The following is a 52,500-nucleotide window of genomic DNA, read 5'->3' as shown; positions in this document are numbered from 1 at the left end:
TACGAAGACACCGTGACTGAGAAATAACTTAATTCCTGGTTTCTGAATATCTCAAGCAAGTGACAACACCCTCCTTTGTTAGCGAGAGTGGGGTGGCTTTGGCCCTTAGGCCTGCAATAGCAGGGAAGCCATTCCAAACGTTAATGTAAATTATTGTTACTTACACGTTCACCCCCCCACACACACACACACACACACACACACTCCACTCCTGCAATCATACATGCATACACTGAGGAATTCTGAAATCATGTTGCCCTCTTTTGGCAGGCATGTGTAACTGCAGGCAAGTCTGCATTTGCAATATTTAGATTTTGACACGTGAAAGGCAAAAATGTATTAAAAAAAAAAAAAAAGAGGAAGGGAAAACGAGGGAACAAATCAAGAGGAGAATTGATCCAAAAATACACAGTGGGGGAAAAAAACGAGGTCCCAGTACTTTCAGCCCAGGCTGTTGTGAAAACACATTATTTATCTTCCCAAGGCTTGGATATGGTATTCAAGTAGAGGGACGATCAATACAGCATGAGCTGCTCAGAAGAGGCTCTGCCCTTGGCACTTGGAAGTGCAGCGGAAGAGACACATGCACCACGACACACACCCAACCGGAGACACACACACACCACGACACACCCCCAACCACAGACTGGGCAAAAGCAACACTTCACCTGAAGCTCAGAAATTACCAGAGGGTTACGCAGGTGACTCTTAGTAATACAGCACACTCACCATATGCAATCCCTGATGACTACATCAACAACTGTGGCCTCCACCCTCCCCAGCATCATCCAAACCAAAAAAGTGGGCACCACTAATAAAATAAAACTCAACCACTAATAAAATATGAACGCTATGCCAGTCATATATATATATTTTTTTTGCATCAATGTAGCATAGTCCCCAGTTAGCATGCTCACCTTTCTCCTTCTCTCTTTCTGTCTCTTGCTCTTTTTTTTTTTTTCGATTGGGGCCAGCAGGTCATTTGAACAGGAACACGCGGCAGACAGGAACATCTCTCCATCCCAGAGCTAGGTTGCAGTACTGTAGTCCCCGGTGCGTGGCAAGGCTCTCCGGCAACGGCGCTTTCATTTCCCACGTCGTCTGTGGAGATAAGACATAAAACCGAGGGATTGTAAGTCACCGCATATCCCTCTGTGTTTTCAACACCTATCTGTTTGCCGTTTTTTCTCCCCCCCCCCCCCCTGACTTTTTTTTCACTCATTCTGCAGTGAGGATAGAAGTGGGCAGTTTATTTTCAAATACCGGCAGAGTGACAGGTCTAAATAAGGACGCGTTCTCAAATTCCATTATATGTCTAATGGTCTATCAGTGAGGCAGATTAGTGATCTTATTTAAGCACAGAACAATGCAGAGGAGGGTAGAGGGAGAAAGGAAGAGAAAGCAAGGAAGAAAAAGACAGGGTGGTGACAGGATGGTTTTTGCTGTTATGCTGGCATGAGGTAGGGATGGGATGGTGGGGTAGGGGGGAGGATTCTAAGCTGTTTTTTGAAGAAAAAACTAAAAATATCGCAGATTTTATTTCACGGCCTATACCATTCCAGAGCATATCACGCAGCAACAAACACACACTTCCAAAGATTAGCGATAAGCAATCCTCCCTTGGCATTTTCTCAAAATGCATCACAGCACGATCAATAGGGACCTAACAGCATATCATTATACCATCATAAGGATAATAATTACTCATGTTATTAATTTCACCTTTATAGGGGGGTAATATGATAGTTAATTCACCTGTGTTGAGATGGAGGGGGGGAATAAGATCATCACAAAAGCATCTCTTATGGAAATCAATCTGTAGTGGCTATACCAATAGAGGAGTGGAGGCTTGCGCTAATTCTATCATGCCTATCAGCCAATAATTCACCGTGTTCATTTGCCCATTGCGTTTATATATAAATTAAATATGTCACACACTCCCCTTCAACGAAAACAATATGGATTTTGATTTTCTTGCAAACAATTTTAATAAAAAGCTATTGATGGCCGATCGATCGGGGGCCCCCAGGGTAAGGGCCCCTAGGCCTCTGAGTGAGTGGCGATCATTACACGCTGAACTGTTGGGTTCAGTTTTAGTCGCTTGGTCAATATGGGCTGCCTTCCATGTTCTCAGCGGTTCCATGAGGTGTGGTTTTGTTTTTGTTTCAAAAATAAGCATCAAAAACTTCCGCTTTTTAAGTAAAAATCCATCAAATGACACAGCAAAGAGCATGTACTGTGAAAATAAAACAAATCCATGAGTCAGATATTTGTAACAATTTATCGGATATAAAATAGCTGTATGCTAGAGGGTATCATTAGTACAAAAGAGTATCCACTATACCCACTTTCAACTCAACTTTTCTTTTTTCAAGTATTTTACTATTTTACTTATTATTATTGAGGCAATGACACCAGTTAAGAACTACATGGTGTCAAAGAAAGATCATTTCACTTGACTGTGAAATTGAACAAAGAAAAGAAACAAGATTTCACTAGTGCACTACATTATTGTTCTAGTGCACTACATTATTTTACAATGTAGCCTAAGAAGAACAACTCAAGACCAGAGACAAGAACATCATCTACATTGAGGCCTCATTAAAAATGTGTAAAATGTCAGAGCTATTAAGGCTTAATCAGAGGCCCACAGCCCAAAACGAAGTCTTATCCTCTTATCGCTTCCGAAAATTAAACTCCCGAAATAAGGTTGGGGGAAAAAACTTTTCCCAGTCCAAATCGAGATGCAAGGCACGTATGCACACAATTTATGACAGATCGGGCTTCTCCAGACTGTGAATGCCTCTTGATTTAACACACACCATGAAAAGATTTTTTGAGGAGACAAAAAAAAGACATACTTTTGGAAGGTATCAAAGCTTTGGCTGAGTAGACCAATTTTAATTACTTAGGGTAGCATCCTTATGTTGCCATTTTGCAGTGCTAGTTAGAAAACTCAAGAGTTTTGTGCTGGCCAGTGTGTTTACTTTTGTGTAGCCTGTCTCATAGGGAAAAAACCCACTGGGCTCTGAATGAGGTTATTTATACCTGGGTCACTTTGTGAAATCTTTATTCTTGTGAGCATATCTGGTGAGTGCGAACAGCCAGTGGAGTAATGGCAATAAAAGGTTGGAGAGAGATCAATGCTGAATGTATTTCTTCACACCACCAAGACTGGCTTTAATAATAAAAGAATTGATCCATTAAGCTGAACCTAATTCTTTGCCAAAACGGTAGAGGTCCGTTTCTGCAGATGGTTATGTGGAGAATCGCAATATTTCACGGAGGCCCTGGAATAACGAGCAGTTATTGAAGATGAAATAGGCTCATTAAATTAATAATGATTTTTAAATATGTTTTTTTTCTCTCTCTCTCTCCTCCTTTCTTCAGGCTAAGGTGTTTGTTTGCTTTTTTTACTTCGCTGACCAGTTACAGGTTACAGTGCAGTCACTTTGTTTTTAGGCATCAACTCTGCCTTGAGAAAGAACGAAAAGAGGGGGCTGAAATCCTTTTTTTTAGCAAGTGAGTCCATTCTCCCAGCCTTCCAGCAAGTAAACAATTAATTAATTAATGAGGTTGATCCTCAGCAGCCTTCATGATTCCACGTTATTTGCGAAAGACCAGCGGCATCTCATATTTATGCCTGAAAATCAATCACTTATTTTAAAAATTGTTGCACACTGACTGAATATCGAAAAAATATAATAATACTAACAATGCTAAGTGATTACTGGCAATGCATACCAGATTTTATAAATTAAAATGACATATATCACTCCTCTCAAAACGACATCACTAACAATCCCTCGCAAAAGTAAGGGATTAACACATTCAGAATTTGTCTCGCTGATAGATTAATTTCAGCAATGCGGTGAATAAATTAATGTCAGAATTAGATTTTTATGTTTGCTTGTTGGTTCCTGCCATAGGATTTGACAAACACGCTGGATATTGCCACAGTATGAGGTAGAGGTGAATAGTAGCTGGGTTGTGATGATAATTAAGTCCCCAGGTCAAATTCATAAATAGCTTACCTCACAGTATAATTACGGGTAGCCTTTCAACCCCTTCTCCCAACTGCTTTTATATTTATTTACGGTGAACGTGTTAATTATCAAATCAGTTTAATGCCTAAAGATACATTCTGAAAACGTCCACAGTTAATATGTTAGTGCACTAAACAGCTGTTCGAGGGCATCAGGCCAACATATTGCTTTTTGAGTGTACTGCACTGGGGTGGCATATTAGGTCATGATCGAATGGAAAAACAACCCAAGAAAACTTTGCAAATGCAGTTGGAGCAGACAGATCAAGGCCAGCTAGCTACTAGGGAAAGAAGACGCAAATACACACACACACACACCCACACACACACACTTATTAATAATAAATATAATACACACACGATTAATATAACAATACACACGAACATACACACACTGTTTTGCACGTGTGATAGGTTCGCAGTAGCCGAGGTTTTCTTTCGGTCTTTTAGCGCTGAACTATTACTTCAAATGATTTGCATGGCAGTCATACCTGGCCTGTAGGTTTACCCCAGCCATTATCCTTCTCTGCAGCGGTAAACAGACTGCCTTTATAACAAGCAGGCAAAGAGGAAAAATATAATTTGACACCAAACAAGACCTTTCACTGACATAACACCTTTGTGAAAGCCTCTTAGACCCAGCTAGATTTACGGGTCAGGCATTACAACTGAACACAGATACACACACACACACACACACACACAATTTTGGTCTCTATTCACTGGGTCTCCTGTTGAAACTCAACAGTGCAGATATTGATCTCTTCTTAAGCCTCCACCAGACTGATCAAACCCCTGTCCTCTCAGATATTTACCCTCCGAGGTATTCCCCTTTCGCCAGCAATAGCCGAGCCGAGCCCACAAGATGTGCAGGAAAAAAAAAAGTCAATTATACACAACTTGCATGGTCTCCCCTTAGGGATGGAGCCCACCCTTTCTAATCCGATCAATTCAGTGTCTGACAGAAGGCTGGATTCAGAGCTATCTCTGAAGTCCTGTAATCCAGGCTAAGACTTCGCACTCAGTGCTTCACCTCCATGTGGAAGCAGTTCGGTCCGATGCGCGATACGGCAAATTACCCATAATGTACCACCTAACACCAAAGCACAGTCAAACACACACCTGCGAATGTGTGAGGAGCCCCAGACGCACGTTGATAAGGCAGACTGCAACTCCTGTCCAGTCTTTCGGCGCAAATTAGCCAACACACAATGCTGAAATCCTGTGAAACCAGCCACAGACCACTAAGTGCTGGACTGTCTATTTGCTTTGACAATTTTTGGCCCGCCACTTCATCCACTGGCAGCCAGTCTCCAAACAATGCATAATCTTTTAACTATTTGGCGGCGGATAAAATGGCAGAGATGGTGGGGTTCCAGCAATGGTCCGGCCTGTTGCCCAGTCGTGTCACAGCACAGAGCACACAAGCTAAATGAGCGGGAACAGTGATTGAGAGCCGGGACCAGCTTTAACTTCCTTTGACATATTGTGCCTCGTGTACAGTCTGAGTGGCTCCATAAAAAAAGAGGGCCTAATAACACCAGTCCAGGAGCCAGGCCAAATAGCTGACACGCACGGCTTCCCTGGTCAGCACTGGGCTGCGCCGGAGTTTGCTCCGACTCATTGCTCCAGTCACTCAACTGATGGCGCGCCACGGGCTCTTGAACTCCAACTTAATGCAAAGAGCAGGGTCCACTCAGCATGGATCACTGTGCACGCCAGCATGGCCAGTGGGTCAGAGAGAGGGCTACTGGCTAAACTCTATACTGGAAAGACACACATGGCAAACACATGCCTCGACTACAGTATAATATAATATAAAATAATATAATATGTAATAATTTATCATGGAAAAAACGTACATTTGTAAATAACATCAATTCCACTAATATAGATCATATCAAGCATCACATTTAACACAATGTGAGGTTAATTAATTAGGAGGTTAATTAGGAAGCAATATCCACAATTGTATCAATCTTAAAATACACAAAATAATAAAAAGCATCAACTGAAAAACAATGTAGACAAAGAAATATAATAGAAGTGAAATGCTTAAGAAATGCTCCCTCGCCTACATGCAGAATATGAAGCACATCATTCCCAAAGCCACATAAACATATGTCTGAAATCACAAAAGGTCTTATTTCCAGTACGCGTTAACCACTGGACTCAGATCTTCATCACCACTCCTACAGAACAATACAGCCCCTATTCTTATTCAGATGCATGCATAGTAAAGAAAGCCTGAGAGAGGAAATGAGAGACGCGCTAAACTGGGCACCCCTGCTCCTGCCTCGCTTCAAAGGAATCTATGCGAGAGAGAGAGAGAGAGAGAGAGAGAGAGAGAGAGAGAGAGAGAGAGGGAGAGAGAGAAATGGGGAGAGAGAGAGACGAGAAAAAAAGGGAGCAAGACCCACACAACGTAGTTCCAGCCAATTGCATTCCAGAGAAGTGACCATGGCTAGCGATAAACAATGCACAATAGATCATGCAGCTCAAAGGTGGGGAGCGAGCGCAAGAAGCCAGAGCACGAGACGAATGGCAGTGAAAGAAAAGAAGCACCCCTGCTATTCTGCAACACACAATTGTTTCAGATTTTCATTAAAAAAAAAAATGTTTTACCAGCCCCTGATCGTGGCCACAACCATCTGCATACAGAAGGGACAGACTGTATTTCCCTCCAGGCATGAAGCTGCCGGTCTCATCTCCCTCTCTCTCGTAAACCAGAGCCAGAGCAAAATCGCCTTAAATTGTTCCTCTCTGCTGCAAACAAAAAAAGGCATTTAACACTCACCCAGTGTGCAGGGACTGAAAGCTTTCAGGCATCCCTGCATTGCATCGGCACGAGCCCAGATATACCTCCACACGGATATGTAAACAGCCCACTAACATTTCTTTGTTTGGATTTTTTGAAGCCGGGTTTGTCTTTGCAGCTGCTGGCTTTCCTGCTTTGATGCAGGTGGATGACAAAACATCAATCTCTCTAGGCACAATGTGTAGCATGCACAGTTGACACGCTCCTTACAAGCAATATATTATCACAAACTACAACACAGTCCTCGTGGCTGTCTTGGCAAATATTTGCTTAAAGGGAGCTCTGCAACAAAGCTGAATGCATAAGCATTTTTTCGCTCGCAATAAGCAATAAGGTGGCATTCATAACACACATGGTTTAATTAGATTGGTGTTTCCATTTGAAATTACAAATAGCAACAGAACAAAGAGTTTTGCTGTATTACCTTAGCAAAATGTGACAAAGTCTATGTAAATTGATACAGAGGAGAATGCCTCATTATTGGCTGATTGGTTTCATTATAGTAGGCTACAACCCAGCAGTGTTACATTGACAAAATAATCCCCCCCCCCACACACACACACACATACAGAGGCTGTAACATGAGGCTATCAAGACACAGGAGGTAGCCTCTTTATGCCAAGACAAGTTATGAAAAAGGCATTAACAATTATGCAACATGGCAACAGTAGCCTAAAACCTATATAGTTCATTTAAACCACCTACAATCCCATAATGTTGGGAAAGTAATTGCAGCTGAACTAAGAGCTGTGTACCATACATGACTAGGATATGCTAGCCCATTATAGCCTACAGGCTGTAATACAGGCTGTCCACTAATAGGCCACTAATAGGCTACTTCACAGCAGCGCAATTACAGAGGCATCTCTATTACTATGAATCAAGAGCCTAACACATATTAAGATGCCTCTTCAGCGCATGACGTCAAAAAAATCACAAAGGCTAACACTATTCTTTGTCTTCGTAACTTTCCATCAGATTGTCAGATGTTCATATGATCACACAGTAGGTTACGTTAAAAAATCTACCTTCACTATATGTCGTTTCAAAATTCACTTGATAATTAACCATAACGCCATCTTCCAGCTAGGCCTACCTGGTTGAAAAGCAAGTACGGTTAGAGGATTCTCTGGGTTAAGAACCATATGCCTTTACAAGACGCATTTAGTAAATTCGACAGAATATTTGTATGTGTTAATGAATACACGCTCCTTTAAAATGTGTTAACTACTTAACATACGTTTTACTTGCATAATACATACCTATGTATTTTTCCGTAACGACCTATAATTTCAGAGTAAATGACACAGGAGTGACGTTATAGGTGACGTAACGCAGAGAGTCAAAACTTCAGCGGGAAATAGAGAGGCTGCACTGGCGGAAAAAGTGAATCACAACACAGGCAACAGTGCTGCCTGGTAGTTAACCAGAGTTGTAACCTAGTCAGACATTATGCTAACTTAACCTCCGGGTTGTATGATCAAACAGAACTTACCAACCGTTTAACAAGTTGTTACATGCGGAAGTGCTTTGTACTGTGTCTTTCATTCCATGCAAGAATGTCAGCTAGCTCACATTAGCTAGTTTGTTGTTTTTAGCCTGAAGAATAGGGATATGTTTTACTGAATGGCATCTTATCGAACACCGTATTCGTATGGTTCTAAACCTATTTACAGACAAACGATGGACAGCCAAATAATGACAGAGAACCCGTTATTACTGCCTCTCAACAAGGACAAGACTGTCTATGACGGCTTCATCACTGTGCAGGTTTGTAGCTGTCAACTTTTTACAACGTGTCGATTAGTCTAACGTCAACTAGCAATATGCACAGTAACCTGCCAGCATGTTAAACCGTGTGGCAATGTTTGAACATAAACGGAAATCAGGGCCATGACATAGTTATCTGTCTCGCTTCATGTTAAATGCAACAAGTCGTGTTTTCCTATCCAGGAGAGGGATTTCAGGATAAGAATATCTCTTCCACCAGGTCATCAGCTCAAACAGGCAAAGTATGTCTGCAGTGATTGCATTTACACTCCAAGTCACTTCATTCATTCATCCTTAGGGTCAGTCTTAATATCCAGTGTTTTGTATTGTCTTCACTGCAATGTGCAAGTATAGCAAATCTGTTTGTGTAGTTCCTACGATGGTGATGGTGTAGGATAAACCACCAGGAAAACGGGGACACATTTAAACCGCCACATTCCAGCCACTTAGCCCTCATACAAAGCATTTAGAGATCATGTACTCATTTATAATGACCTAACTGGTATTTTACAGACTGCACTGCTGCTGGCAACTGAAAAGGATCCTGAGTGGTTATCAGCCAATTCTAAAACAGGTACCTTACAGTGTGTGGTACTGTGAGTAGTGTTTGAGCTGGCATGCAATACCACCTATCTTAAACTTTTATTTGTTTGTTCTTTCTTATTGAACTTTTCTTAATAATCCATTCCAAATAGGCCAGATTGTCTCTCCCAGAATTGGCCGCTGTGATTTCTCCAGCAGGTTCACCGATGCTTTATATTATTTATAGTTTTATTATTATTTTCTATCCCTATGGCTTAATTAACATCTCTTTGATTTTCTTTTGTTTATGTTTGTTACCTATCCCTTGAGGGTATTAGTACTAGATTTATATTTTACCCAGGGCTTTAAACTTCATTATTTTCATGAACATGAAAGATTATTAGTAATTAACTCCGATGGTCACCTGCATTAATCAAAGTGTTGACGTTTAGTTTGATTCAAGGGCTACCCGGTGTTGCTTAAACACATCATGCCATGGCACGCCACACTTGATGGGTTCTCAAATGAGCCTTTTGTTTATTTGATTGGTTCATCTCTGTCTATTACAGAGGTTGCATCACGCCCCGGACTTGGTCAGTTTCATTTTGGAGCTAAAAACTGTGCTGGTAAGAACATTACCTATTCCCACCCCCCCCCCCCCCCCCCCCCCCCCCCGCAGCCACAGTGTTTCAATATCTTCTTTTGTATTATCTAAGTGAGGAAATACGGTCAACTTAATATATAGCATTCATATAGCCTGTTTCACAACATACCTCTACATGCATCACTATTGGAGTGACAATAATGTTGCTTTTTTTTATAACAAGCAGTGATTTTTATCCATGCACAGGAATTGGCAATGAGGAGCAGACCAGACTGTCAGACCATACCACCTCCGCAGTACTATTCCCAGCTGATCACAGAGATGCAGAGCCTGGGATGGGATAAGTATGTCATCTTTCATCTGCTGATCCATTTAGCAGCAGCAGCCAAGGAGCTTGTCATCAGTAGGTCCACAGAAATGCCAGATATCTTTAACTGCATCATGACCTGTAAATTAATTTCAATGACATTATCTTGTTCAATTCCTAATGTCCTTATTGGGTTTATTTTAAAGATGGGAGTTAAGCATAAAAATCTTCACAGGAACGGTGTGTTAATAAATCAGTGTGACAGCTGATTTAGTTTTTATTAATTAAATATACGTTTAAATCAGGTTCATTCAACAGTTCACCTTCTGCTTTGTGACAGAGAGAGCTAATGCAGATTCTTTCAGACAGTGATGTATTTGGTCAGGGTTTCAGTTGCCTTCTCATTTTCCACTCTCTATTAATGGCCAGAGATATAATTATGATATTAGCAAATGCAAATTGTTCTAATTGGAGACCCACTCTCAAGTTTAATGGGAGAATTTTGAAGTTTGGGTGGAAAAAAACAAGGTGAACGCTCTTCCGTGTTTGAATTGCGGTCAGAAGCATTATGCGGCTGTTCTATCTATAAATGCACTTGAGATTAATTAAGATTCTTAATTGGTATCAGTGTTAATAGCCTCAAGTTTGTCATAATCCTGGTCTGTGATTGGTTAAGGTGAAGGAAACCGCCGCGGAACCTGGTCATTTTAATGAGTTTTAGTTGCCTTGAAGATGTCACGTCCAGTGTTAATTACCGAGGTCACGAGGGTCAAGGTTTTTTTCTCTAGCGCTCTCCCTCACTCAGCCCTAAACTAGTGGGCGAAGTGTCAGACATTAAGCGAAATTACGGATTATCAAGCGCACACGGACTCCTCCTGTCTGTCGGTAGTGCCGCGTTATCCTGTTCAGTCTGACCAGAAGGTAAGTCACGGGAAGCGAAGCCAGAGAATCTCATCATTATGCGTGCATTCTCATGACCTGATAGGCGTGTCAGAATGAGCTCTTTGATGAGCCTCATGTGGAGGGTCCTGTTGTGAGGCTGAGTCACCTTCTTTTTCTTCATGTAGGAGGGAGAGGCGACTGTGACCCCCCTCTGCTATCTTTAACACCCTGCCAGGATAATGACCTCAGCGGTGCTCTGCCATTGGCTATCACGTTTCTCCATCTCAGCCAGGCCTGCATTTGGATTTCAAAGCATATAAACCCTTTTGGCATCGGCAAGTGCCAAATGGCATTAACTACTGTTTTTTTTTTAAATATATATATATCTTGTAAAACCATGCAAAAATAAAACCGCAAGGATGCAAGATGTCCATCACTACATTGGGGTGTATTTTTTTATGGTTTTCTCATCACATTTCTGTATTGTACTTTCATCCGTGTCCTGTTTGTATACACACATGCCGACACACACACACACCCACGCACACGTACACACACACAAAAGCACGTGCACAAACACATGCCAAATGTTCTCTCTTCCATTTATAAGCAGTGCTGATTTTGTAGTTGCAAATGTAATGCTCTCATCAATCCTCCCAGCACGACATCAAGCTGTCAAGCTGTTTCAATCATCTGGAGTGAATGCCAGCATGGCTTGATACTGTTGCATGGGATCCCGTTAGAATACAGAATGCAGAATGCAGAACAGAGAGATGGCATTCAGGCTCGGGCAGGAAGAGAGAGGAACGCTGGCCCGGTGGAAGTGATGAGGATCTGTGCTCTAATTCTCATTATTTTGGTGTAATGGAATGTAATTATGTGGATTTTGTTTTGTTTTGTTATGTACAGTGACATCCATTGTTGGTTTTATTATGTCCTGAAGAGCGTTGGAACTTGCTAGAGACCTAAATAGAGCAGGATGAAGATTGAGTGGGAGTTCAGTGCACAGAGAAGAGCATAGCACAGGGTTCAAGGCTCTCTGTGTGTGTGTGTGTGTGTGTGTGTGTGTGTGTGTGTGTGTGTGTGTGTGTGTGTGTGTGTGTGTGTGTGTGTGTGTGTGTGTGTGTGTGTGTGTGTGTGTGTGTGTGTGTGTGTGTGTGTGTGTGTGTGTGTGTGTGTGTGTGTGTGTGTGTGTGTGTGTGTGAGAGTGACGGTGTCTTTAAGCAAGTGAATATGATAGAGTGAAAGTGAAGGAATGAACGAGAGTGACAGGGTGCGAGCCAGCTCACGTGAATCAGGGAGTGAATGTGTAAAAGGAGGGCGATCAGAATGGAGCCAGCTTGAGAGTGAGAGGGTGAACGAGCCGGTCGGCAGGCTGGAAGGAGAGAGAGAGAAAGAAAGGGAGGTAGTGAGTGGGTAGTAGAGGGAGCAAGCCAGCTTGAGTGAGTGAGTGAGTGGGCGAGCAAGTGAGAGCATATCTATTTCAGTATGAATCATTAAAAGGTGTTGAGAAGTGCTGAGCTGTGTTGGGCGCCCGTGTCAGGGAGTTTTATGTGCACGTAAGTGCAGCGTGACAGAAAGCGCCCGGTGCGCCGCAGTGCCAAACAGCCACGCGTGTGCACTGACCACGGCAGCACACCCCCCCCCCTCCCCCCACGCGTCTCGTAAATAAACAGCAGAAATACAGCCGTGTCTGGGGGAACAGGCGAGCATTAGGAGATGTAAATCATAGGAAAGCTGCAGGAGAAGGGTAGCTGTCAGGCTTTGCCAAGGGTGTGTGGGGTGTGTGACTGAGAGGAGTGGTGGTATGTCTTAATCAGGTTATTACATTCACAGTGATGTGTAAAAACCCGTGATGGTAGGTCTGCAAAGATCTATATCTGTATGGTGCTGTCACTGTAGGTCGCATAAACTATCAATGTAGGTTACATATTCTTGGCCAGAATCACACACGTCGTAATCATACAGTCTGTAGGGGGTGAAATAGGGTGGGGTGTAGGAGATCTTTGTTCAGAGTTTACAGGTGTGTAGAGTCTTATCCCTCAGTGCCAGGCTGAGAATGTGAAGCAAATGTTTCAGGAAAGGTATGCATGCTCTGCTGCTCACTCTTGTGAGCAGGTTTATGGCATACATGATGAAAGTACGGTGCTCATGGCTGTGCTCAAGAAGTTAAATGGGGTCAGTCAGCTTTCATGGATTTTACCTTAACGATATGTATGTATCGATGTTTACTTATATTCCTTCTTTTTCATCATCATCTCCTTCAGTCACAGTGTGGTTCTAAATAACATGTCTTAAGTCTTTCATAGTCTTTTATGTGAGTAATCTTCGTGTGTGTGTGTCTTGATTGTCCTTGTGTAGCATCTGGGATTACGTGAGGGAGTAGTACGTGGTGATATTGATCCATCTCTCTCTCTCTCTAACCTCTCTCTCTCCCCGTTTCTCTCCCTCTATCTGTCTCTCTCTCTCTGTCTCTCTCCCTCTCTATCTTTGTCCTCTCTCTCACTCTCCGTCTCTCTCTCTCTTTACCCCCCCTCTTTCTCCCCTCCCTCTCTCTCTCTCTCTCTCTCTCTCTCTGTCCTTTCCTCAGGCTGTTGTTCATTGACCCAGAGTTTCGCACACTGAAGCTGCAAGGAGAGGACTCTGCTGGCCGTAAACACATCCTTACAGTCAAGCTCAAGCCTAATGTAAATGAGAAGTCTGTCTCCAGTGATCTTTTCCAATGTTAATTAGTAATTATAAGTATGGTGAAGACACTGATCACACTTTAGAAGTAAACTTACAGCTTATGACTCCCGATGTTTAGTTGTAGGTAAAAAAAACAGCGGGTGTGTTTTCCACCTGCTTTGAAATGTTACTAATAACTTTAAATCTACTAATTTTGTATGGAAGCTGATGGAATACAACTCTTTAAACGAGGTCAGGTTGACATACACCACCACATTTACTTCTGAAAAAAAAAGAGAAAGACCCAGTAGTGAGATGTTCTTTTTCGGAGATGCCAGGTTGAGATTTGTTTTCCGGCAGCCAGCGTATGAAGCGCGGCCCCCATGAAGTGGGGGAGTGCAGATAAGGAGTGCGTGTGATGTGGCCTAACGCGATTAGAGTGTGCAGCTCGGGGGAGTGAGCGGAGCAGGCGCACCCCTGAGTCTGAGACCTGCAGCATCCAGAGCATCACAGTCGCAGCTCACTCCACTGTGCCCAGGCTGGGGTTAGCCAAGTCAGCTGTGTAGGGGTTGGTGCTTGGGGTGGCAGTGGGTTGTCAGGGGGAGTGTGTGTGTGTGTGTGTGTGTGTGGTGGCAGAGATGCCAGCTCTGAGGCGAGCACAGTGCGGGGTCCTTATGGGATTCAGCGTGGCGTGAGGATTCCCCTCTGTGCCCACCTGCCCAAACTGCCTGCTGAGGCAGGGGAGGGGTAAAAATAGTGTGGCTGCCCCGGTGGCACATCTGCTGCTGCCCCCCCACACTCCCCCACCTCCCCTCCTGTAACATGGGGAGCTGTGCCAGGTAGCGCCGACCCATTGAGAGATCAGCCAGGTGGGTGGCTCGTTGGGTCGGGCCTGTCAGTGGTGTGAGGTAGGGTGCAGGTGGGATAAGAGGCGAAGCAGCGGTCACAGAAATAGGCTGCAGGCAGCGTGGGAGATTTCAGGTCAGACTCACAGTGGGTCCAATGAAGCTGTAGCGTGGCAAAGTATAACATGCACATGGGGTAAGGTCCCTTATTTAACCCTGTACCATATACACAACTGGTTTCATATTTTGAGAAAGGTATCCTACAAAACATGTTTTTCATGTTGCATAGTAAAGCATAAGAGATCTTTGTAGAAGAAAAGAATTTCAAGATTTTTTTTTGCTAATCACAGTTGACTGTTATTTTTGCTGTTGTTTGATGGCTTCCTCTTCTCCCTCTCTCTCTCTCTCTCTCTCTCTCTCTCTCTCTCTCTCTCTCTCTCTCATGTGTTTCAGTATCCGGATGAAGCCCCAGAGTGTGTAGCCGATCTCCCTTTTCCCTTCCACATGAGTTGGACACCACAGGTACCCAACCCTCCGCCTTCCTCCGCCCAGCCGTCTAACCAGCCTTCATCTGCCATTACGCCTGCTCCTTCATCATAGAGCAGTCCTCACGCGCGCCGCACTGATGATCTCTTGTGTCGTAATGACCGTTACTGTGTAATGCTCTGTTCAGCCGTCAACAGTAGCGAGTGCATGATGATGAAATGCGTTATGGAATAGTAACGTGCAGCGCGCACGGCTTTCATGTCTCGCCCCCGGAAGAATAACAATTAGCTCCCGCCGCCAGACTCGGAACAGGGATGCGGACAGTGATGAAATGAGACGAGGAGTGCTATAAAAACGCAGCCTGATTAAAAAGAAAAAAGAAAAGGGAAATAATGCTGTTACGTAATTCAAACTGTGCACTTTCTAATTACGAGGCCAGGGGCCCAGTCTTATCGCTCCAATTACATGATCTGTCTGGCCTCGTATCCACAACACGCCACAGAGAGGAGGGAGTCGAAAGGTGGTTTTCTCCCCACACGTCAGCGAGGTTGTCTCCGTGTATGTACGTTGTTGTGTGTGTGTGTGTGTGTGTGTGTGTGTGTGTGTGTGTGTGTGTAAGGTTGTTTTTGTTCCTATATCTAGGCATGTTTGGTGTGTGTATGTGTGTGTGTGTGTGTGTGTGTGTGTGTAAGGTTGTTTTTGTTCCTATATCTAGGCATGTTTGGTGTGTGTGTGTGTGTGTGTGTGTGTGTGTGTGTGGGTTGTGTATGGCATCTGTTGAACATGTGATTGTGTGCATAAAGTGTTGTATGCGTTGCGTCTCTTGTGTGGCATCTGTTGGATACATGTGTGTGTGTGTGAGGTGTTTTGTGTGTGTGTGTGTGTGTGTGTGTGGGGTGGGCCATGCCTGAGGGGTGTCGGTGGGCATGGCGTGGGTGCATGGCAGGCTGGCGGATAGGGAAGAGGGAAGTGTGGAGTCGGCCGTCTGTCAGCTGCGGTCCTGCTGGGCTGCTGATGTCCTGAAGGACCCCCATCATCCTCCCCCGACTACTTCCACACGCCACGCTCCCAACACACGCTCCCATGAGTAATTAATACCTGTCTCCTCGCAGGGGCCAAGAACTGTGTGTGTTTGTGTGTGTGTGTGTGTGTGTGTGTGTGTGTGGGGAGGTGAGTTTGTGTGTACGTGCTGGTGTGTGTGTGTGTGTGTGTGTGTGAGAGAGTGAGAGAAAGAGAAAGAGACAGAGAGAGATGGATGTACTGCGTGTATGTATCAGATGGCTTGGCTGCAGTCCTTGTTGGTTACCTGGTCCACCGGTGCAGGTGTGGCTCAGCGTGAGCCCGTCCAGTCAGCCATAGGCGGAGCAGCCACGGCCAGCAACCAGCTGAGAGGGAGGAGGGCTGACTGCCGAAGGGAAAGCAAGAATCACGTCAAATCTCCCACAATAATTACAACACCCAACAGCCTTATGGCGCCAATCCCAGAGGATGAGCTGATTAAGTTGACATTTTACTCAAAAGCTGGATATTTATGTTGAACAGCAGTTGTGCGTCGACTGTGAGTAACTTAAAGAGTGTGGTTTCAACAGCAGCCTAAAAACAACTTTTGTTTTTTTTTTTAATGGAGAAAGTCCAGTTTCCCCCGACTCAAGAATAGAGTTCCTGCGGCTCACAGGGAAATGTTGCCTTCCCAGCAGCACAGAATGGAGTTATTTCCATTGATCAGATTTCAATCCACAGTATCCTTGATTTATTTTCCTCCTGGTTTTAATGACTTTATGCATTCTTGGTGATTACGAGAGGGAGGCTAATTAGATGTTTTTCACAGCTAGGTAAGCAGACTTCCTGCGCTCTCTCTCATTCTGGAACAGGCTGGCTTCCAGCAGGAGCCCCCATAACAAGACCGTTTTACTTGGACCATATATTTGTATAAAAGCATAACTATAATCACGCGCCTGGCATTAATTGGAAAGTAATTGCGGAGTCTTTGCACCTGTGCGATGCTAAATTGTGTGCACTCTGCTGGCGCCGCGACCCATCAGTTTTGGTTCATTTTGTCTCTCGGCTGACGGGGCCCCCACTTTTATCTTCCCTGTTTTAAGTGAGTGAGTGTGTGTGTGTGTGTGTGTGTGTGTGGGGTGTGTTTTTAGTTTTATAATTATTATTGTATAGATCAGGCAGTGCCTGCAGATTTAGATCATGCAGAATCTTAATATTTTCATTCTTTAGCACAAATACACTTCTTTTCAACTTTCTGTGTTTTTCTCACACTAGATTGTGCTATTGTTGCTGCTGCAGATTTTGGCATATTTTTTGGAGGAGCATTTTAATTGGTAAAACAAATCCAGACTGTACACCTGACAGTGCTCAGATTGGCCATACGGTATATTATAGACAGTGGTGCCATGATGAATAGAAATGACAAAACAAAGGTGATGAAACAATATTCAAAGAAATTGTTCCTGTCGTGTGTGTGTGTGTGTGTGTGTGTGTGTGTGTGTGTGTGTGTGTGTGTGTGTGTGTGTGTTGATTTTGTGTTTCTTTAGTTTAATCAGTGACTGTACATACTGTTGTATGTTGTGTACAGTTGACTCTACATTACATGTGCATGCAAGCACTGTACTGTTTTCAGGTCATTTGGTATCAAAAGGTCCCGAGTAGTAAACCAAGAACAAATAGAGAATCAGGCCATCTTTCCCTCTCACTCAGTCCAGAAAAAATAATGATGTCTTATCTGGTAATGAAATGACCCGAAGCATCTCTCTCTCTCTTCCTTTTTCTTTCCTAGTTCTCATGCACTTTACCCTTTATCTCCACATCTCCTCTTATTGTGTTTGCTGATAGGTTGGGCAGTGCAAATGAGAGCTGCCCCCACCCCACCTCTCCTAAAAATAAACTCTGTGGTCTGGTGTGCAGGGGGGGGCTATGAGGGCTGAGCGCACGCTGCCCCCCTGGCCAAACCTTTCAGGGCTGCGAGTTTTGATTAAAGGCATTCGACCCGGACCTGGGCAGCCACATATGTGTGTGTACTGTGTGTGTGTGTGGGTATTTTTGTGTGTGTGTGTGTGTGTCGGGATCGGAGCGGAGCTTCACACTCCCTTTTGACATACACACACACACACACACACACCACGTTTTTCTCTGTCTTGCACACTGATGCAGATAGCAGACAGTAAAGCTAGGCGCGCCGCCATCAGCCTGTCAATCAGCGCTGGTGATTTATGGCCTACACATACTTTAGCCATTAAAGCCTCCCAGCTGAAGAGCCGGGCACAGGAAGAGGGAGAGCCGAGAAGTGTTTGTTGAACTAAGACACAAAGGAAGCCAGCTCGAGAGAGAGAGAGGGAGGGAGGGAGAGAGAGAGAGAGAGAGAGAGAGGACCAGGCTGTCTGTGTTAGTGCCTGCCTGCCTGGTGGATAAAGAGAGACCATTGACTTGCACTTGTTTGGTTTAGTTTATGTTGGGGGTGGGGGTTTTCTCTGCCTCCTCATCGTGTCAGATGTTTGATGGCTGGAGAAACGTGTTGAGAGAGGTGCACTCAAAGTGAAACAGCGTTGTCAGGCATGGGAAGCTGATGGTCCTTTGGTGTGACTACAGAGAGGACATTTTTTTTAGATTTCCCTTTTCCCCTTCAGGTTTTGAAACTGTAAATGAGGACTGGGAATAATGTGGAAGTCTGTGAATAGGGTTTGGTAGGGAACGTCATCTTCCAGGAAAGAGAAGTTGCACAGGTGGGAACGCTCCATATTCAGTGGTAATTGCTACACCTAACATTCTTGCTCAATTCCCAAGAAGTCGCAAGATCTGCAACAAAATTATTTTCTTACCTTCGGGTTAGTCTTGTCTCTGGTTGTGTCAAACAATAAGTGTCACCAGAACACTTTTTTTTTCACACAAAGTAATTAACTCTGAAACACAAAAGTGTATTAATTAGGAAGCTTGCATTTTCCTCTGTTGACCCATAAACAAAACTGTGGAGAAGTGTGGGTGTATTTGGTGGAAGACTGATGCTTTGAAAAGAAAAATAATTGTTTGTGTGTACATTTGTGAGTCTGTGCTCAAGAGCATCAGGGAGTTAGTGACAGTTTAAGACAGATGGACACAGCCACCCTAGCCCCTCCAGTTTCATACCAGCTGTTTAAGAGGAAATCATGGTGGCTTTTCTCTTTGATGCTGAAGCTTTTGATTCCTTGCGTGCAGATTGCCACAGACCTGGGAAATCTAAGGCAAATGAGCATTTGTTGGGGGGTTCTTTTTTCCCCTATAAAATTGCCAGTTATTTTCCGCAATCCACCAAATTCCTAAAGTTCATAGTTTTAGTTTTTCAACAAAAACTAAAAAAAAAAAAAAAAAAAAACCTAGTTCTCGAATATATCCATTCTAATAGTTGAGGAACATTATTAATTTGCTTCTATAAGAGACTACCACACATTGAGATGCACCAGCTGTGTGTCGTCTGTTCTGTTGCGCCCCTCACAGAGCACCTTGGCCCACATTCACGGCCGCTTCCTGCTCCACTTGGAAGGCCTGGCCGAGTTCTGGTCGGCGCTGGACGAGATCGACGAACAGACGTGGGTCCTCGAGCCAGAGAAGCCCTCCCGCGCGGACGCCATGAGACGGATCGCTATTGGTAACCAAGCCTACTCCTCCTCATCAGCTGTGCTTTACATTACATTTATCTAAGCAGCAAACATTCTCACAGAGAGCTGTAGGTTTGATTTGTTTGTGCGCTTATTCTACTTCTGCTTTGCTTTCACCCTGAGTGCCTGTACTCTGCTCTTTCTCTGCTCCACTGCTTTCTGTTCATGTGGGTAAACAACCAACCACTATCTTTTCATAGGCTGCTGTTGTTTTGAAATAATAACTGTAAATATATCGCACAGAGCTCACAGGCTGTCACCTCAGCCACTGTGCCCCGCCGTCCCCTGCAGTTGAGCAGTTATTTAGCCTCTTCAGATAATTAGATAAGTGGACAAAATCATTTTCTGACCTAATGACCTATTAACGACTACACAGGGAACAATGTCTCCATAAAGGTGGAGATCGACCCCAGACACCCGAAGATGCTGCCTGATTGCTGTCTACTAGGAGCAGAACATGGTGGGTTATGTTCACCTCCCACACACTGATTATTTTTCTCTCGACCTCTCTGCTTCATGTTCACACCTACAGTTAAAGCTGGAGTCACAAACACGTAGGCTGAATCTCTCGATCCTTTGTGTGTGTGTGTGTGTTTTTTTTTTTGTTTTTTTTGGTGACCTGCCCTTTCTAATTATCTCAAATAGTACGTGGCCATCTAAACAGTCAAGGCCTCGCTCTAAAACATTTCTGCTCTGCAACAATGGAAGCGTCCTCACCAGCTTGCTCACAATACAATGTTGGAGCACGTTCAGAATGTCAATGTGCAGTGGTGAAAGACAGTTTGCATCACTTAAGTCCCTGTGATTGTTTCTTTAAATCCAAGGTCATGGCTGGCTGACAATGGAACATGGCAACATGCCGCCCTGTTGCCTAGCAATGTTATTCATTGATATTAAATCCACACTTCAATAGTCAAGACAGTGGCAGACACTGAACCCAAAAAAGAGGGGTCAGACAGAAATATTGCTTTTTGCATTTACAAATGACAAAACAGAGCGAGCGGCCCATCACACGCAGGCGAGATTGATCTCTCGGGGTGGAACAGCCAGGACCGTGTGCGATTTATTCGAATGATTTGAATATTTCCCTCTCTGTCGGGCTGTCGTCAAGTGAAGAGAAACACTTTGTGCCGCTTGTCTATCGCTCCCCGGCCCGCACCGCACCGCACCGAGAGGAGAGAGATCAGTGGCACGGACTTGCACACTTCATGTCCCAGCATCTGATGGAAGACCACGAGACCCAGTCTGCATAGAATGGGACAAGGTCCACTTAATTGAAACTAATCTTCACAGACAGTCGACAGAAAAAAAAAAAAAAAAAAAAAGCCCAGACCTTGTCGTTGTCTTTGGCAGTAACAGCGGCAGCAGCTCAGGGCAGTTTTGTCATCTTGAGACTGATTTATGCACTGACAGCAGGATTTGATTTCACCCCTTTTTGTCACAACCTTTCTTCCAGTTTAGCCAGTGCTAGGCTTTGCAGGAGAACGCTGTTATGAGTGGAGTCATTAGAAATGCACTGGTCCTGTTTAACGCTCTAAGATTGAACTTGCATTGTCTTTCTTCTTTTTTATTTATACACATCTTTTTTTTTCTTTTGCTCATCTTGCAGTGGTTACCCCCTTGAGGACCAAGTTGAATGCTAACATGCATTTATGGTAAGGAGTGTATAATCACGGATCTGTCAGTGAATAGATGCTCAGAATTATGCATCAAATCAAACGGATTATGGTCTGAATGTCAGATGTAGTCTGATATCTAATTTATTTTGTATACAGGTGTGCATGCAAGTATGTGTGTGTGTGTGTTAGTCCTAATCCTTGCATCTGTTTATAAGCTTCCCTTGGTGTTTAATAGTGCTAAAATTAACCATAATATCTGAAGACTTTTATAGTGGGTGCCTTGGCCCTGAGCATTTGTTTGTGCAGTAAAATGTATTTCTTTTGTTTTTTTAAGTCAATAATTGTGAAACCATATTTGTTAGCGCACTGCCTCTCCTATTTGCATGTTAATTCTTAATTAGTGTGTGAAGAACCAATCTCCTGCTTTCTTTCAGGAATCCAGACTGCAGCCTTCTACAGAACATGAGAGATGTTCTAGAGATAGAATTCCCTTCACCCTCCACCCACGACAAATCTGTACGTCACCTTGTCTTTTTTTTTTTTTTTTTACTTCATTTCACACAAACACACACAAAATGACATGCTCACTATCGCTATGTTTTAGACTTTCTTCCTCTCCTATTTTTTCCCTCCACCCTTTTACTTCATGTTTCTGGTAGATTTGGGGTACGTATTTCCTTTAATTGGGTTGTTTACAGATAAGATCATTACAATAACAAAGGTGGCAGAATCTTCGGCAGTATCAAGAGCTGTTTAATCACAGATTCTTCATTTATCTTTCTCCCCCTCTCCCCCTCTCTCTCTCTCTGCGTGGTGGGTTGAAAGGCCTCTGTGTTTATCCGCAGACGGCACCAGTGATTAATGCTCCGGCATCATTAACATTCTGAAGAGCGAAAAGTTTACTTGACCAGATGTTTACATTTTTTACCTGCAGTCCTTTTTAATGGATCGCTTGAAAAAAAAAAAGGCTTCTAATTATCTGAAAAGCAATATGCAAACAGAGTGAGTGGAGGGGGTGGGGGGGGTTGGGTGACAGCAGCACTAGAGCCTTGAAGCTGTCGCTTGCTAAGGTGGGGGATTTTCTGAAGTGTGTGTCTGGGGTGGTGGTGTAGGGGGGAGGGTGGATGGGGAACCGGTGGATGGGGATCGGGTGGATGGGGATCAAGTAGGTACAAGTTCGATAAGCCCACTAAAAGTCTCCTCACCCTGTGGAAACAAACACAGTCCCCTCTGCATCTCAGCCTTTCAAGTGAGGAATGGTTACGAGAGGGAGGAAATGGAAATAAAATAACATTTCAGCTGATTACCACCTCTTCTAGTGAACTCTGTAAAACTCTTGCATTTACAACTGTGTATGAGACGCATAGCGTCTCTGTTGGTTTTTAACTGTGTATAAGCCGCATAGCGGCGGTTATTAACTGTGTATGAGCCGCATAGTGTCATAGCGTTGGTTTTTAACTGTGTATGAGCCGCATAGCTTCCGCGTTGGTTATTAACTGTATAAGCCGCATAGCGGTGGTTATTAATTGTGTATGAGCTGCATAGCATCTCTTGGTTTTTAAGTGTGTATGAGCCGCATAGCGTCCCTTTTGTTCATTTCCAGAGCCTCAGCGCAGAGTGTGGCATCTGTTACGCGTACCGGCTGGAGTCGGCCATCCCAGACCAGGTGTGCAACGATCCTCGCTGTGGGCAGCCGTTTCACCAGGTCTGCCTGTATGAGGTGAGCAGAGTTCATGTCCTAAGTCTGACGCAGCAGGTGTCACTGAAGATGAACTATTATTATCTACTGTCCCTGCGCTTTGTCCTGATATCTTGGATTGTCAAACCTTAAATACACGTAATCTACAGTACGCTAGACTGTTGCCTCAGTTAGCTAGTCCAGAAGGGACCAGTTATAGATTTGTCTCTTGGTAAAAGGAGAACAGTCACTTTCTTTCTCAAGCAATTATGTCAGAGAGTGTGAATGCAGATTTTGAGATGACACTGCTTTTGACGAGATTACTTTCCAACCCTTTATTCATCCTGCAGTGGCTCAGAGGTCTGCCCACGAGTCGCCAGAGCTTCAACGTTTTGTTTGGCGAGTGTCCATACTGTAGCAAGGTAAGGCCTCGGCCTCGCTAAGGTGCAAACAAACACTAAAACTGATGCATGTTTTATGTTAAGCAAAAGGTGCATAATTTATTTATTTTTTAAAAACCAACAATCATATTTTACTATACACACACACAATATCTGTAACTAGGAATTGTTCAAAAATACATTTGTTTGAAATACCCCTGAAATACAGCAATTCATGTTTTTCCATCAGCCCATTACAGTGAAGATGGCAGTGCAAAAGGCTTGACCTGCATACAGTGGAAGCGATGTCCTCAATAGTCAGTAAAAACCCGTCACCATCCTTCAGACAGGCATGTAGCGGTCTTCAAGAGTTCAACCAACAAAAGCTACCAGTGCAAGAAAGAGGAGGCTCATAATGATCCCACCAAAGAGCTTAGCGGTTCCCCAGCCCCAGTGGCCTTCACGTTTCTCTGTCTGATTGTGCTGTGAGAAGCCATAACCAACGTCAGAGCCAGGATATTCCCATGGTTCTTCGTACCGTTGATCCAGGTATCCCCGATTGTTGTGGGTCTTCCTCCGGTGGTCTTGGTAGTGAGCATATTCCCTCCAGGAGTCGTCATAAGTGCCGTTACTCTCCCAGTGTCTTCTGGTCATCGGGGCAGCCCTGGTTTTGGGGTAATGCGTGTCTGAACTGCTCCATATGTTGCCTGATGGGGTCCTTGGCAGGGCTGCTTCAAGTTCTGTTCTTCTTCTAGCATATTTGTCTATGCCTTTTTTCTTTACAGCACAAAAGGTGTAGCACAAAAATGATGCATTGATTTGTATTGTATATGTAATGTGTATATTTCAGTGAATAAATACCTTTTTCATAGACCTTGTAATGTCTTCATTTTAAAAAGTCAGCTTTGAGTTCATTATTTAAAAGGCGGATTTCAATACAACCCAGCTAACTAGATCACAGTAATAGTAGCATTGCATTCTACTTTCAAGCGCACACACACACACACACACACACAGACTGAGGGAAGATGGGGGGGCCTCTCTCAATCAGTGCTGAGTTGGAGTCTTGCGGCGGGGGCTCCTGCGAAGGCTTACTTGCTCCAGTGCAGGGCAAAGATCGTCTGCCATAGCCGCTTTCTGGCCGGCCTGGGCTCTTCTGTACTCAGGCCCGGGACAGTAGTCTTCATCGCTCTCTACAGCCTTGACCCTGGGACTTCTTTTGGCTTGACTGGTTCTTTTCTGCAGGAAAGGATTCATGTATTAAAACGACAGTAGTGGTACATTTTGTTGGAGCTTCTCATGATTCAAGATTAAGAACTTCACCTTCTGCGGAGTCTTCCATGCGAGGCCTTCGTGTCGAGATGGGGCTGGACTAGTATCGTCTTCACCAGAAGCATCGTCATCTTCCTCTTCCATCACAATGATAGGCTTACTGATTCTCTTTCCAGGTTTGGGTTGACCAGAACCCTAAAGGATGGGATGGATTATTTCAGGAAACCGTATCCAAGTCTCATATCTGCTTCTAACCGCATATAAATTAAATGCTAATTCTGAATGACTATACCTGGTCATGAGACTTTCCTGATGGTTTTGGTCTGTGGAGTCTTGGCCTTGGGCCGTCTTCATCGGAAACATCACTACCAGAAAGAATGGGCTTTGGCTTGGCTGGTCTTCTAGCAGAAGGTTTGGCTTGGCCTGCAGTCTGAGCATTAGAGAGGGAAAAAGGAGGTAGGACATGTCACAAGGAATCTTTATGTTACTTTACAACCTCGTGAATCACTGCTTTATTTTAGTCTTCGCCCTCAGAACGTGCTTCAGAAGCAATGGGACAAAATCCATGCGGAAGAGCTTCTGTGCAGTTGGGCGCTTGGGTTATTCCCTCAAGTTTAGCATTTTACATTAATTCCAATTGTCATTCTTAGTCATCTATTCATTGGCTCAGACCATGTGCAGACAGAGGGAGGTAAGGCAGAGTACACAGCTCTGACAAGGAGGGAGTGTTACACATTCTTCATCAGGAGGGGTGATGAGAGACAGAGGAGCGTGGAGGGCTCTGGTTCTTATTAAATCATTAAATGCTAGGAGCTCAGACCTCTCACGGGCCTCAGGCCACAGGCCTCCGTTGTTTGAAGAGCACGGATGGAGAGGGCCAACAATAAGAGTCCGAGGAGGAGGAAGAAAATCCCCATGCACTAACGCCCCTCCAACCGCCCCCAATCTTTTACTCCCTGACTCTCTTACTCCTGTCTCACCTTTTCTATCTTTCCAGCTCTCTTTTCCTCCCTCTGTTTTTCTTCCTGTCTCCTCAAGGCTCTAGAACTCTCTCTCGTTCACTCACTTCACTTTTGCTCTCCCTCTCTGCTCTCTTCCTGACCTGGATCCTGAGAGGACCAGAGAGAGGACCCCCCCCACACACACACACACACTCTCTCCCCCCCCCCCCCCCTTGGTGATTAATGGTCTCTCAATGCTCTCCCAAAGGTGGCAACTCTCCAAACTAAATTTGGCCACAGATCACCAGTGAGGTCAGGTGCAGGCAAAATAAACGTGGAGAGGATCGAGAACAAGAGAGATTGGGAGAGAGGGAAAAAGAGAGAGGGAGAGCGAATGTGGTGAGCAGAAGACTGCGAGCCACATCTTTCCCCCGTCTGACGTGGACACGGGAGTGCGGAGACGCCCGAGGTGATGCTGATGGTGTTGTCTTAAACTTTCCATTCAAAGGCAACTTGGGCTTGACCCTTCAGGAGATAGACGAGCAGAGAGAGCCGGAGAGGGGAAAAAAAAATATATATATATGACTACAAAGAAAAGAGGGGCGGGAGCTCAAATCTTCAATGCCCTCTGTGTTGACACTGATCTTTTCCATCTGCACGTCGGGTCTGGCCAGGGGCTAATAGAGGGATGGAAAGAAAGACGGGGTGGGGGGGGGGGGGGGGGGGGGGAGAAAGAGCTCTCACTCCAGCTTCACACATTCCTTTTGTAGGGAGATTTCAATGTTAGGCGTGTGTAAATGAAAACGTTGCGGTGAGGGGGGATCAAGTTGAGATATTGTTCTCGAGAGTCGACTCAAGGTTTTTCTGTCTTTATGCTGCGCCTCACCCTCAGCCCGAGCCGCATGAAAGGCGGCACAAAAAGAAGTTCTGCTGCAGCGACGGGCACGACCTTAGCATAAATATGCAGAGTAAGGGCTGTGGGCATCAGCTATTTGTCTGGGCCTAAACAAAAAGCAACCAGAGAAAGATGGCAGGACAAAAGCAAAAGGACAAAACAGGTTTGAATTGAGTGGCGCTGAAAGCATCACTACCTCGGGAGTGATGTTGTGGGGTTTAGGGAGATGGCGAGCTTCGGTGGAAATGTGTCGTCAAAACTAAATTAGACACCCTCGCTGCTGACTAATGAGCACGTTAGCCAGCGGCCATCTTAAAGGTGAGTTACGGCTACACCACCACAACTGTGTCAATATGACCACAAGCCATGCATCTCTGCCTCTCTGACAGCCTGCTATACCTGCCGTTGGACGGACACCAGCTAGCTTTCAGCCTCTAATAATATTCCACGATATGAATCAAATAAACCCGCCGGCAAATGTGAGGGGATGCATTGAGCACTCGTATTGTATTGCAGAAATCTGTGTACCAATTTGCACATGCGACCATTTCAAGGTACTCAAAAAGGGCCCAATTTGAAGTGATTAAAGTTAGCCTTGCAATTTAGTAGTAAACAGTCTTGTGTGAGAGGTCCTTGGCATGGGTCACTGCGGTGGGGAAACTGGAGACACAGATGGAGAGAGGAGAGGCCGTGAATTGCACTCTGATATTGTGGTTATTTACCAAACTCTTGTGAAACTTCAACACCCGAGCCCTCTTTTCTTTTTTTTTTTTTTACCACTTTAACCACAGGTCAACCTAATGGGTAATCACGCCATGAAAATTAGAACAGTAGGAGAAATTTCAATAAATAAATAAATTACAAGGCCGACTGCAATTCTGCCAGGTGATCTCCTGGCCTCTCGTAAAGCGTGTGTATTCAACAGCCTGCAAATTGGGCTACTTGGGCTCTCCCCGAGTTCAGCGGTTCAAGTTAGCCGTGATCAGCGGTGAAGTGAGTCAGGGGAGGAATGCACAGCTTCACTCCAGACCTCTCCACGAGCACCGAGCCCTGACGCGTGGGGTCACCCAAGGTCAACCTTCCACTCACCGGTCAAGCTTCATCACCTTGTTATATTAAGGAGAGGAATTGATACGTCCTCATGTCGTGACTTTATGTAGTCCCATCCAGGAAATTAAACAATAAAATGTGAAAAAGCGCATATTACGCTTAAAAAAACTGACACAGCCTTACTTGGGGGACCGGGTAATCCAATCCGGCTCACTCCGCAACAATACAGCAACAAAGCATACAGCCCTGTCACAGTTGCTGTGAATCTAGAAAATATATACATTCACCTCCCTGGAAATACACTTGTATCTGTTGAAATATGATGGGGAGGATATGAGTGATGTTTTGCCATAAATAAGGCGGCCTTTGATGAAGAGGCTCTCTGCTGTGTGGCTGCCGGTGCTGTGGGTGTAGCTCCAGGCGATGGGGGCTTTAGACGGGCCGTATGCTTTCGCCACTCAGCAAACTCACCCCTCCAGGCCAAGACCAAAGGCTCACAGCATCACACCGAACCCGAAGGAGAGGAGACGGGAGGAGGGAGAGAGGGGGCACTGGAGATGGCAAAGGAACAGAGAATGGAGAAGAGGAGAACCGCTAGTGCAGGGGGTGGGGGTGGGGGTGGGGAGAAAGAGGAGGGCACTGCGACACTCACTTCCAGTGTCTCAGGAACGGAGAGGAGGAAAACAGGAGCGCCGAGCAGCAGAACTGAAAAGAGGAGGAAAGACGAGAGCGCTGGTGCATGCAGATTCCGTTAGGACCACAGGGCTGACAGTGTCTTACGGTGCGCTACGGGTCAACGCAGTTCTCAGACCCCAGTATTTACTGCTCGCCCCCCCCCCAGACAGATAAATCCAGACGCAGCCCCAATGCTGAAGCAGCTCTCTCTCCATCTGCTCCACATTACAGCCAGAGACCTGACAATGGGCCAGGAGCCCATCACACACACACACACATATGCAGACATCCATCCACACACACACACACACACACACACACACACACACACTCACCCTGAGGGCTGATGGCTCCGACACCTTCCCTGGTCTGGGTCTGGGGAGGTCCAAGAGGCCTTGGCTGCTGAAGCCCTTTGGTACGCCTTCACTTAGCACCATCCTCAGTGCCTGGTAGTCAGGCTTCTCTTTGTAGCCCAGGCTCTTGACATGGAGCATGAAGCTGGCGAGCTCGGCTGGGAAACGGGGACAGAGTGAGGGACACATGATGTGAAGAATGGTGGGAGGTTTCCGCGCCCTTTATTCTCTACCGTTCAAGCAAACCAGCAATTCAATTCAAATGAGTCTCATTCATATGGAGCTTTGACTGTTGTGTAGCTATCTGCAGAATATGCATTGATTAGCAACAAGACTGTTGTGTAGCTACCTGCAGAATATGCATTTAATAGCAACAACATTGTTGTGTAGCTACCTGCAGAATATGCATGTATTAGCAACAACACTGTTGTGTAGCTATATGCAGCATATGCATATATAAGCAGCAACACTGTTGTGTAGCTACCTGCAGCATATGCATTTATTAGCAGCAGCACAGGTTCAGAGTCTCTCAGAAGATCTTTCACACATCCCCATAATCACACCCTGGCTATATCATTCTCTCACACACACACACACACACACACACACAAACACGTTACAAATGACAAAACCTCCTTCACCAAGGTCATCTTGTCTGAATCTGTCCACCTAACTCAGTTAAAAAATAAATGAATAAAAAGAAAAAAAGAAAACCAAGAAACAACTTAGTCTAGGTGACAGGCGGTCAGGAATGGGACCTCAAAGAAAATGCCACGGCTTCCTCTCATCACATGCATGCGTCTGGCGTTACGGTATCTTGACTTTTCCCTCCCCACATCTTAACTCTCATTGCTCATGGTAATAAATATGCTGCTCATAGAGCCAGGATTCGTGGCGAAAGAGAGAGAGGGAGGGAGGCTGTGAATGTATATCACATGCACAGGCTTGATGCATGCTGGAGGTCTTATCTCCCAGGCCCAGCTGCCTAGAGCTTCTCTAGGTGGGGGGAAATAAGAACTAATAATAATCATAGATCACAAAGGCTCCTTCACACGACACACGTGCCCTCTCCTTTTTTTTGGAACGGCAAGCGAGATAATGATGTGGAGTTGAAAAAGAGGGCGCTTTCCTTCAGCGGCGACATGGCCCTGTTTTGATGGAAGACAGGCAGAGAGATTGCAGTGGGGGGGTGGGGGCGGGAGGGGGTGAGAGAGTGTGCCGTCATGGAGAGGGTGAGAGGACACGGTCACCCCCCCCCCCCCCCCCAACCAAAAACAGCTCCTCTGACACACCTTGTTGATCATTTGGACAGGCATTGTTGACACACACTTACCACTGCCAGAGCCGGTGGCGGAGAGCTGTGTGACCGAGTCCGGCAGATCTGACACCAGCCTGAAAACAATAAGCACAGGAGTAAGAAGAGCGAAGTTTGATTGGATCTCTGCTGGCCACTTTAAACATTAAACATTACTGGGGGGGCCGAGAGGTGAGAATTAACAGTTTAAATTTTCATATACTGTTTAAGGGTTTAACCTTTTCTGGTTAACTCAATGTCCCCCTTTTCCCAGACTCAGCTTTTGAAAATGCATTGGTATTATTCAAGGAGCTATAAAACATTACTCAATGTGTGTTTGATGGATGACTTTTTTACATAACATAGTGACCTCGAGGACATACAAAGACAAAAACGTCATTATTACTTCACTATGGTCAGACCGCTATTTTTCTAGCAGCAACAAAGAGCGGTCCAAGCTGCCTGCCATGTCCCCTCAATCCCCCTTTCAAAGGGCTTTTGAGAGAGCGAACTTGGTGGTTCCAAGACAGTTCCCTGGGGACGACTGGAGGCCTGTCATCAGTAGCCCGCTACATGTGGAGGGCCCTGGCCACATCAGAACCTGTGGTTGGAACCGGAGAGGGAGGGGGGAGGGGGGGGGGGGCGTGCTGAGGGAAAGGAGGGAGTGGGGGAGGAAGAGAGAGTGCATACTTGGCCTTTGCTTCCTGGACAAGAGTAGGATTTCTCAGGACGGAGAGCCAGGGTAGGGTCCCGCACAGCCAGTGCAGCAGACAGTAGCCCAGAACCTCCAGGTCCCCCCGTCTGGACGGAGCTGCAGGAGAGATAAAGAGAGAGGGAGGGGGGGGGGGGGGGGGGGGGTGGTGGGGTGGGGGATGAGGCAAAGGAGAAGAAGAAAAAGAAGAAGGAGAGAGAAATTGAGAGGGGTGTGTACCTGGCCCATACAGTCATACAGTAAAAAAGAGGGAGCTTTGATTAAGAGGCCGTGTCACTTCCCTGGTGAAATATGCCCTTATTAAAAAAAGAAAGAGAGGGGGAAAAGTGGAAGAGAAAGAATAGAGGAGTGGAGTTAGTGGGGGTGATGATAAAGAGGAGTATTTTGTTTTCTCAGCTGGAGATCTGGCCCAGTTCACAGACAAACAGGGCCTTTTTTTCAGCGGCGAGCGGTGGAGTTAAGAGAGTCGGTCAGCTTCCTCCGTGCGAGCAGCCCTCCCTCCTCCAGACGTTTCTTCTCTCTATGCCTCCCTTTCTCCCTCTCCTCTCTACCTCTTTTTTTTGTCTGGTCTGGCGGCTCGTCCCAGGGAACCTGATCCTCGCGGCCTCTGACATGATCCAGACAGCCCGTGGCCCGGCCCGACACTTTCTCCGACAGCGAGCCAGGCAGTAAAACAAAGAAATAAATGTCTGAGCTCAAATTGTTGCCACATGTTCCAGGATTCCGTGGGGTCCGCACTGGCCTAAGCCAGAGACCCTAAGAGCAGAGCGAGTGTGTGTGTGTGTGTGTGTGTGTGTGTGTGTGTGTGTCCGAGACCTCCTCCACCTTCGAGCTCCAGCCCCAGAACACATTACACAACTGCCATCTAGTGTAAACACCCTTTTCTTCACTTCAAATGCTCGCCCTGCTTTTCTAAGGCTACGGCTTCGTGCAGCCCCCGGAATCAAAACGGCACAAGCACAAGTGAATAACGCACCTCTTCATCTTTTAATGCTCATATTTTTCCCCACCATTTCATCTCCCTGATCACTCCATCGGAGAATGCTTCCACCCAGAGCATGCCTAATTCACCCCGACATGCTAAATAACCTGCGAGATCAATGCAATTGCCCTCCGCTCCGGGGGAAAGCGGAGCGGAAGCCTCCTGAATAAGAGAGCCAGGATCTCAGGCCCAGAGTAAGCCCCAAGGCCCGAGCTCACCGTAACTTTTCTTCACAAGCCGACAGAGTGCACGCGCACACACACGCCGTCTGACATGCAAAATTCCAAAATCTCCACGAGTCCATCTTGGCTTAGTATTCTGAGAGCGACAGCCTGATGCGGACTGTGGACTGTTCTCGCCTGCTGTCTTTTTAGTGACAGTCCCTGTCAGTTAAGGAGGAAACTCTGCCTGTCGAGTCCAGTTGGTCTGTTTGGCTCGCTCCGTGAAAGGTGAACTCCGTGGCCTACAGACGGCCACGCAACAAAATAAGCTCTGGATAGTCTGTGACAGTATCCCCCGCTCACTGCCATCATTTGGACATGACATGGATCTATTACAATCTGAAGCAGTTTAATTATTGTCAGGGCTATGACTCGAATCAGTGACCTTCATCAGTATTGGCACAGCTTTAGAAGAAATATGAAATCGGAGTGGTGAAATATCATCCCTGAAAAGCTTCAAATGCTCCGCAACATCCATCACCACATGCCAAATACAGACGCTCTGTTCGACTTTAACTAAATAAAGATGAAAAGTTAACGTAATCACACATGCATGTCCCCCTTCGCGTGAAACCAAATGCTCCAGCTGGAGGTCATCAATAAGGCTAAATTAAGCACATCTCAGGTTGCTGCCTGGAGACTTCTATCAACTCAATACTGTAACGGTGGTACATCTCTCGAGAAATTACCTATCGACTGCATTCATCAACGGAGAAAATCTCTGCCTCGATCCATGGCGGCCATTGATCCCAACATGTGCATTACGGAGTCCGCCACGCTGCCCTATGGCCAGGCAGAAAGCCGAGTTGAGAGCAGCCACATGTGGCACAGTGAGGGGTTTTATAATTCATATTTTGTAACAGAACCTGTGATGCATCAATGCAAATTGTTGAGAAACGGATCGTGATGCTAGGCACATGACCATCGTACGCAACACAACAATAATAGTATAAAAACAATTACACACACATTTTACCCATTACAGCCCCAGCTGTCTGTGTGTTTGTGTGTGTGCGTGTGTGTTGGGGGTAGAAGGTTACTGGAATGATCCACAAACACCAGGGACTCAAAAAATGTTGTTCATAATTGCCGTCCCATTGTTATTCAGATTAGCCAAAGCGCTGTGTCAAACTCTTGAACCTCTCCTTCTGGATCTCCACCTCCTCCCTGCAACCCTACTGGTGATAATTAGGCCTTCAGCTCCCAGTTCACTGGGGCACGCCACGAACAATCTCCTCACTCTTCTCACCATGGTAACACATCATCAACATCCGTGCGAGGTGGGGGAAGGGGGGAAGGGGCGCACAGCAATCTGCATTCATCTACTGGGGTGACTTGGTGCTAACGACCTACACAACAGCTGTCAAGCGTAGACTGCTCGCGACAAACCTCCACCAATAGCAAACGTCATACTCTTGCATCCGATCAGACGTCACAGGCACTGGCACTGACATGGTAAGTACATTCGTATAGCACCAGGCAGGTCTCCATCTGGTCTGGGGTCTACTATATGCGATGCTAGCAGCTATCGTAGCCTGACCCAGCGCAACTGACGCAGTATGATTTACACCGTGTTAAACCCCATCTGTCTGGGAAAGGGGAGAGAGCCAATGCAGAACACATGGAACACAGCATCCGTGGAACGCTAACAAATTGTGCGTAGCCGAAACGTGGTATGAACTTTGCCGGTGAAAGGAGGGAACACTCGCCAGAATCCTGTGTGATTTACCTACATTCATATCAAACTTCATGTCAGTATGGGGCTGCAGAAAAAAGCCTCAATACATCATTTGACTGCTTTTTTCTCCCCCACCATCCCTAAATAAGTCTGTGTGCTAGCATCTCAAATATGCTAAAATAATGCATTACTTTTAGCATTCAGTGGATGATGTGCCCCTACTACCTACCAAAACATGAAACTATGCTCCCAATTTGTGCAGAAATTAAATAGCCAAGACGATAAATTATGCGTGTAAAACCTCAACATGAATTGCAGGCCTGGCAAAAGCTTGACTATTAACTTTGTATACTTCAGCATTTCACTACAGTTCAGCAGTCATAATCTAAAATTGACAATTGTGCCTTTTAATTATTTTTTCCATTACTGCTGACTTTGCACCTAGTTATTGTATTATTATTACTCTGATGTATTGACAAATTTGACAACTTTAGACACATTGCTATTAGGAGCTTCTCAGCCGCATTGAAGTCCTTTACTGTCCACTCTCAGTGTAGGCCAAGATATTGGCTTTGCATCTCTGCCTAACATTATCATCAAAGCTTTAATTAATGGCTAATTGAATACAAGATGCAGGTTACGGCTTTAACTAATTAGGGAATTGTTCAATTTGGACTGTCCAGGTATACATGCCCTGCAGGATCAATATCCAATAAAAAAGCACTGTATGCAATTTACCAGCTAATGGGTTTCCAATATCTCGGCCACGAGTTAAGAGCACGAAATGAAGCCGAGCACAGACATGCCTCATTAGAAGTGGGCAGTAATGAGCCTGAAACTGCTATGCAAAAACTGAACTGGACTACGACCTCTGTCAATGGCGAACAAACACTCAATGTAACTTACAGACAGCATGTGATACGGAAATAACACATCACGCATGAGAATGCTCTTCATCATGTCAACACAAACAACAGTGTTATAACACATCACGCATGAGAATGCTCTACATTATGTCAACACAAACAACAGTGTTATAACACATCAAGCATCAGAATGCTCTACATTATGTCAACACAAACAAACAGGGATATAACAGAAACTGAAGTGACAGCAAGGTTTCCGGTTGTTACCTGCACCGTTGTGAGCATCGGTGCTCGTGTACTCAATGGTGCCGTTGTGTCCTTTCTTTGGGTTCGCTATGTACTCCTTATGTACTCCACTTGGGTTGTACCTATAGGCAAGACCATAGTCTGCCAGATACACCTGAAAAAGAAAGATGTAAACCGATTTCTAACAAAAAGCATAAAGATCAAGTCATGCTGCCATCTATTCTCTTTCTTCACAGTACCAAAATCACAAAGTACGCTAATTAGTCTGACGATGGCAATATCACACAATGAGCCTCTAACGAGCTCCTAAAAGTGAGTAAGCACATACATGGTCACAAACACGGCGACAAGAAATGCACAACGTCTCACGCTATGCCACCGATTGATTAAAAGTGAACACCACAAAAAACACAACACATCTCTTTAACATGGACCATGCTCCTTGCTTATGTGGGCAGAGGTCAGCTCACCTTGTCAGGATCTCTGAGGCCCAGTAGGAGATTGGCAGCCTTAATGTCGGCGTGGACGTACTCGTTGTCATGAATATATTCCAACACGTCCAGCTGCCGGAGACCGAGGCCAAAGGGAAGGGGCAAGGTTAAAAGATGAATAATTAAAATGGCACCCAACTAGCGCTCCTAATGGGCACGGACATGTAATAGGGTACACTTAACGAGTCCGGAGTAGGGGAAGTATGCAGAAGATATGCAATGCTTCGGTTAAAATAATGCATGCATTGCTGAGGACTTTTAACAATGTCAACTTGCCGTTTTAGGTCAGGAAATGGGCCTTTATGACAATTTGGGAAGGTTTCTGCTGCTGTATGGTTTCCATGTTCTTTGAGGTGACACGATTTTTAGAGAATGTCTCAAAATCTAACACTGTTATTCCGACGCGTGACTCTGCTCACATTGTTTGGTGTGTTTATCATGATGTACATTTATGTCCACTGCATTCTTCTACATGGATGGATGAAAAATATTATTTGATGTGCATTGATGTTTTGAACTCACTAAGAGACACCCAAGCTGCAGGACAGTGTGCTTTGGGAAACAACCACCATGGTCCACGAGTATTTTCTGCATGTCAGTGCCAAGGTGATCCATCACCATGAACCTGTACCTGTGAACAAGTCAGAAAAGTCTAGTTGCACAAACTGGACAAAACACTGGAAATGCAACCGCTGTACATTATTTATATCCACATAGCAATATACATACACACACATACATTATTATATATTTACTAGCCTATTCTTCTGATATTGTGTTTACTTAGTTTCCTTGTGTTCGAACAGGCCTGATCCCCAGTAGGTTGGGATTCCAAGGAAGCCCAGTCCTTTCTTCGCCTTCCATTCCTTCACTGGGAGAGATCATCAGAGAGAGCCACGGTCATGACACATTTTTTTTTCATTTAATTTCATCAAACTTTTCATACAATGTGGCAAGTATAGAACACACATTAGACAGTGCTTCAGGGATCTCTGGGATGGCATTAAGGAGACATTGTTATGGTCTTCAAATGCACATATTTTCACAAATGTGCACCAAAAGCCCCACACATACACATGTACGCACACACCCAACCCGGTTCGTGTGAGACTCTGTCTTGTCTATGACTGGCTCTGCACCAGGCTGACAGGTGGCCGGCAGCCCTTTGGAAGAACCAGCATCATTATCTGCAATTTGGTCACTCTCTCTGCATTAGTGCTAAAACAAGATGGGATTGGACTAACGACCACAGAGGTACATGTTTGCTTTGGCTTATTAATTCGCCCAGCCATGGTAATTTCCATCCACAGACACTTCATCAGTGACATGCACTCCTGCCGTGATCGCTGTCTGAGAGGGGCAAGTGGTCTTCCATCTTTTTCACATGAAACTACCTCCAAGTATCCATCATGATTTTCATCCCTCAAAGGCTTCATGTTTAAAATATGGATATTGCATTTTTTTTTTTTTTAAGTATAGTAGCTTTCTGTTAAAGTAGTTCAGGTAAACTAAATACTCAGGTTATGCAACCATCAGTTTACTGTGGTAGGCTATATAAGTGGCTTCGGGATCTTTGTAAGAATACTTACTGAGGTCTGGTTTGGCAGCCCTTTGGTAGAATTTCAGCTCTGAGAACAATGGCCCGTTGTCATGATACTCCTGAAGAAGACACCAAAAGTGATTTGTGTAATGATCGTACAGTAAAAGGTATGAAATAGTCTGGAAGTATAACATGGAAAAGGTTTACGGGGATACTGCCGTGATTTAGTGGTGATAGTGGGGTTGCTGCCAACTCATTACACCGATTTCAGTGTACAAGAGGCAATCTCGTTTAATATGCAGACAAATTCTGATAATAATAATAGTGACCAGATGAGTGGAAACGCTCTGATCCACACAATCAAATCCATTACTGTACTTACGACTTTAATCACAAAATCAGAGTCATCTCCAACAGGTGCGTCCACATCCTTTGAGGCTGAGGAGAAAGAAGCGAAGCATGACGACAATCCCACTACTCATTTCAGAATTGCTCAAATTGCTTGTTTTCACGGCCCAGCGATAATGCATTAACAAATCTGCGTTTTTTGCTGATTAATTCACACCATGTGTCCTCTTATTGGGGAGGCCTACACACACCATTTGTACATTAACAAAACTTGGGAAGTTTTGGGGAATGTTGAAAGTTCAGGGACTTTCCAGTTCAGTTCCAAATCCTGTTGTGGGCAATATCGTGCTATCTAACTAACTGGAAAACTGGTCCTGACTTACTTCCTAATACATTCGTCAGGTTCATGTTCGACAGGTTCATGTTCTGTTTACATCTGTAGTTCAGCATTTTCCTTTAAGATTGGCCTAATAGCTTTGTTGAGAAAATGTATTCTGCAAGATTAATTCTGTCAATCTGGCTAGTTGGTAGCATGCATTGAACAAAATGGGAGTTAGCTAGCTAACGTTATTTCCTGAAGCCTGAAGATCCCACATATGAGCAGTTACCTAGGTATATTAATCCAAAACCACCACTGCCGATGACCTTTCCAAGTTTCCAACTTCTCTTTTCTGTGTCCGTCACAATCAATCCGACTGGAAGAGGGTTGGGCAATGCTTTCCTCTTTGGTGCCATAGTGAAGTACGCTAGCTAGCTGGAGATTCAGTCTAATAGCCACTTGATTTGGAATATGCAAGTGACAGCCACCGAAGTCCCTTCAGCAATCGATCAATAAAGAAATATTCACAAGAATCATACCGCACTGACAGCAGGCACGGTGTGGGACAGTGAGCATAACGAAAGTGTTGTGATTCCGGTACACGGTAGAGGAGGTTTACTTCCTGAAAGTATACTCCTGCTCTGGAGTTTGTAAAACGAAACCAATGAATTACGAGAATGACCCCGCCGCAAAAGAGAACCACCAATGAATACAGACCAGGGGCGGAGAAAATAGTTTGTGCCTCCACACTCTGCACGTTGTGACGTAGTACGTTAAGTGCTGTCTCATTATTGGGACAAATTCAGTCTGGCTCCGGGAGTCCAGATTCAGTATGCTCAATTTGCATTTGAGGCAGCAGCGTACTTGCAGATATGACAGCGGAGCTCGGCTCTAGAGTCTACCCTGCATTTTCATCTTTATCTTAGCTATAATTTATATTTACAGCAAAATAACATATAGTAGAGTCCTGGGGTGACGAATAAAGCTTACCAGCATGCACGAGTAGGTGCATAGGTGTTGTTGCTGTTCTGCTGTTTTTATTCAGGTAGTGTATCCCTTTTTGTGTCTAGCATTGGTGTATGTGGTTGTTATAATTTCATCTGTGTTATATTTATTAATTCTTGTGCCAGTTGTGTTAGTTTAATCCAGGGACAAACCCCGCAGCACCAGAAGCGTCCTGGTGGGGGTGGGGGGCGATGAAGCTACAATGGGGAAGAGCCGCCAGAGACATACCTTATCCAGGTGCAGATGGCAGCCTAGTTCGACGCGTGGTCGGCGGAAGAGACCACAGTCCGTGTTGCCCTCGCCCTGCTAAGCAATGTCCTGTGCGTCCTCACGACCTTTCAGCCAATGAAGTGATTCAACTGCCAGCCATTGAAAGAGTGCCACAGCACTGGTAGGCTACCCTGATGACGCTAGAAACAAGCCCGGTGTGCCCAAACCTTGGCGGTGTGCCGCTAGAAACAGCCAATGGTGTTGGTACCCAACCCCAATGGCACACCATACAAAGCCTTGGTGGACATAGGGTCCACTATTTTCCTGGTTTTCCCCCGGAACCCTGCCTGGTACAGGTGGCCAAAGACCATGGGGTTGGAAATCTACTGAGTGTTGCCTAACCACGGTCACTTCCGATTGCACCAAGCATGCAGGCACGGGAAAAGATCTCTCTAGGTGACCGTTGCCAGCCACACAGTCGACCACCAGTCCTGGTTAGCCAACATTCAATCCACCAGCATCATCGGGCTGGACCTGTTGGCTAAGTGGAAGGCTACAATGGCTGTATCCAAGTCTGCACTCTACCTGGGCGCTGAGGCTGTGCTGCTCTACGCCGCCGGTGAAGAGGGGCTGTGACTTACTTCCACGTCGCCGCTGCTTGCCACATCGCCGCTGCTGGGTTGCCATGTCACCGTCGCCAGCCAGAGGGTCACCCAGATTACCACAACCAGTCAGAGGGTCCTCACATCGCCCTGTCAACCAAAAGGTCCGCAATGTTGTCGCTGCCAGCCAGAAGACCCACCACATCACTGATGCTGCTATCCAGATGGCCCTCTGCATTGCCCCACTGCCAGCCAGAAACACTGTCACCACCCTTCTGACCTCGACCGCTGAGACCAGCCCCCCAGAGCGGAGCCAACTTCTCAGGCACTGACGTTTCTGCTGTTTTCCTGCCCTCCACTGGTCCACAAGCCTCCGCTGTTTCCAAAACTTGTGGTGGTTTTGGATGTGACTATGTCCTGATGTTCTTCCTTCTAGTCGTCCATGTTGGCAAATCTGACAAGTTGTTTTTGGTGAACGTGCTGGTTGACAACATGGGTTGACAACCGCAAAGCCTGTGCTGTGCTGTGAATTTCTGGGGACAGCTATCCAATTAAGGCTTCAGCTAACCACTTAAGGCTTCAGCTAATCCCTTAAATCACCTCATGCATATTTGATAAAAATCCAGAATCAAGAACGGTTCTGGTATTTGGTCTGTACTTGGCTAAATGTGAACTTTTTAATTCAAACAGTACTTTGGCTGTGACTGATGGCATTTCATGACGTTAGAATGAAACCATAACTAGTGCTGCCATATTTGACTGGTCACTCTTGTGCTGCCCCTGGCCAACGTGCTGCACGATTTCTATTTGATTGAGGCTAAACCACTTACAGTACAACACCTGCTGTAGCCCTTTATGCACGAAGGTAAACTAGCTGAACAAATGCTGTAGCCCTTTCTGCACAGAGGGAAACTAGCTGAACAAATGCTGTAGCACTTTCTGCACAGAGGGGAACTAGCAGAGTCCACCAAGGCCTTTCTTCTATTTGACTGGACGGGCTAAGTGGAGCACTTCTGGTTCACCGCGCAGGTAGTCATGGCATTACAGAGGCCCAGTCGAATAGGCCTTATGACATGCAAATTGCAATTCAAATAAAAAGCATGTTATCTTTATCAATATGTATTTTACATTCTTGCCAGTGTTCTGTCTGGTACCAGCAATTGAATAAACATTTATGCTCACAAACGACAAATGAAATGCTTTGTTAAAGTTTGGTTCATCAAAAGCTTGATGCAGCTTCCCACATAGTCTGCACCCCGTTGTGTATGTGTGTGTGTGTGTGTGTGTGTGTGTGTATATAAGTGAGAGAGAGGAAGAAAGGGAAGCTCAAGGCCCTGTAATAAGACAGACAAAAAGATTGGACTCAACCAGGAAAAGGCTCAAACTATCCAGGCAAATCAGTCAGTCACGTGTCCTTAAGATGCATCTTCACAGTATACATGTTTAGACTTAGGGAAAAGGACAATAGAATAAACACCTAAAGTAAAGAATGTATGTGTTGGGTTGTTAAGTTGTGAAACTCCACCAAAATCACAGAGTGCCTTTTGAAGGCTTTTCCAGGTGTGTCTCCTTTATTATTACATCAATACCAAAAAAAAGTTCCTACGAAGGTCAGCATCCACATTCTGATAGGCTTGCTGCCTGATCCGTTTTGTTTTCCATCATGTTTTATTATCTACTGTCTTCTGTCTTCTCTCGATGCATTATTCCTGAATTCAGTCGAAGAAAGAATGAAAATTGTTCTGGCGAACCACTGCTGCCGAAGCCCTCTCGAATGGGAGACTGTTTTATTTAGAACACAGCCAAACAGTTTTTATTTCCCTTTGGCTCTCACCTGCTGGGAGGGTATTGATCAGGAGGCACCCTGAGGGCCCAATTTAAGGACTCAAGGACTTTCTCCAGAGCACATTAAGGCCCCGCACATAAAGTGAGTTAGAGAGGGTGACTGGATCTGCCTAGTAAGGCAGTCTAACTAATGTAAACATGAGGAAGATCAATGGCAAGGTGTCTGCACCGGCGTGCTCGTTTCCAACCCGTATTCATGAGGGGGTTTATTCACATTAATATTATTTAATGTTTGAATGCTTAAATAATTTGTTTGTGCAAGCAGGTAATTGGCAACGTGCGTAGTTTAGCTTTGTGCTCCAGTTTCTCATCCATCATCCAATCCCAGGTTCTTCAGAAAGACACAATTGCCTAAAGCATAATTGATTTGTTTGTTTTTCTTTTGTGTGTGTGTGAGTGTGTTTTTGAGGACCTCTCCACACCTATTTAGACGTGAGTGGTTTTGCACTCATAAATTCATAATTGTTAGAACTGTGGACTTTGTAATCACACATCAGTACTAATGCTTTTCTTTGAGTAATGGCTTAGTGAAAAATCAAAACTGCCCTCACCTAAAAGCATTGGTTAAAAGTTTACACATTTCTTATCTTGTGTTTGGTTTTGCGTTGAATGGGACCGATGCTGCTAACTTGCCTATCTAATGGCCTTCAATAATTTTACAGATTTATCTGCTGATTTGCCTCTTGACATAATCATACTATTCATCTGTGATTAATTGATTGCATTAATTGCCAATTCTTACCAATTAATTTACAGCACTGCTGTCACAGTCAAGGGCAGTATGTCAATGGCAATGTCATACGTGTGAAAGCTTTTCTTCCATTTTTGCAGGGTATTCCAGCCCGGTACACAGATCTACATAGGGCATATCCTGGATGGCTAGTGGGGAAGACACAGGAGTTTATCTGTCCTTCACATGAACATATGCGATCAAAAAGAATTTGAGGATGGTACCAAAGCTAGTTGCCTATAAAACCATAACTCAAAGTGTCAAATTGTTGCATAGTGTTACTTTAACTTTTATTTTTTATTTGAAACATATAAAAACACTGCTTTAGAAAAAGTTTCACATACAGCTATATTCTGAGTTGCATATACTTAGCTCTAGTTTTATCATCCTCATTACTTCAGTTAAAAACTAAAGAGGCAATATGTTGATCATATTTTGAGTGTGCATTTATTGATCAACCACTCGCAGGGTTCTATAAATAAATCTGCTAATTCGATTTTTGAGGAATTTGTGTCAACAACATCTGACCAAAAAACAGCATAAACTCTCTTGCCATTGGCTCAAACTTCCCACATTTCTAACTCGGCAAAGCACCCCGGGGTTACAAACAAGCCACAGGCCCTCCCACTCGGGCTCACTTGTAGTCCAGAGTATGGTGACACCAATCTTCACAGGCCTTGACACCATTTTCTGTAAATACCCCTTGTGATGAAGATGGCATAATTGTGGTAATTAGACAGAGCACCTCAGGATGCCATTGCAGTGACCCACCCAAGCCCAGGTCCATATGGTAGGGAACAGATAATGAGTCTGTTAATGTGCTGTGTCCATCAGCAATACATACTCAATATGGACGACAGGCAGGCGGGCTGGCTGCAATTTTCACCATGGCGATCAGGAGGTGACGAATGAGAGCTGGTGCTGTCTGAGCTGCAGAAGACAGTCGTTCTCTCTCCTGTTCTCTCTCTCTCACTTTCTATGCCTCTCTCGCTCTCTCTTTCTCTCACACACATACACATACTCATACACACACATACATACATCATACATACAGGCATACATACATACATGCATACATACCAACATACATACATACATATACATACACACACACAATCACATACTTTTATTAATCCCACTTTTCCCAAATATTAAGTTCGTTTCGTCAGCTTTATAATGCGATACTTGTTCAACCAGAACACAAAAGGAAGCAGTTTAATATTATCTGCAATACATATAGACCTCTAATATTCGCACCTCCGAGGCATTCTGGGCGAAATTATGCTCTGAACAGAAACCCAATTTGGTTAAAGTGTTAGATTATCTCAGTCGGTAATAGCATGTTTCACACTCCCGCTCTCCAAAGATTCCGGTTTAGTTCTAAGAGAAACCCATTAGCAATCGCCACAATGAAGAAACCTGGGCTCTGTGCTCCAATTACAAATCATTTCACTCAGTTTGTTCTTTTCTTCGCATGTTATTATGGGCTTTCAAACCATTTCTGCATGTAAGATGTATTGCCGTTTCAAATACTACTAATATGAATGTAATGACCAGTAATGAGCGACTGTTTTGCCATTATGGAGTGGGGCCAACGGCGCGCTAATACACTGTGGTGTCTGCATCAAGGAGCACACACTGACCAGGATTTACATTAGGCCCTTAATGTCTCTAAAGCCTGGGGCTAAATTGAAATGTAAAACCTCAAACCAAACATCATTTAGGCCCATATTTCTCTGCCGAACGAAGCTCTGTTTGTGCAGATTGGGGGCGTGAAGTTGTTGAACTGTAATTTGTTTTATGTTAGAAGGGCCACTCGGAGTAGCACCCCTCGTGTTGTGCCCCCCCCCCCCCCCCTCCCATTTTGCAGGAGGGGGGGATGAGTAGTAAGGATGTTTGCATCCAGCACTCTTCAGTGGTCATGTTAGCATGGGTGCGAGGTGCATTTAAACAGTTCAGTTTCTTGTGCTCATCAGTGACACTGTCAGAGAACAGCTGTCTTGAATCTATGCCACTTTTAGATGAAACCTCCATGTGAAGGTAGTCACCACTATTACAACGGAAGATTTCCATTTTTTTCTTCTTGTATTTTTATGTGTATTTGTAGATTTTATTTTCTGAAGTCATGGAAGTCCAGACACAATAGCTGAAGGAAATATATATGTGCCTTAAAAAGGCACAGCACTCACTTTTATCCTTTACTATTCTCATTCATAATCTTCTCTTCTTTGAACCTCAGAAAGAGAACGAGAGCCCTTTCTCTCTAAGGGCATAGTAGTGATTCCCTTTCTATTCTTTGTGATAACATTTTTCTCTTTCTTTTTGCCCATTGATTTTTCAGAGGATTTTATATTCTCCTTATTCTTACTTCTCTTTTATCCAGGCTAAGGGGTATAGCCCTCAAGAATTAGTGCAAAGGAAGTCAAGATGGAAAAGCATAGCTCTCCATTGGTTTTGCTCTCCAAGGACAATGTTGTGTTAGTGTAATTGAGACATAACAGCCCTCTGTGTAGTGGCTTGTCTTGTTTTGTCTTGTTTTTGTGTTTGACTCGTGGGTGTGTTAATGTTTGACTTATGTATGACTGAAACAGCAGACAGACTTGAATAGGTTCGACGGAAGACACCACCTGCTGTCCACAGCCTCCGTTTCTAGTACTCTTCTCACTTTTTTCAGTCCAGTGGATTTATACAACTGCCCACTACTGCTGTCTCTTGAAGAGAAAGCAAATAGCAGAGAGAGAGAGAGAGAGAGGGAGAGGGAGAGAGAGAGAGAGAGATGCACGGGAGGATGGATGGAAGAAGAGAGGAAGGAGAGGGGGGGGGGGAAGAGCGGTGAAGAGTAATGGGAATTCACACTTGCCAACCCTGCGTATGCCAGCCATCCACTCTCCAGCCACACACACACACACACACACACACACACACACACACACACACACACACACACACACACACACACCGTGAAGTTCTGGCTCGGTCGCTGATGTGCTGCTGGCCTGGGCTGACGTTTCCCTGGGTTAATTAAGCTGTCGGCTGCCTTCTGCCTGGAACACGTGTGGAAAAACAGGCTGGCCCTTTTCAGTGCCGTGTCAACCTTGCTGTCGACCCGGCCGGTCCCTGCCTCCGTTAGACGCATCGATCCAGGGGTCACGGGGCCTGGGGCGAGCCGTGATGGCAGTGGACGCTGGGGAGTCTCTCCAGAAAGTGTCTTTGTTTGCTGAGAGGCGCCGACACCTCTTCCCCAGACAGGTGCTCCATACCTGGCCCCGCAGGACAGCCAATTAGGACCACACAGCACAGGAGAAGAGAGGACAGGAGAAGAGAAGAGAGGAGAGGAGAGGAGTCTGCTAACCATTACTAGCAGTGCTCCCTTAGGCCTGGGATTCTGGTTTTGAGTGTGCATGTGTCTGTTGGTATCTGTCTTTGTGTGCGTTTTGTGTGTGTGTGCGTGTGTGTTTGTGTGTGGCTGTGTGTGTGTGTGTGTGTGTGTCTGTCTGTGAGTGAATGAGAGAAATTGAAAATTATGTTCAACTTAGCATTATGTGTAGTCCTTGTGAGAGTGGAGTTTGGCTGGGAAATGTAAAATGGCTTTTATGAAATGATAAAAGCCCTAACCATACTTTTCTATGGTATTCATTCCTACTGCCTTAAAGTCTGCATATGTTATTCTAGTTATTCAAGTGGTTGCAGAAGGCCGCGTGGCTAATAACACTCACACACAAATCTATCAGAGGTTGTAGGTTACTTCATTCTCTTCACATTTTCACTTCCTCCCTTGCACAAGTCTAACCACAAGTGTCTCCACTTGACCTCCTCTGGAGGACCTGATTACAATTAAGAGCCGTCAGCCAGTCACCAGGACGCATCAGTGCCCGTGACCTTATATGTCTACACTTGGCCTCTTGTGGAGCATGCAAGAGGTGATGCGTTGTCTTCAAGTGCGGCTTGTGTTTGCTTGTTAAGGGGTGAGACCCACCTGCAGGCTTAAGGCACAGATGTTTAATACTGTACATTGAGGAAAGATCCACTCCAAGAAAAAAAACATGGAGAACAGAGCAACCTTGAGCAAGCGCTTGAATTCTATAGCTACAGCAGTGTGAAGGGTTTTTATTCAACTTATCTTGTTTTGTAGCTTTATTCTTGTGTGTATAAGCATGACCCCAATGTATGTGTTGTTGTAAGGATCTATTTTGTGGTGCACACCTGCTCTAACCCAGAGGCTCTAATCTACAGGGAGTGTGTTTTTACTCTCAAGGTTTGCCTTGATTAAATCAAAATAAGAGCACGGGAGAAGTCGCCAGAGATGAACGCGAGGCAGCCTCCTCAGACCACATATGGGCCGCCTAATTAGCTGTGAGAATACCCCGGAAATACTCTCATGTATGTCAATTACAATCATATTATTTTCTCAAGATTACCTTTTCCCTTTTATGTTCCTCCTAAATAACAATGAATACATGTTTTCTCCCAGAGGTGTTCACTGGAGTACTGTTAATTACAATAGCTATTATCATTTGGTTCTCTTCCTTCAACACCCCCGCCCCCACCCCCACCTCCTCCATCCCTCCACCCCCCCCCCCCCCCTCTTTCCTCATCCACATTCATAGTCTGCGTTCTCTGTCCACACAGGCAAGAAAGTAAACATGCCCCTCTCACATGGCTGCATACTGTTTGACGTACAAGGAGACAGAGAGAGAGAGAGAGAGAGAGAAAACAAATCACTGTTATGAAGGCAGGTATTTAGTATTGAAACTGAGTTGTGTCTTGGTGTAAAATTGCATGGGAAAGCATGGGCGAAAGCAAGCAATGTGTTCTGGTGTCCTGCAGTGAAGGGCATAGTAAAACAAAGACACCAACAGCCACCACCTTACCCCCCACCCCGATCAAATCCCCTCTCTCCCCCTCCTCAGCATGGACAGATCAGCCCCGCGGTCCAGTGGAGCATGGTGTGCTGATCCTTCCCCCATGGTGGATGCATCCCAATCAGCCAGAGCCAGAGCCCTCCTCCCCCCTCCCTCCCTCTTGTCCTTATTAATTCTGCCGTTTCGGTCGCCTCTCACTGCTGTGTCTGTTTTAGCCCCATCAGATCATAAAAAGGCATTAGAAACCATTACACACTGAGTGCAGTGTGGGAGCCGGCTGTGAGACACGAGTAACACCTCCCCTACTCCCCCCCTCCCCCTTTAATTCACGTACCAATACGCTGTTAAGAGCAGTGAATGACTTGGAGAAACTCAGGATCCCTTTCGGCAATTATACTCATGCAACTCACACTCCCTCTCACTCTCTCGTATTCTCTCTCCCTCTCCATCTCCCTCACACACACACATCCAAGCACAGGCCAGTTTCACTCGGTGGAACCTAGGGATGTTTGTTATGGAACGATGTGATCCTAAAAGCTAAGAGCAATACATCAGCTTTTACACTGTGATTTTTAAGTGATTCTTCAGATTATAGTTTATATTCTGCCCCAAAACACACTTGTGGAAATGTTTACAAAGACATTTTATACTTGACTTACAATAACTCTTACGAGGGTGTCTACCAGGTTTCTCATCTTTGAAGTTGTGGTATGTTGAACATTTTTGTATAATCCCTCATGAAACAAAAACTTTTTTTTTCTCTCTCTGTCTTTCTGGTCCAGTTTTTTGTATTCATGACAGCTTCTCAGTGATGAAAAAGAGATAAAAAAAAATCAATCTCAATCAAAGCGGCCACAGAGTTTATCATAAATTATCATGAAAAGGGTTTCCACTGAGTAGATGCTTAATTACAATCTCATTTGAATAATTTTGCATATTAATGAGGCCTGGACTGAAAATCATTTTTGGAGTTCTAACTTGAGCAGGGGAACCCGTGGAGATAATGGCAGCCCTTTAAAATGTATGTGATCTTATTACCAATGGAAGCGACGCCATTTCTGCCGGCACACAGTTGTGTTATAACTTGATTAATGGATGTGTCTCTGACATTAATAAACTATAACCAAATTAAAGACTTCATTAGTTTCAACTTGGACCACATGTTTAGCCGCATCATGAATAAAACTCGGTGTGATATCAGCTTCTTATAACTTGCATTTTTTTTCTTTCTGAGCTCTGAATGAAAGTTCATCTCAAACTTCACTTTCTTTTTGAAGTTCTAGAAAGTAAAGGTACAGGGGAAAAAAAATCAAATCCAATTTTGTTTCAGAAAATTGGCAGGTATTCAAAGAAATATTTAGAGGCGTTATCAAGAAGCTTGCAGATAATTTTCAGATTCTTCATCTTCAATAAATCAGATGCCCAAATGTATGCATGGCAAGATGACTGACGAGATTGCATTACAGCTAAAATATTCTGTTGCATTGATTAGTCAAGCTTTCCCCATTAGATAACTGTCCTCTTGTCACTCAATCAAAGTGTGCATATTCTGGGAGTGATACTTCACTCGTGAGAGCACCTCATATCAAGGCTTTTAGAGGGCTTCTACCTCAAGGAACTACATGCATTAACATGCATTTATCAATATCTTGTCAGGGGTCTATTAAAGATGTAGTGTTTACCATCAAATTAGGAATCCACTGAAAATATTCCTCTACTACTCATAGAGTCATGGTGGACATCAGTCATTCAGGGCTCGTTAGGGTTGATTAGTCTGGGCTGATCTGTATTTTTTTTATCTCTTTAGTCAACAAAAAGGCTGATTTGTTTTTAGTGTCGTCATATGGAATTCTAGCAGACTGTGAATGTTGTAGAATGGCCAAGCTCCGTCCTGAGACCAAACAGGCCAGCTTCAAGCCCGAAGACCAGAAAGAGCAGCGATATGTGGTGCAAGAGCAGAGACTAGTGGCCAAAGCAGAGTTCGGTCTGTGCAGATCGGGGAGCAAGAAAGAGAAAGACAGAGCACGAGAGAGAGAGAGAGAGAGAGAGAGAGAGAGAGAGAGAGAGAGAGAGAAAGAGAGAGAAGCCTGTTGTGTTCCTGCCTCTGTTTCACCTTCATATTCCTGCTAAAGCCGTGACCTTTTCCACTGTTTGCCAGATTATTAAAGCTACAATTATAAGGGATTAAGTGGCAGGGGGGAGATCTCTCGGGGGAACCAGCTCTACAATGTACATAAAAAGTAAACTTTCTACATTAATGAAAGACCACGCAAGTCCAAATCCTTTTATTAAAGTTGTTTAGTGGATATTATTGACTCATCTTATTATGAAGGGCCATAATTAGCATTTTAATATAGAAGGTTAAACTTCTGAATATCTCTATTCAATGTGACACCTTAGTGGCTCCTCATGCGATACAATCCATAGGACAATAGTCTTTAAATACTATGGGACTGTCTCAGGTCGGTTGTCCGTGGTTTTGGTCAAACTATACATACAGGGAGTTAAAGGTATAGCTCAGTGACATGTATGCTAAAGATACGTCAATTATGAGACTATGACCAGTGCATGCATCTGTAGAATCTAAACAAAATATGACATATGGCATAATGTTACATTTTTATACAGTCAATTCACTTATGTCAACTCATCTCCAGTGTATAACTGCAGGCCTATTGGCCTATTCCTTTTCAATCATTACTTCGAGGGACAGTGCTTAATATGCTATTCAACCGTCAATCACAGTCACTCATAAGGCTAATGTCTGTAATGTATCCAACTTAAGTGGAATTTTATTATATTTTTCTAATTCACTCAGAATGAAGGCTCACATTTTTTCTCTCCCTTTCTCTCACTCACTCTCTCTTTCTCCCTCCCTGAGACTCTTAAGCAAACAGAGGAGATAAAATGAGGCTTTAATTAGAGTGGTGTCATTAAAATATCCTCTAGTTTTTTTTTCCTCCCTCTCTCACTCTCTCTCTCTCTCTCTCTCTCATTTTCTCCTTCTCTCTCTCTGTCTTTCAGTCTGGGGAGGGGACGAAGAGGGTGGCTGGCTGGGGTGTGTATTAACAAGTTCACAGATCTTATTACTTCCCCCCTTCATCTTGGGCTGTCAGCTCCCAGGGATATGATATCCGGTGGCTGGGCTCACATTTACAACAAGTTCATTAGGAGGGAGCCGGCGCGCCTGGCTGGGGCTGAGGAAAAGCTCAGCTGGTTGGAGGGGTCTCTGTTTTAATTACTGCTGAGGGTGTGCATATTAATTACAACATGAGTGATATTTACTGTACCTAAGGAACGCGGGACTGGGCAAAGACACAGCCGCAGCTAATAAAGCCGAGGATGCTAATGAGCTAGCCAGGGCCCATAAAAATAGACGCTGGCGAAATAATTCATAAAGTTTATTGATCTCAGAGTAAAGACGTTAAGCTCCGATTAAGGGCAACAAAAGGAAAAGGCATCGCATTTTATCAAATAAATAAACAGCACCGAGAAATGTGAGCGTGGAGACAGATTGTCATTAAGCAGGTCACGTGATGCAAGCCCCCCCCCCCCTTACGTTCACGCCGTAAAAGAAAAAAGAGGGGGAGGAGAGGAAAGGAAATAATAAAGAGAGTGAGTGAAAGGAATGGCATTTTTGTAATAAATCTGTTGAAAGGCAGAAATGGTGGGCTTTCTGACTGTCAGGGGGCATATCTGATGACGCCGTCCGTGCTAAACAGCTGGCAAATGATCTATGAGATGGTATCTTCCTTTTAGACAAGTGATAATAATTATTATGGTTATTGTCAACATATTCAAATGAGCATTGGCTTTTATCTGATCGGGTTATGGAGTCACTTGTCCTCCACAAAGGAGCTTTACCGAGAATTTTCTGAAGTAGCTCCTAAAAAGCATCTGGCAAGCATGGTCATTTTGACCAGACTAGGCCCTATTGGCTGTGCAGTCATCTCAGTGAAAGCCGTGTCCATCTCCAGTCATGATGCCATGTAGTGTAATTATGACCAGTCCTCTGAGGGCCATGCCCTCGCAGCGCACACAGGACCGGAGCCAAGATGGCTCCATCTGTCCCTCACTCCACCCAGCCGACAGGAAGCCTGGCTGCTGCCCAAGACCACCAAGGTGTCCAGACAGGTGCCTGTCCAATAATCATCAAACCTGCCAACACGCGTTAATGAGTATGCCCGGCTGGTTTGGGCTGCGTCATCGCTGATTCTGCTTGACAGAGTCAGGAAAAATGACCCTCCTTCACTGAGTGGCGTCTCGTCCTATCTAATGCAGTTTTTTTTTTTCTGATTGAATTATACGTCTCTGAGGCTCGCGGAGGTGACTTTGGCCCAACAGCTGACACGTACAAATGCTTAGCCTATATTTTTTTATTTAGCAGTGAGTGGGTCTTGATGTGTTTGGGTTGTGTTCAGAGAGGGGGATATGGACAAGGGGGGGGGGGGGGGCATGAGGTGTACTTGTGTTTGAGGTGGAGAGGAAGGTGGTGTGCATTGTTGGTTAGCGGGGTGAATTTGTGTGTTTTTTTCTTCATCTCAACAGTGTGTATGTAAGTGTGTGTGTGTGTGTGTGTGTGTGTGTGTGTGTGTGTGTGTGTGTGTGTGTGTGTGTGTGTGTGTGTGTGTGTGTGTGTCGGAGAGGGGCTGTGCTGGCAAGCCTCCAAATGAAGGCTGCGGATTACAGGCACCGGGGAGAGAGAGTGCGAGATGCTTCATCTTGAGTCATGTCTGGTATCAAGGCAACACACTTAAAACAGCAATTTGTTTCCCTTGCATCCAATAAACAGCTCATTCCTTTTCCAATCAATCACCTCAAGCAGAAAGATTAAAAGTACTGGGGGGTGGGGGGGGGGGGGGGGGGAGAGAGGGGTAGTCAGGAGACCTCGGCTGAGGCACCTCGGCAAAAGCCAGGATGGATTTTTTGAGACAATCTACTCAGCCCTCTAAAACCAAGCTACACCTCAGTGTGCATCTGTTTAGAAAACCAAAAACCCCTTTGATTGTTTTTGCTTTTCCTAATAGGGCAGGGCCAAAGTGCAGATAATCACACTGAGTAAGGCAGACACTGCTCTTGTAGGTGTGTCAAAATGCCATTGCATATGATCAAGATATATTTTTGTAATGACAGCTAATCCGAGGAACACACAATCTTATCCTATGGCTAATATATTTGCCCACCTTGCTGGAAGTCATCAGATCACTTGTTGTCCTTGTGCGTGCATACCTGCAGAAATATAGAAATATTCCCATGCTGAACATGGAACCGTCTGTTTGTGTATGTGTAAGTGTAAGAGAGAGAGAGGGAGATAAAGAGAGAGAGTGTGCGCGTGTGAGTGTGTGAATGTGTGTCTCTTTAACGACGTTCTGATTAAATTTTTAGTGCTGAAACATGTACAGAGCAGTGATAAATGCTGTCTCCCCTGGTAACCTACCTGTGTACCGCGGGGAAGACGGCGGAGATGAATCTGTAGTGGGGGAGCGCGCTTAAATAATTAATAGCATCTTTTTGTTGATGCGTCTGCTTTGTGCGCCGCACGCTACTTAATGCCACCCATGTAATAGCCCACATTTGCGTTGAAGGGCCGATAAAAGGACGTAAGAACACAGCGGTCCTGAGCGCCGGCTTGTTGAGCTGTCAAATACAAGTACCCCTAAACAGAGACGTGCTGCTACTGCTGCTGCTGTAACTACTAGCGCTGCTACTTAACTGACTACTCACCACTGTTCAATACGTTTCCTGTTCTGGTGTGTTTCTTAACTGCTTGTATTGAGCCACTGAGATCTGGTGGAGTAAGGCACAGCACAGTCTCATGCTCGTCCTTTTAGCTCACTCGTTTGACATGGCACCCAGAGGACACAGCTAAGGAAAATGAAGATGTATCGTGTGTGGGTTATCCCATTTGCGTGGGTTATCCCATTTGCGTGGGTTATCCCATCTTATGTTTATGGCCATAATTGTGCGTTTTGTGTGTCTTTTTTAAAAAACATTGTATTGTATGTGTCCTGCATTAATTAGCTATTCTGTCCTTCATGGCTATGACAACCATTGGAAATGCGATGTAGGATTATTAAGGGACGTTTAAAACGAATTAAAA

General features: G+C 44.8%; 2 protein-coding genes across 2 annotated transcripts; one reads left to right on the top strand and one right to left on the bottom strand.

Annotated features, from left to right (window-relative positions):
- Positions 1-8,546: 8,546 nt before the first annotated feature.
- On the top strand, positions 8,547-23,568 carry fancl (FA complementation group L; the record flags this gene model as incomplete). Its single annotated transcript, XM_080848424.1, has 14 exons — positions 8,547-8,633; positions 8,817-8,875; positions 9,147-9,207; positions 9,725-9,781; positions 10,006-10,103; positions 13,539-13,635; positions 14,914-14,982; positions 19,426-19,576; positions 19,963-20,046; positions 21,196-21,241; positions 21,640-21,721; positions 22,809-22,925; positions 23,234-23,305; positions 23,514-23,568. The coding sequence occupies 14 exons, from the start codon at positions 8,547-8,549 to the stop codon at positions 23,547-23,549; spliced, it is 1,116 nt and encodes a 371-aa protein (XP_080704550.1). The 3' UTR covers positions 23,550-23,568.
- Positions 23,569-24,310: 742 nt separating this feature from the next.
- vrk2 (VRK serine/threonine kinase 2) lies at positions 24,311-37,716 on the bottom strand (the record flags this gene model as incomplete). The annotated part of the gene is made up of 13 exons (XM_080848612.1): positions 37,436-37,716; positions 36,862-36,917; positions 36,529-36,598; positions 35,723-35,810; positions 35,462-35,570; positions 34,919-35,011; positions 34,470-34,602; positions 30,434-30,554; positions 29,783-29,841; positions 28,432-28,607; positions 24,828-24,965; positions 24,587-24,730; positions 24,311-24,502 (listed from the first exon to the last, which is right to left on the bottom strand). The coding sequence occupies exons 1-13, from the start codon at positions 37,560-37,562 to the stop codon at positions 24,311-24,313; spliced, it is 1,506 nt and encodes a 501-aa protein (XP_080704738.1). The 5' UTR covers positions 37,563-37,716.
- Between the last annotated feature and the right edge of the window lie 14,784 nt (positions 37,717-52,500).

This window comes from Sprattus sprattus (assembly GCF_963457725.1).
Source record: "Sprattus sprattus genome assembly, chromosome: 12".
Taxonomy (NCBI): Eukaryota; Metazoa; Chordata; class Actinopteri; order Clupeiformes; family Clupeidae; genus Sprattus; species Sprattus sprattus.
Note: the sequence above shows the minus strand (reverse complement) of the source record. Positions and strands in the feature narration are given on the sequence as shown.